Source organism: Juglans microcarpa x Juglans regia, chromosome 8S (genome assembly GCF_004785595.1).
Source record: "Juglans microcarpa x Juglans regia isolate MS1-56 chromosome 8S, Jm3101_v1.0, whole genome shotgun sequence".
Lineage (NCBI taxonomy): Eukaryota > Viridiplantae > Streptophyta > Magnoliopsida > Fagales > Juglandaceae > Juglans > Juglans microcarpa x Juglans regia.
Window position 1 is genome coordinate 11093478 of NC_054609.1, and position 72089 is coordinate 11165566.

Here is a 72089-nt window from a genome sequence, read left to right on the forward strand (position 1 = left end):
TTCTTAAACTTCTAAACAAACACACAAAACAATTCAATTTTTTCAAATCTTAAAATAAAAATAATATTAAAAAATTATATTATTACAATTTTTTTAACTTTATAATATTTTTATTTAATTTTTTTCCTTTCATTTTTTAAAATCTCATAAAATATCTTAACTCAAATTATTTCACTATTATTCATAAACTATTTTATTACTATTCACAAATTTTTTTATCTCATTTCATCTGATCTATATAATCAAACAAGACTTTAAAGTAATAACACACGCAACTTTTTTTATAATTATTTATATAATTATATTTTAAAATAAGAATATTTATAAAAAGTGATATATTTTTATAAAGTTTATAAAAATATTACTTGTCCAAATTATATCATGTCATGAACTATTCAAAGTACATAGCCAAATGTTTCGAACTGGTCGGAATTGCCTGTCGTATAGCTGTTGCGAGCTATGTAATGGCCTACGGAATGCAGAGTGCACGGCCTAGAAAATGTGTACGGGCTGATGTTGCAGTTGGCACTTCGCACGAGATTCTTATAAAATTATGAAATTCTTACTAAAATTAGTGTTTTGCATTAGGAAAATAATTTATGTATAATATTTTTGATAATATTTTTCTTAATTATATTTTAAATCAAATGTATTTTAATAAAATATCTTATAAAAGTAACATTATTTTATAAAAATATCTTCATCTTATAATATTATTGAGAAATATGTTATGAAAATATATTATATATATATCATTACTTATTTGTCTTATACTTCTAATTAATTGCTTTTCTTTTAATTAAAAATTTTATATACAGTTATTTTTATATATTTTTTATTTTTACATCTTTTAATGTATTTGATAATGTCACTTTTTTTTTTAAATAAAATAATTGAAATGACTGGACAAGAATGTCAGAATTTAATAGAAAGATCTTACTATTTCATCCTTCGAAGTTACCCGTGCTCCTTGAGTCATCGAGCATCATTAATTAGCCATTGGCTACAGCTCCTCAAATTTCAAGTTTCTCCTTAACTTACCTCCAAGCAATCAAATCATGGAATTTTATTCCTTCTTGCGACCTTCTTCGCGGATCCCTTGATTACCAAATCACACTCTACATTAATTCCTTGACATGATTAGTGTTTATATCGTATTTTGCAGCTCGAATAGTTTCGTAAAGTCCAAACTTTCAGGTACTTGCAACTAAGAAGAAAGTTAGGTTCCAGTGGCCTCCGAGATCACTCTGATGCCTAAGTCAGTAGATTGCTCTTTAGAGAAGGAAAACACAATACAAAATAAGAGTTACATAAATTGAATCAAGGTCCTCCAGTAAAAAAGTTATCCCCTATTTATACCTGAGTCCGGCCTTTCAGTCAAGGGAGATTGTGGCGTGTCAGATGTCAGGCCTGCCACCACCCATTCTCTGTCGCCTTAGTGGGGGTTAGTCTACTGCCTAACGAATGATTGCACTGTATCTGTTGTCCTACGTCTTTGCGGCCGCCACTTCTCTGTCATGCCAGGAGATGTCCGATTGCGGACGAGCCGTCCTTGACTCGTGGGACACTCTACTGTGCACCGGATTTCCTGATATCGATCTGGGTTGGCTCGTGCCTAAGATTCAGGACTCTGCGGTCGGGGGTATGATGAGGTGTTGCCCACCCGGCCCGATAACTTGATTTGCTAATTTGTAGACCCCGATCATCCCGGGCCTTGAATTGACAGGCCCAGATAGACCAGGCCTGTACTTACTTGACTTCTCGACCCTCTCGCCCCGAATCCTTGGCTTCCCTACTCAGGCCCGGGCTTCGTGGTTCAGTCTTCCTAAGCTTGAGTCCTTCGAAAATGGGCCTTGACTTTATTAGGTATGAGCCCTTCGAGAGTGGGCATTCCCTCACAATTAGATCATAGAAAGCCCCTCCCCTTACAACACTTCTTTGTCGTTTTACTAAAAACACAATCTTTTTTCCTTGCTAATCCTTGAGCTTTAATAGCCGGTGCCATGCAACCTTTTAATGGTAGTAGTTTTTGAGTCGATGCTACTTTGCCTATCAAGTTGTACTGTTTAATTTGACCGCTTGATATTTTTTTTTACTTAGTAATTAAAGAAGTAATTTTAATTATATTGAAATATTTTTTTATTTTTTTAAAGTATTTAAATATATTAAAAAATGAGAAAAAAAAACTAAAAAATAACAAACGGTCAACTTGATCGGTCTACTCTGAACTGCTCCGAGTGTAGCCCGACTCATTGTGTTACTAGTTGTTTAATTCCGTACTTCGAAGCTATTAATTGTCGATTGCAATTCCACATTTCTTGCATGAGAGACATTATTCCCACCAAATTTTTGTACCGAATTGTATTCTTTTTCAAAATTTTTTTACTTAGTACGTAGTTAAGGAATTGTTTTTAAATAATTTTATAACTTTTTTAAAATGATTAAAGTGATTTAAAAAATGTATGAAAAAAAATTTACACTGTTCGATCAGTACCATTCGGTATATATCGAACTTTTAGTAAGACTCAATTTGAAATGAGAAACACTCTCAACTTATCTCATTTTATCTTATCTCATTTCAGCTCATCATTACAACTTTTATAAATTTTTATATAAAATACAATAAACAATTTAATTTTTTTAAATTTTAAAATAATAATAATAATATTAAAAAATAATATTTTATTCAATTTTCAACTTCTATATTAACTTACTATCCAAACTTAGTACGTACGTAGTCCTTTAATAACAGTAGGAAGGTGCATGCATGTTGTTACGGAATGGCGGAGTGATATGAGGTGGTGGTTGAAAAACTCCAATTTATCATGATCTCCCGAGTCCCTATAGTCAGGGTAGCAAGCCAACACTCCTTGCAAAAGGGAAGACAGATAGGATTGTAGCTTTAAAAATTGGGACGACGAGACAATTGATCTAGTGTGAAATGTTACGAGATGTGAGATTCAAGTGCGCTTGAGGTGGTGGCATGCACGTGAGCCTAGCTCCAAGCTGACTGGTTGAAGATGCAGCGATCGTTTATTAGTTATGGAAGACCGATTTAAATGAATGTAGACGCGGCCGTTGATTGAAGTTCACACGAGTAATTACTTCATCCGAGTTTTGTTATAAGTAGACGTGTTGACACATTATTTATATAGGAACTTATTAGAACTTTTAAAAAATAAAAACATCAATAACTTTTTAGCATAGTCGATGCATAAAACTTTCACATTAGCGATGTGTTGAGTGTGTAAAAAAGTAAGACTTATAAATAAATTTTCTTCTATCTGTCCATCCATCCGAAAAGAGAAGAAAAAAATAAATAAATAATTTATCTTATGATAGAGAGGCAAACAAAAATGAGAACACGAGCAAGATGGGTAGGGCTGTAAAAATAAATGAAGAACTGGCCCGAATCGACTGGTTCGATCCAGGACCCGTTCCTCCATTTTAAAAACAGGTCAAAACTTTCAATTTCGATTTTAGGTTTTTTGGCACCCGACCGGACCGGTTATTATATATATTTTTTAATTAATTTTTAATATTATATATAATATTTTTTATATTATATATAATTTTATATAATATATATAATTATATATGAAATAATATTATATAATTTATAATATAAATCTTAAATATGAACATTTGTTTGATCATATGTTTTAAATATAAAGTATATATATTAATTACATTTTATGGCCTAATAAATTCTTAACATATTCTTTTTTATAAATACGTAATACTAATACTAAAATTGGACTGAACTGGTAAAATCAAAAGTATCGGTTTAAGAGAATAATCGGTATGATATTGGTTATTGAGAATGCAAAATCAATATATATCGATTCGGTCTCAAAATTTATCCAAAACGGGAAGGGAGAGTCTAAGCTCTTCTCAAAGGAAAAGTAATAGATATAATGCTAGAATGCGTAAGATTAGTGTACTCTTCTCGAAAAAAAAAAAAAAAGTTTATTATTAAAAGATATATATTTCTTTTAATGTAGACTTCAGATTTATTCATTTTTTTTTTTAAGTACAAGAGACTTAGATATCTTAAAATTATACAAATCATTTCCAAGTTGTAATCAGCAGCAAGTTTCTTGGCTTTTTAGGTTTGGTAGCTTGTTTTGGTCATCAAAATTCATGTCATTCCATCTTATATAATTATTGTAATTTTTTTAAACTCTCGTATAAAATATAATAAATAATTTATTTTTTAAAATATAAAAATAAAAATTATATTTTAAAAATATTTTATTTAATTTTAAATTTTATATCACCTCATCTCTTATAACCAAACGTTTGAAGCTTGTCGTAATCGTAATTCATCTCCATCTAGCTCCAGGGGTCCAGTAAATAATTAATAAATAAAAGTTCAACGAGAGACTATTTAAGTTAATAAAAAATTAAATTAAAGTAAGATTACATGACAGCTATTATTAAGGTAATTTTAAAGTATAAGACGTGTTCGCCTCTGCGTACCCAGCCTATCTATAAAATATTTAAGGAAAAGACATCGCGTGTTACTCCACGCGCTTCCCACTACGTCACCTAGGAAATGGCGGGGAACAACGTAAACTGCTTCTCCATTTTAAAACTCAACCTCTCTGTCTCTTATTTTATGATTCGTTGCATCATTGGAGAGAGAGAGAGAGAGAGAGAGAGAGAGAGAGAGAGGCCAAGTAAAGACAGTACTGAAGATGTAAGTTAGTTTCATAAATACTAAGATGATTTGTGTAGTAGTGTGATTGTGAGTTTGAGTCTTTTGCAGATGGAGCGCGCTAGCTCTGTAATATTATTTAAGACAGAAGGAAAATGGAAAAAAAGTATCAAAGATAGTGCAAGAATTCTCTAATATTTTGACCTCCAAATGCACATGGCTTCTTGGGTTTCTCTTTCTCTCCGGCCACATTTTTTGGTTTTATCTTTTGCGTCACATGCTCTCCTCTCTCTCTCTCTCTCTCTCTCTCTCTCTCTCTCTCGGAGTAGTTAAGCTATCCTTTTTCAACACCATTGAAGGCTGTTGACTGAACAGTTAAGGAGATTCCCCAGATCTACAGTGAAAGGCCTTTTAGCTATTCTCGGCCTCGATTCTTCTTCTTCTTCTTCTTCAGAGGGCGCTCCTTTGGCGGGTGGTGGCTTTGCTTGGATCACAAAGGCTTGACTTATTGATGGGCCGCTTTTTGTTAACGCTATGAGCTCAATTGTAAATTTTGATGCCTTAGTTTCAACAACTGCACGGTACAATCCATTCCCTGGAATGATCTCATTGTGTTCTTGACTTGGTTTAGTTAATGGATCTCAGCTTCATTTTCTCAAACTCAATTCCCATTCCAGTACTGTTTCTGTCGAATTTCATATAAACTGAGATAATTGTTAGTAAATGGCAGATTTGTTTAATTACACTGTTTCGTTTTAGAATTCTGTTTCACTGTTCCTTTTGTTCTATATTATGGATCCCATAATCCATTTCGGTTGAGCGTAATCAAATACTAGAATTCTTATTTTTGTTCTGAAAGTGACAGTACTGAATTAGTTTTTCGTAAAAGAACTTTCAGGGTTTTTTTAATGACACCTTTCCCAGTTCAATCCTCTGCTAAAGGTTAGACACCTTGTGGTGGTTGTTTCAAAACTACTACTTTTTTCAAAAAAAAAAAAAAAAAAGAATTTTGGATAGCTGTTTATTATATATATTTGTCATTTTCATCATCAACTCGGGTTACGCGGTAATAAATTCTGGCAAAATGAAGACCTTTCTCACCATTTCAGTTTGTTAGCTTTACATGTACTCAATATGTTATCTCTGATTGTCAACAATTTCAGGTCATCTTCAAAAGCTTGTTTTTCACTCAATAGTAAACAAGTACAGGCAGACGGGGTTAGCAATTCTATGCTATACCTTTGCGTTGTCAATGCTTTATCATTTTACCTTTTTTTTACTCCATTTAATTGTTGATGTTGGAATATACGATGAATTTTATATATCAGCTACTATTCATTTTCACATCCCATATTTATAATTTTTTTTTATATGGTATAGGAATGTTTTTGATAGGATATAGAATGTAGGGTAGTGAATAGTAATCGATGAAAATAATTTTTCGGAATATATTCATTGACAATGGCTTTTTTAAATGCTTAATTGAACTGTTCTTTCCATACAGGGGGCGATAGTGTGCTTTTGTTCAAGATGGCCAATAACGTGCTTTAGTTCTTACTCGATCCCCTCAGTTTCTTATTTCTATCTTCATAATTTAATAGACTCCAATTTCTTGTACTCAAACTTGCAGTCTTTTAATCTTAAAAACCATGTTTTCCTAACTTCTGTTTGTTCCAGAATTAAGTCATACATGCTGATTCAAAAGAAGTGACCAACTCATATATGTAATCATGTTTAGGTTTCCCCCCCAAGTGCCTAACAAGTAAATATATCGTTTCTTATGCAGTTGGTGACCTGATTTTGATCTTCTGGCCCAATAAAACTGGAGCATACTGGCCTTATTGGATACTCTACGTACCTTTGTTCTGTTAAAAGTATCATCTGGATGTAAAAATGCAGCAAAAGATATATTTTTGAGATAGCTGAGATGCATATGCTGAAGCGCCAAACCAAGATTTAGGAGCCTTATGATGTCCATATATCCTTAGACACGACTCTTATGTAAATTTTAGAAGTTTTTCATGGTTTCTGAGATGGAGGGTGATCATTTTGAAGAGATGGACATCGAAGTCCTCCCTTCGATGTGGCCGGAAGATATTGGAACTGATGCCGGAAAGCAGTTCAATGTAGAAAAGCCCAAAGGGGATCAAGATATGCTGGAGGAAGTAACAATCATAGAGGAGCCAACAATTGTTGATTTCAAGCGACTTTTAGAGCTAACAGATTACACTGAAAGGGGTTCTTCTCAGTTGGCTCACCTTGTTAAACACTGGGAGTATAAGCAGGCAAATGCTGTTCGCCTTCTCAGAGAAGAACTTGACAATCTAAACAAACAACGGGAAGACGTTGAGCTAAGAAAATTGGAGATATTGGAGGAGCATCGATTCGAGGAAGAAAGATATGGCGGAGATAAACGTCCAATATCTATATTGGATGAAGTTTATGATATATGGCTAGAAGTGCCTCGGAGGAGAAATGATGTTGTTGTCCAGAATAAGAGAGTTGAAATAGATGCTGAGTATGATACTGTTGTCTACTGGAAGCTGCGGGCCATGAATTTAGAGAAATTGCTAGAGGCAAGTGTTCAGAGAGAGCAGATACTCACGGACAAGTTACAAGAAAGCATAACAAATCTTGAAAGGCAGTCCTCACCTGTGGAAGAACTGTCCCAGATTCTGAATAGAGCAGATAATTTCTTGCATTTTGTTCTTCAAAATGCCCCCGTTGTCATTGGTCATCAGGTAATTTCGGTATGAGTTTTGCTATATACCATACTCTCAACTCACTGTGCCAAGATGTGCTCATATCATAACCCTTTGATTAAATATCCTTTTTTTAAAAAGATCATTGGTTGATAGACACTGCCACGTCAACATGGTTGATAGAAGTCCTCTCGTTTTTTCATTTTTCATTCCCATTACCATGGAAGATAAATGATTTGCAGTCGTAGAATGTGCGAGCGCCGCGTAATCCTTTTGAAAAAAGTGAGTAAATTCGGGATCCAATTTAAAAAAAAAAATTATTTTTTTACTGGTGGACCTCACTCTTTTTTAAAATAATTGTCCGGCGCTTGCGCACTACATGATTGTATATAGCATTACTTTACCATGGAATTCTTTCCATCTTTTGGCTATAGGGATGATTCTTTGATGACATTTTGTTTCAGGACAAAGAGTTGCGATATCGCTTTATCTATAATCACTTTCCAAGTTTGCATGAGGAGGTAATTAAGTACCACTTATGTACTTATTCAACGTTTGATGAAATTGATATAAAGTTATATTCCCTTTACAACTGACATCCTCTATTTATCCTTTCCATACTCAAATGCACCAAAGTATCTCAAATTCACTCTTCTTTTTCTTCCTTTTTTTAAGGACATTATAGGCAAAACAGATGTTGAAATCTTTACTGGATCTGGTGTTAAAGAATCTCAAGAATTCAAGAGAGAAGTTCTGGAAAAGGGATTACCAGCAAAGAGGGAAATCACGTTTGAGACAGAATTATTTGGATCAAAGACATTTCTGATATTCGTAGAACCTGTCTTTAGCAAGTCAGGGGAGACAATTGGTATAAACTATATGGGAATGGATGTAACTGATCAGGTAAATTTTGTTCTGATAATTGTGGTCACTCTTTTGATTCTCACATTAGGCATAAATAGCAACTTATTTATGCTCCTGATTGTATATACAATAAAGGTAAGAAAACGAGAGAGGATGGCACAGCTTAGAGAGGAAATAGCTGTACAGAAGGCTAAGGAAACAGAACTGAACAAAACAATTCATATAACAGGTGAAGTAGTCTATGAAGTTTTGAACTTTATTTTATGTTGCTTCTAGAGCTGGAAAACTAGACTCTGATTTTCCCTTTTTTTAAACTCTTCCAGAGGAGACAATGCGAGCAAAACAAATGCTTGCTACAATGTCTCACGAGATAAGATCTCCTCTAACTGGAGTTGTTAGCATGGCTGAGATTCTTGCCACCTCAAAGCTTGATAGGGAGCAACGACAATTGTTGGATGTCATGCTATCTTCTGGAGATTTGGTCCTTCAACTTATAAATGACATCCTTGACCTTTCCAAGGTTGAGTCAGGTTAGAAATTCGTCCTTCCTTATTTTATTTTTTTTCCTGAATTTCTGCTCTTGTTTGTGCTTCTAAGCATTACAATCTGTACCCTGGCTGGCTTCAGTCTCTTTAGCAATAACTTCATACAGATACACAGGTAATAAGATAATCATACTTTGCATGGTCAAGTGTCAATTTTCCTCCCTCTCCCTTGTTAAGAATATAATATAAATAATAAAATCTATCTCTTCCCATCAGCTTAAACTGTTGGGACAAGTAGTGATTTCACTTGGTATTAGAGCAGAGATCCTGAATTCGAACCCTAACTCTTAAAAGCTGTTGGGACAAGTGGTAGATTTTATTATTTATATTATATTCTTAACACTCTCCCTCCCTCACATAGGACAAGTGGTGATTTCACATCCCTCTCTCTTCTCACACAAAACACAGACACTAACAGTATCTAATCTCTGATCATGTTAATATAGAGCGAGCATCAAGCATTTAGGGAGAGCATGTAATCCAAATACGATCTTATTGAAATATTTTCCAATGAAAGTTCTCTTGGGGTATATAATGTTGACAAGAGTAGCACATAACTTGAGCCGAACACACACATACAGACACTTGTGTGGGTGTGTGTGTGTGTGTGAGAGAGAGAGAGAGAGAGAGAGCACATGCAAAGTACCAAACACAGATATATGGAAGCACTAATAAATGGAGTTTGCCCCTTTTGTTTTTAATGGTGGGGTTAAGGAAACACTTTTCTTCAATTTGCTTCTATTTGTCACATTACAATTTCTCTCTTCATGGCTCATGACCAATATGCAGATTTTATTCCTACTTGTTCTCTTTTATTTAGGAGTTATGAAGTTGGAAGCTACAAAGTTTCGGCCTAGAGAGGTTGTAAAACATGTACTACAAACTGCTGCTGCATCATTACAGAAAATCTTGACCTTGGAAGGACATATAGCGGATGATGTTCCTATAGAGGTCAGAACTTCAATGAGCTTTCCTGACACATCTTTCTAGAATTTTGTATTTTGTTTATTATTACCATCTCTAAAAAGCTTACTTTATAAGTTTTCTGCATGCAATATTGTACGTGGTGACATGCACAAATTTTATCCTTATATTTGAAATCACTGTTGCAAGTTACTTATTGTGAAGATTGTTCATCACATTTCAGGTCATTGGAGATGTTCTGAGAATTCGACAAATTCTCACCAACTTGGTCAGGTAATAAGCTTAGTAGGATTCAGGTTTCTTCTTCAAGGATTCCTTAGATGATCTAGCCATATTTTATGAAATAGAATTTTTTTTTTTCCCTTCTAGTCGAGACATTATCATCATAAAGATTTTATCCTCTAAATGCATTAATTTCTGTGCTGCAGCAATGCTATCAAGTTTACTCATGAAGGAAAGGTTGGGATAAATCTTTTTGTGGTATCAGATTCGTCTTCTGGAAAGGGAGAAGGATGTCCTCAAAAGTTTACTGCAACTGAGTCGAGAGTTTCAGCAAATGGACAAAAAGAAGAGAGACATCAATCAACATCTCAAACCAGCAGTGATGGGCAAGGTAATCATGGTCAAAGACACATTGAAAGTCCTTGCCAAAATCTCTCATTAAATGATGAATCTAGAACCTCAGTTAAGAGTCAAGTCTCAGTGGATGGAGATGAAGAGGAGAAAGATAATTCTCCTGAAACGACAGTGTGGATACGTTGTGATGTATATGACACAGGAATTGGAATACCAGGTAATAATCCTCTCTGATGTTGAGACAGATAATCCTGATTTTTTATATTGTTTCACATTGTTGCTCTTATGATTTGGTAAGCCTTACACCCTCGAGGTGACTCCTGTCAATACAAATACTTTTTCCTTATGAAACAGAAAATGCTTTACCTACACTTTTCAAGAAGTACATGCAAGTTAGTGCGGATCACGCTCGAAAATATGGTGGCACTGGACTAGGACTAGCAATATGCAAACAGCTGGTATACTTTCTTGCTACCAATCACTCTTGTTTTATTTGCACTACCCCTCTTTCTCTGAGGTCTCTGAGGCAGTATAGAGGGATGGACATCAAAAGCATTTATGCTCTCTTTTCATTCATAATGAGCTTTTTAAGTTTAAGTAGCAAATAATGTTATGATTGGTTGTCAATCATATAGTTCTTGCCAAGAATTTTTCTACTTAATATGAGTTTATGCTGTGAAGATTTGAAATCAGCTAAATGTATCAAAACTATAATAGAGAGACTACCCACGAGCTGAGATCAATTTAACAGATCACTTAAACATGAAACCATGTTATCATGGTAGTAAAAAAAGATATTAGAGGCCAAAGCTAAGTTCCATTTTTTTCATTTTGACTTCCTTTCAGTAACTAACAGATTTCTTACTCAAATTGTCCAACTCTTGATTCTATCTTAGGTGTTTGTTTCAGTGCATTGTATGTAAGTCAAAATACTGAGTGAATGAAAGAGTATCTAAAATGCATAAAATATGACCTTAATTTTAAATGTATTATATTAGTTATGAATATTGGACCGCATATAGTAATTCTAAGGTAATATTCATGAAACCCTGGTCAAAGACTCATTTCTCAAGATGTATATTGCTACCATTTATCAAGGCTCCAGACTCAGTAAAGCATCATTCATACAAATTTAGTACGATTTTAACATTCTCACTGGAAAAAAGGAAAATAATGTTGTTTGTGCTATTTTAAGAATTTCAATCTCTTCCAGGTGAATTTTTACTGCAAGACTACCAAATCATTTCAGTATTTCTATGCTTAAGAGCATAATTTTGTTGAAAACTTCTGAAATAAATTGTTGGATATGTTATTCATGTTTTAATGAATATAATTTGGTTTGTCACTCCTAACATTTGTAAGGATTTGAATTAGGTTGAGCTGATGGGAGGTAGTCTCACTGTGTCTAGCCAAGAACACTGTGGGTCTACATTTACTTTTGTACTACCTTACAAGGTTTCAACAACATTTGATCATTCTGATGACCCTGATGAGCTTTCAGATATGGCTAATCATGATGCAGTAAATCATGATACAATTGAGAACTTTTTCCAGTTTCAGCCACGCACTTTGGGATCACTATTCTCTTCTAATGGGGACACCAACAACCAAATGCTTTTACCACATACTATGGGGTATACTAGGTCACATAAACTCAATGGGTTCTCCCACAATTCTTACTCATTTCCCTCTAATAAACTCAGACCAAACGACACAGCTTCAGTTGAGGATACCGGTTCAGTGGTTGATGATGCAGAGACACTATGTGAACCAGAGAGTTCATCAAGCCAAAGGCCAAGCAAACAGTGTCGAGATGATACAAAATATAGGTCTCAAAATCCTATTGCAGATTCCACTGATCACACAGGAGCAAGCATAGAAGTGCCTGAGGTGAAAAGGACAAAAGAACCCCAAGGAACATCTCAGAGGCAAGAGAAATCTCAAAAAAGTTCTCAGTCCATTTCCAGCAGCTGTATGGAAGTACCCAAGTCAACATTAAAACCTAAGATCCTTCTTGTTGAAGATAACAAGACCATCGTAATGGTGACACGGTCGATGATGAAGCTGTTAGGTCATGCTATTGATGTTGTAAATAATGGTGTTGAAGCTGTGTGTGCAGTTCAACGTTGTAGCTATGATCTCATTCTGATGGTAATTTCTTGAATGCCATATTTTTTGTTGCCGTTACTTTCTGTAGAGTTGTTGTCATTCATGTTTTAGGACACAGGAACACACATAAAAGTTCACCATCCCACTCACCATCTAAACAGATAATCTTTGATGCTAAGGGTATGTTTGGTGTGGCATCTCCAAGGGTAAGAAGCTTTGGAAAAAATTCATTTACCTATAAATTATTTGGTAACACGATGATGCTTATTAGTCTGTCAATTTTGGGAAGTAGGAACCATCAAAACATGTCTGCCTAGGAGACAACAACCACGAGAACATTTCCTAGTGGATAACCTGTAATGCTTCCAATATATGACCAACTTCATTGCCCATGTGAAATTTCCTAGTGGCCACATAATATAGAACCTTTTCATGTGAAATGTCCTACTGACCACATATTTTAGAACCTACAGAAACATACACTTTCGTTGCAGCTAATCTTAAGCTTGGCTTGTTATTATAACACATGACATGGTACTTCCAAAATATTTTCCAAATCACACAGGTTCCTATTTTTGTTTCTAACTATGGTTAGCTTGATAGATTCTTTATGTAGCAGTCAACTTTGTTCCAGTCACAGTCATGTCAGAAGAGAAGGCTAGCTTAAGAAGAAATACATCTTTGCTGTGATAAGATAGGTAGAATGTATCCCAGCATGATCATTCTGAATGGCAACAATTCAATTGAAATGCAGGAAGAATGACATCAGTTGCAGTGATTAAGAACTTGCTGGAATGAATTCGATGCAATAATTTTGATAATTGTGTCTATATGAATTTTTGCAGGATGTCTGCATGCCAGTTATGGATGGCCTTCAAGCTACGAGACTAATTCGTTCTTTTGAGGAAACTGGCAATTGGGATGCTGCAGTGAAGGCAGGAATTGAACAAATAGTGCCTTGTTTGAACTCATCGCAAAATTGTCTTGGTTCTACAAAGAAGATCCCCATCATAGCGGTGAGCACATTCGATCTTATTTTCCCACATAAATGGCTTTATACATATAATTCAATCTTTTCTAGATCTTCTCATCTTATATAGAATGTATAGTTGTTTCCATAACAAACCCACTTAATGTGGATTTGTATATTAGCTAAGTTAATTCAATAGTTAAGTCAATACTATCACTGTTTTCATTGCTTTCATTTGCAAATTAATACATTTTAGTAACTACCTATATATATATATATATATATATATATATAAATGAGTGTTTGTGTGTGTTTTGTTAACTGAGGTATCTTGAAGCTAAACAAGTTGGTAGAAATGCAGATGACAGCAAATGCATTGGCAGAGAGTGCAGACGAGTGTTTGGCAAATGGAATGGACTCATTCGTGTCAAAGCCTGTAACCTTACAAAAATTGAAAGAGTGTCTGGCAAAATATCTTTGAGAAAATCTCTTGTAAATTAATGCTTGTACATAAAAATGATAGCGTGTTAGGAATTTTGTAGTGAATATGTATCATCATCATCATGTTCTTCTCAACATTAGCATCTCGTTAGAAGCTCTGTAGGTCTTTGTAATTGTCCCCTCTCCAAGAGTCTTTTATATTGTTCTGCTAAGGATTGGGGACATCTGTGAATTTTTAGCTAGGAATTAGAAAGTGAAAGCAAAGCATCAAGTGTTTCATGAAAATATGATGGCATGAAGATGATTTGGATATCTTTAAGATTTCGTTATTTTATTATCATTATTAATACCCTACTTAATCAAGATTTGTTATGGACCATATAATGAGGAAACTAATTTTTTATTTGTTTTCATAACACTGAGAAACTAATTTGATTTTGATATAACAGTAAAATGTTCAATAAGGAAGCATAAGCACATTGACACCCACGTGAAATTAACTAGCACATTAGCAAATGTGATTGGGAATGACAAAGTTTAGAATGAAGAGTAGCATTGCTCTTTCACTCTGACCTCTACCTGAACTCCCAAACTTCGAGTTTCACAACACAAGCACAAAAAATAAAATGGAACCCAAGAGGGTTCCTCAATCCAATCACAAGATCAAGTCATCACGTTGTTTACTTTGAAGAGAAGTGAGAACTCCTCTAGATCACCAAGCAAGTTAGCTCTCAATGAAACCTCTCAATGAAAGCACCAATTAATGTTAGGGACTTGACCAGGGACCTCGGTCAAGTCCCTAAACATTAAGGTCCACTAGCTTGCTTTGCCTTGTGATGACCGAATGTCTCTTGCCAACTTGCTTGGCCTTGAATGAATTATGGCAATAGAGGGTCCCTAGGTTGATGGAGGTATGGTGTTTAGTGATGGAATTGATGATGATGACGATGATTTGGGGTGATCTAAGTGATGAATTTGTGTGTTTGATGCAATGTGGCACTACTTGATGATGATCCTTGGTGTTAGCGCCACTTGGGTGATGATTAGGGTTGGTAGTGAGGCTAGGGTTTGGATGGTGGCTAAGGGGAATTTCGAAAATGGAAGGGATGGATTAGGGCTAGAGTGTTTCGGCTAGGGCAAAAAAGGGATGGAAATTAGGGTTTGAATTATTCTAGGTTAATTCCTAAAATTTAGGGATTTGGAGATAGAAGATGGGGTTTGGATAATGGATAAGGTGGCTAGGGTTTGATCCTAAATAATAAGATGGATGGACATTGTTAGGATTTAAGGTTTGAATAAGGTAAGGGGTGTATTTCGAATTTGAGGGATTAGAAGATGGATCAGGGTTTTGACTAAGTCAAGAGATGATCCTAAAATATAGGAATTGCAAATGGAGGCTACGGTTCAGATTCCTAAAATTTAGGAAATCTTTATGGAAGTCTAGGGTTTCGGCAAAGGCACTTTGGATGGATGGAGGCTATGTTTTAGGAATGGGTTTAATGTAGGGAATCAAAGGATATGAAATATGAAACTTGGAGTATGTTTGGTATATGTGTAATGAACTTACTATCAAGAACACTAATGCACCTTCAACACCAGTATACAAAGAATTCACACGAGAAGAGATTCCACCACAGGACAAAATTATCCTTCAATGCAAGATTCACTTGGTGAATCTTGACAGGGAATTTTCAAGGAATTCCCAACCTGCCAATTGTATTAAAACTTCAATGATCAAAGGCTGAGAGTTTACACAGGCCATGCACTGCTTTTATACACACAAAGCATGAAGATTATCTAAAAAATAAAGACTCAAATGTAAAATGCATCTTATGATTCCTAAGGACAAAACTCACCGTTTAACTAAAAGCCAAACTCACAACTCTACAAACAAAACGACACTACATCCTTTTATTACAATACGCACCGTATCACTAAAAACCCAAACTCCCCGTTTTATTTAGAAGGCAGTCAAAGCAGTTACCCTCATCCCCTTCCTTCCCGCTACCCTTCTTTACATCCATAGCCTTTCTTCCTCTTCAAGAGCCTGCCCCCAAGCACTCCTGACAATCTCCTCCTCTTCAAGGCCTTGCCCCCAAGGCACTCGTGACAATTACAAGACAGTGCCCACCAAATGAAGATACAAAGACCTCAATTTGTACAACAACTCCCAAGAGTTATCCTCCATGTCAGCTCCTACCCATTTGATCAAGGCCTCAATAGCAGCATGGTCCCTTATCTTCTTCATCCTTCTCTCAAGAATCTTTCAGGCTCGGGCTGAACAACACCTTCATCATAAACTGGAGGCACTGTAGGCAAAGGGGAAATATGGTCCCCTAATTTTTTTCTTAAGACAAGATACATGGAAAACTGGATGGATTTTTGATGTAGAAGGCAACTTCAACTTATAAGCAACTGACTCAATTCTCTGAATGACTTGAAAGGGTCCATAACATCGAGGAGAAAGCTTCATGTTATGTCTCATGGCCACTGATTTATGTCTATAAGGTTGAAGTTTAAGAAAAACTCAATCACCCTTCACAAAAGATCTTTCTGATCTCCTATTGTTACCATACATCTTCATTTTACTCTGAGCTTTTCTTCAGTTTTGTTACCATACATCTTCATTTTACTCTAAGCTTTTCTTAAGTTTTCTTTCAACAAAGACAACACTTGTTCACGAGTCCTCAAGTGCTGATCTATTGCCTCATTAGTAGTGGTACCGCTACATAAGATAGCAATCTTGGTGGTGGCATCCCATACAAAGCCTGAAATGGAGAAACACCTGTAAAAGCATGCACAGACGTAAAAGCATGCATCTTATGATTCCTAAGGACAAAACTCACTTTTAACTAAAAGCCAAAACTCACAACTCTACAAACAAAACGACAATACATCATTTTATTACAATACGCATCGTATCACTAAAAACCCAAACTCCCCGTTTTATTCAAAAGGCAATTAAAGCCGTTACCCTCATCCCCTTCCTTCCTACTACCCTTCTTTACATCCATAGCCTTTCTTCCTCTTCAAGAACCTGCCCCAAGCACCGGTGACAATATGGTAAAAGGCAAGAAAACATAAGAACAAAAAGAAAATATATGAACAACAATGGATAACTGGATAGTTGGATAGTGAATGGAAAATACTCATAAGATAGATATACAGGAAATCAACACCTATTCATGGATTGCAAGGTGATGAAAATACTAAGATAGATAAATGGAACAACACCTATTTACAAATTGCAAGGTGATGTTCCTCTCATTGGGATTCACGAAATGCACCCAAGTAGCTCAAGTGCAAAGGCATCAAAAAGTGATCTCAAGAACAAACAAACCGTCCACAAAGGAATTTGCTAAAATATGTAAATGAAATGTTTTAAGGTCCTATATAAAGCAATAACATAAATAGGAAACCCTAAAAGGCCCCCTTATAAAATAGGTATTGGATGGCCCCCTTGGTGGCCTAGGCTGGCCTATGGACATGGCTGGCATGGCCCAGGCATGGGTCTGGGTGCTGAGATATGTTGCAATTGTTGTGGCATGGGCATTGATGCTGCACTGGTGTAGCTGCTACTACTGGGCGCACGCTCGCTGGGCTGCTGCGTGCTAGCTTGGGCAACCACTAACCTCGTTGGCTGCCCCAACTGGGCTACAACACGCTGGCTTGCCTTGCGAGTGCCATGGCATACCTACGGGTCTGTCATGTGGCCTGGGTTTGGTCCAGGCAAGGGGCTTGGGCGTTGATGCTGCGCTAGTGTAGCTACTGCTGCTGGGCTGCCTGTGGGGTTGTCTTGGGGTGCCATGGCATGCTTGTGGCACAACTGCAGGGCTGTTAAGGCATGTTAGTAACAGTGTCGAGGCCTGGCCCATGGGGCTGTTGAGGCATGTCAATGACAGTGTTGAGGCCTGGCCCGTGGAGCTATCGAGGTTTGTCAGCGGCTGTGTCGAGGCATGGGCTTTGGGACTGTCAAGCCTTGTCATTGACAATATCAAGACATGAGCCATGGGCGTGTCAAGACATTGTTGGCAGCTTTGGTGAGTCACTAAGCTGGGGGTTTTGACATCTTCTTACTTCCACCTTAGCCGTACATTGCCTCGGCTACCTCCTTGTCGCCAGCATGCAAGCGTGAAGGGATTCCTTCTCTCAGTTCAGCATAGTCCTCACAATAAGGGATTTTTATTTCACAGTATGTGGAGGTTTAAGTATCATCCGAGTATACAGAAAATTGTAGAAACTAATACCACGATGTATTGCTTTGCTTCAGATCACAATCAAGCCACGATACAATTAGGAGAAGAGATACCAAGTCTCGATAAATTAAAGCAAGGTATATTATTCATTCTATCATAATTATTCTTACAAATAAAAATTAGATCGACAGTGTACACAGAGAAGGTACTTCCCCTCACAATCCAAAGCAACATCGTTAATTCTGTCAATTTTTTATGAAGTTAGAGAGTCCATCGGAAAAAGGTACAATAGAATCCAGAGATTTCTGCAATACTGAAACCCCAGATAAAAAAAAAAAAAAAATGGTCCCCATCTCGATCTTATCCTTTTGATGGTGGATCGTGGAAAAAAATATATGAACAACTAAAGAAAACAGCACCTACAAACTGCTACCCATTATTTCTACTCTCTTAGCTCCACTTTCATGCTCAGAATCAGAATTCCAGAGGGGCGACTCATGCTTCAATTTATGAACTTCAGCTGAAACTAGATCGTGAGTGTGTTCTGGTGGACATAGAATTCCATTTTGATCAGCATGTCCGTTGGCATAAACTTCAATATCTTTTCCAACAGATGAAGGTATTGACTCACCACCCACATCCTGTGAATCTTCCCTTTTGCAATCGATTGAAACAGAATATTCCATTTCACTGCAGGAAACTTCCTTGAGATCAGCCGGACACAACTTGGAATGAGTAACCAAATTCATATCTTTTGAATCTCTTCCAGCCTGAGAATCAAATGCAACGGAAGAATCTCTCTCGGACCTTAAAAGTTTATTTTCTGGTGGATTTGACGCAGAATTGACCATTCCCATACCATCTGTATCTTCTCTTAAATCTTCAATACTAATTCCCATAGATGACTCAGTTTCACAGATGAGAACCTCCCTACAAACAGATGATTCGCAATTAACCATATCCATATCCTCGAGATGTTCTTTTAGAGCTAGAGAGTTTATTCCAGTAGATGACTCTTCTTCACAGCGAGAAACCATCGAGCATGGACCACAATCAGATGGAACAGCAAAACCATTAATGGGTTTTGACTCAGCAGTTGTTAAGCATCCAACTACTTTCTCTTGCATCATTTGCTGCTGCTCCTTCTCTGAAGGTTCGACACTTATAAGACACGATGGTCGAGCATAAACCCTGTCCATCCAAAGGAAAACAGGATCATCTGGTATATCCATCACAAGACTAACTCGAGGTATTCAATTGCAGCCAGGCATGAGAAAAACAATGCCTCAACAAAAAGTTTCGAACAATGCCAACACACTCCACTTGATTTTTCAACAATGGTAAACACAAATAGAAACAGCAACATACACATCCCGACATGCATTTTCCCAATAAATAAGAAGATAAATGCTTGATCTAGAAATGAATCTTACAAAAAAAAAAAATGTTTACAAACTGATGTGGCTTAATATGGTTTATTAAATTATAAAGCACTTTTTGTTGTAAAATAAATCTGACTATTATATCAAGCGACGTCAATTTGTAAACTTACTTCTGAAAGATCTTTTTGTAGAACTTATCAAAAAAAAAAAAAAAGATCATTTTGTAGATCTAGCACCTCATATAAGAAAGCTCACATACAGGTATTCTAGATTGAAAAAGGGCCCAATCTGAGGAGGAAAGAACTTAACAAACAATGCACAACTTAACACAAGAACTCAACTTGCAAGGCCACCCATGTCATAGACTCCAAAATTTGAATCACACTAAAGGCAACTAAATTACCCAAATACAAAATGGTGTAAAATGTAAGGTCAATGGAACAAGAAAGAAAATAAAGTAAAATAAAAGATTTGACATTGGGACACAGACAGACAGATACCTGCTGTATAAAAGCATATATGCTCCTTGAGAGAGTACCTCTTCTAATTCAACACCGGTAACCTGAAAGAGTTGCAAAAGTCAGAACTGATAAATGGGATCACACTATCAAATTGTAAGGATTCATTCATCAAAAGTGAGTACGGTGGCCTTGCAACATATGGGATCACTAACTGCTTTAATAGGTGCAAGAAGACCCACTTGCCAACAAAAAGTGGTACAACAAACTGCTTCGAAGGTGAAATTCCTTTTTTCAGTATAAAAATAATAATTCCTACGGCCGATGTCAGTGGCACTGCTATAACCAATTCCTAGACAAGCTGTATTTCTGGATAAATAATTCCTACACGAGCAGTATTGAACAAGCAATAGCATAGAATGAAACGTATAATCTCACTTTAGGGATTTACAAATAAAGGATATCAATTCTTACTTTGGCCCTAATCTGTCAAATGTGTGCAGGAACCATGCATGACACAAAAACAAATTAGAGAGAGAGAGAGAGAGAGGGAGAGACTAAGAGAGAGGTATACCTTGCAATCATCAATTCTATACCATTTTCCACGGAAATCCTTGGTATAACAGATGTAGTGACCAAAAAAGGATGCATTCAACATATCCACATGAACAACAACTGCATAAAGCTTGTAGGTATCTGTACCATCTCCAGCCTCACTCATGTAGGGGCTAAGATCCAAGGTCTCTGGGAAAGCTACTCTCTTATTAAGTTTCCCAAACCTCCCACTCTGTAAAGATTGCCAACAAATAACAAGAAATCAAATGAAAACCAGAGGATAAATATAAGTTTGAGAGACATTTGAAAGTTGAAAAAAAAATTCTACTCATCAGCCTTACACCACGCACCTGCTTTTATTTTTTATCTTTTTATTTTTTTTCCCTTAGTATGTGTGTGGTGTTTTATCCACAAAAAAAAAAAAAAAAAAATACACCAACTTGAGTGGACGCCCTAATACTTTTTTTCTTTTTTTTGACGCACAAACTTTTGAAGGTGAAAATAAAATTTAAGGGCAAAAGAAACCATAGAATATTCAGATATCAAGCACATTACAAATACCAAATAGACCATGTAAAATGAGTAATAGCTCAGACCTGAAATCTTTTTAAGGCAATGGTAAGAATATTTGGAGCTTTTTTTACAGTAAGACGCTTCCATGCCTTAACATAGTCATTGCAGCTGCGAAAAACAAAAATATTTAGTTCAAGGATGTGATGGGATGCAGGCTCTGAAACCACATAATTAAGAGCAAAATATCAGTAAGGGCTTGTTTGTTTTCAGAGATGAGATGAGATGAGATGAGATTAAAGTTAAAAAGTTGAATAAAATATTGTTAGAATATATTTTTTTAATATTATTTTTGTTTTGGAATTTGAAAAAGTTGAATTGTTTATTTTATTTTGTATGGGGATTTGAGAAAGTTGTAATGATAAGGTGAGATGAGATGAGATGTTTTCTGAAAACAAACAAGGCCTGAATTTTAGATGCATCACAAACTAAACCGTATACTACTTGCTACTTGTAACAAGTCTTTCAAACGTAAAGCTAGGAGCAATATGAAAGAATCAACCCACCATCAAAGATACATCATTTTATAGATGGTTCATCAAAATTTTCCAGCAAGGGCCAAGTTAGGCATATCTCAACAATCACAACAGGAAGTAAAGGTTTACCTCTTAATTAAGCAATAAAATTAGGTTATAAAGATAGGAAGTACAGGTTTACCACTTTAAACGATGACTGAAATGATGATTACAAATGTTAAAAAAAAATTAAATTCTTGTCAAGAAACAGAAAATTACTAAAATACACATACATCTGACAAGAGCCAACAACACAGAATGTACAATTAGATATTTCTTTTTTGTATTAAATACGATAAAAAACGAGAAGTAACCATACCCATCACATTTATACATATTTTCTCCATGAAGCCATTCTTTGACTGTGAACTGGTCCAGGCATTCCTCCAATGATGCAGCATCCCCATGAATCTCAACTGTCAAATCCATCATATTTTCATACTGATTTGAGACATTATTGCATTTTGTACATATCACCTGGAAAAAAAAATATGTTATGCTTCAAATAAGGATAGAGAATGATGGAGAGAGAGTGTATTCCCCTCTTGATTCTTCCCTTCATAATTTAGCATAGAGATTTTTTATTAAAAAAAAAGAAAAAAAAAAAAGAACAACACTCTCTCAAGATAACCCTATCTGAACAAGAAGATAAAAGATAAGCCCATCCAACTAATAAATAAATATGAACTTATATTGAAAAATGAGAATTCTATAAAATAAAATAAAAATAAGAAAAGCAAGCAAGTACCTTAAAAGGATGCTAAACTGGATATAGGCATCAGATGAAAAGCATGGGAAATTATCAAATTAGTTTCATTGTCCAATAAAGGATGGAATTTCATAATCTATACTTCCAGTCTAAGGAAAACCTGATCATATTAATACCATTTCTTGCGTGTATTGAGATTCTTTTTTCTTGAAAGATTAAATAAGAGGGTGTACTAAGTTATGGTTTCCATTTGAAAGTATAGAAATTATGAAAAAGTATTACCATGATCAGGTTTTCCTAAGACTGGATGTATAGAAATTATAAGCAAACAACAGATTACTTTCTATGGGAGAGAGGATCCACCAAGATGGTGAGTTCAGCTTTGAAAATAAGATAAAAATGCGAAAAATAAGACTGCCAATGTGATCTCTAGCACCAAAATTATATGCATGAAGTAACCAGACTTCTGTAAACAAGAAGCAAATTTCTGAGTACAGTCTAGTCATTTGCATAACCTGGGATTGGAGTTGACCACCAAATATATGTTGGATAAGGGTGGTCTCTTGAGAGCTAGGTTCAACAGCTTTTTCTCCACCAAATTCATCCAGGCAGATGGACTGCATTGTATCAATAGCAAACCTACAAGCAAGGCAGTTGGCTTCACAAAATTAAACTAAATTATCATCACTTATTCTCTTGAAGCTAGAACAGTTTGAATGATGTTATTTTTTGAGGGGCTTCTGGTGGTTTTAGTCATATAGGTTAGAAGGGTGGATAAATAGCTTGTGGGGGAGTATTCTTTTTCTAGTTTTTGTCATTCTTGTCCTTCCTCTTATTCTGTTTAGATGGCTCTTGTATACTTCCTATGTACTTCGTGCACCCTTTGGTAATAATGATTTTCGATTACTTATAAAAAAGCATACCACTAGATTCCAGTATGTCCTTATTGAAGTTACAAAGGAAAACTTCCTAGAAAAAGTGAATAAACTGAATTCGATGCAAATAGGACAAACCTCATGAACTCGTGAGCATCCTCCTGACTTCCATAGCCAAGATTACCACCGATATTAGGTAAGCGAGAGAGAATATTTATGGGTGAAAATGCTTGCAAACTTTGGGTTGCCCTTTTAACATGGGTTTGAAACTCACATAGGAAGCACCAACCATTATGATGGCCTGGACCAAAAAAAAAACAAGTCTTTAGACCGAAAAATAGGTTAAACACTTGTAATCCCACCAAAACTTACATTCTCTTTGATGGCCTTTCTCCAACAAGTAAGCAGCAAGTGGCCGTGTGAATGTAAGACATTGCAAAACCACATTGGCAAAGCAACTACACAAGAAAAACAGAATTGAGAATCGTCATTCATTAGTGCCACATTCACATGTTTGTGTTGGTGTATGATTTGCATTGAAGTGGAAGGGGAATGGCATGCACGAGTGCAATATGTCCATGTGTAAAGCATGCAATGATGGTATTATATTAAAGCCTAAATATGGTATAAACACACCTATTTCCACAATTTAGAAGTCCACAAGGAGGAAATCCAGGCTTCTCCCAATTGAAAAATCTCAGAAACTCATCATATGGAAAAAGAATCTGAAAAAGTACAAGTGCGACTTATAAGTTTCTCCATGGTTGAAAAATAACCAATAATTCATAAGTCGCTTATGGTATATAACAAGGAAAACAATGAAAAGAAAAGACCAACAATTACCTTTTCTGGCTGCTTGATAAACTTAGAGGTTCCATGAGCAGGAACTAATGCAATTGCAGATGACTTTCTTCCTGCAAGACTAGAAGTTGAATTTACTCCAGATGGTTGAAACTTGCAATTTGTCTTATGCCCAAATTTCCAGTGTACTTCTTGGCATTTTTGCGAACTGGAAAAAAGACAAAAAATAATGTTATATATGATCATTTTCTCTGAACTTTGTACTTCTTGGCATTTTTCCAAACTGCAAAGAAGTCAAAATAATGTTATGCACGATAATTTTCTCCGAACCTAACCACCACTCATAAACATTCAAGCAAACCCACTAAAAAAGTTAAATAAAAAAGTTAATAAATATATAGAAAACAAAAACAAACTAGAATTAATGCATAAAAAAAAACATAAGCATGCCATTACCCACCAAATATGAAACTCATTAAAAAAACCTTAATGCGGTGAGAAACATATAAATACTACAAATGAAGAGCAAGAGCTCAACCCAAGAGTTTTCTCATCCCTCGCTTGAGTCGTGGTCAAGCAGGAATCGCAACTCAATTTAGCTGGATGCAAAGTAGACACCTTGCTCAAGAACTCACCAGAATTCATTTCATTTTCTCAGAACTACAATTTTCAGTACAGTTTTAGTCATAATTGGTTTGTAATAACATATAGTCTACATGATATATCCAGTGGCTCCCTTATGTGCAACGCTGGCTTTTTCAGAGTGGCCCATGATGGAGAAGTTGGTGCCTTCATAGCATTTTTTGACTTTTTGTACTCTACTAGACTACAGCCTGGAAGTAAAGATAAGATGCTTTGGACCCCTACCAAGAAAGAGAAGTTCATGTCTGAATCCTCATACTTTGGGATAGTAACCTATTCCCTTGGTGATTTGGTGGACTAAGGTGTCTCTGAATATAGCTTTTTTTTTTTTTTTTTTTTTGCATGAACAGTCACCAGGAAAGATCCTCACCATGAACAACTGAACAAAACATCATATAATTTTAGAGGATTAGTGTTGCATGTGCAGAAAGAGCGGGAAATCTATAGGCCACCTTTTACCCATTGTAAGATTGCCAGTATCTTTTTTTTTTGGGGTAACTTTTTTACGCAAACATCAAAACTGTAACAGAAGAGCCAAACTCGCCAACCAAACAAATAGGAGTACAAGTATTAGATTTCTGCTCTAATGCAAGGAGAAGATATTCTAAGGGTTTACAGCAATCTGTGAGTTGGGTTGGCTTGAGTTATGCCCACAACGATAGTAGATCTCTTTCCCAATTGGAGGGGATAATAAGCAGCCCACAAATTGCAATAGTGTGGAAGATGGTCCCTATTTTTCTATTGTGGAGTATTGGAAGGGAAAGGAATGATAGAAATTTTGTGGATCACGAACGGACGCAGGTGGAGCTTAAAGTTTCTTCTTAATCGTGCCACCGTGATTCTCGGCTAGCCACCAGCCTGTCACACGTTTCTTTTCTCTTGGTAAGTTTCAGACCTCTGTCACACAGTTTTCCCTTCTCCAGTGAAGGTAACGAACTATGAAGTGAGATTTTGGAAGCAACGCTTCAAGGTAAGTAGCATGAACATGACTTTTATGTGTGCTGTAATTATTATATTCTGCAAGAAAAAGTGTTGTTCACCTATGCTATGCTATGTACGGCCAATTCAAGGTTAGCCCCCCCCCCCTTTTCTCTCTCTCTCTCTCTCTCTCTCTCTCTCTCTTTACGAACCCTTGGTGAATGATGATCATATGTTTATGATGCAGTTATGTATGCTATGTTGAATGGTATGCCTATTACTTATGTTATGGAATGCTTAGGTTATGATATGCCATGTAACGCTCATGTCATGTTATGTTATGTAGTTTATGTTATGATTATGTAATGCTCATGTTAATATGTCATGATCAATGCTATGCCATGCATCTAAGTAAGATGCCATGAACGTCATGAAGTCAACATGTTCATATGCATCATGATAAGATAAGTAAGAATTCATGTGAAAGATAAGTTAAGATTGACCTTATATTATGGGTGGATGTGTAAGCCACGGACCCAAGTGTGGTCTACCATAAGTATGCTATGATGTATTTGGTGACAAGGACCTAAGTGTGCTTCACCATATGCTATGCTACGATGTATGCGGTGACACGGACCTAAGCATGCTTCACCATATGCTATGTTATGATTTTATGTGGTGCCACGAACCTAAGCGTGGTTCACTATATTTTATGCTATGATTCATGCAATCAACGACAATTGGACAGATGCACGTATGTTATGATGGCCACTAAGTAAGTGATAGACAAGATGAATGAGTCATGTATGAATGATACAAAATGCATTGAGTCAGCCATTCATGCATCCATGTTATATGTATTTCCATGATTATGTTTGATTCCGCCTATGTTTATGAATGATCTATATGGTATGTGTATGTATGATGATGTCTGAAATTTTTCAAAGTTAAACATAATGTTAAGCTAAGTTAAGTTTACAGTATGATATGCTATTACTGAATCTTTGACTCGTTTGTTTGTTTCTCTGTTTTCATGTTTTAATGTCTCAGATGATGATTGCGTGGATACAGAGCATGAGTGCTATGAGTAGATTATTCTTCCACAGACTTAGACCTTGAATAAGTGTTAGTACCACATGGTTTAGTTATGATTAGACAGTTGAATAAGTGATTTTGGCTCATTGGACTAGTTAGTTTATGTTATTTTATTATATTTTAGTTTTTAATTTATGAAATTCCGTCATGCTAAGTTAGTTTTATGATTCAATAAGTGAGGTCTTTTTACGATGTCGAATCTCTTTACTAAGCATTACACTACGAATGTACGTAACATTCCATACCTACAGGAAGGGGTGATACAACTTCCCATGTACCTAGGTTATGCCTTTTGCATTTAAAAAAAAAAATCTTTGATTATTCATTTGAAAAATTTTTAAAAACAAAAATCTTTCCTCGTCAAGTATGACTAGGTTTCATGAAGTGAAGCCTTGAGTGGATACGTCATCTGTAATGGAATCCCAAAAACATGAAGTTTGTCTATAGAGACACAGATGATAACCATTCACAATTTTATGTTCGTTTATTAAAATGGGGTGAAATTCAAGACAATATTTTTTATTAAAAAAAATGCATACTTGTGGACATTAAAAATTGAAAAGATACAACAAAGACTTGCCCAAGTTCTTGCCATAAGTGTGGGGTTCAGGCCAATAAGTTTATTTGTAAACTTTTTTTCTATTTACACCAGTCCTCAATTAACCTTGGCACATACATAATTCCCATTTCCACCCGTATAAATAAATTTCAACAATAAATGGCATTTAAATATGTGATACTCCATTTTGATAAGTGAGGGTAGGTAGTGTATGAGATCTCATATTGCTTGAAAGGAGAAGTTCTTGCTCTTTATAATGTTCCAATGGGGCTCCAATTGTATCATTGACTAGTCTTTTTGGAGAATAGATCATGTGATTTGGGCCTTCCATTGGAGCATTACAAATGGCATCAGAACCTGTCACAACCAAAAATGTGAGATTTGACTCGTGCCACCTACGACGGACTAGCCCAACGAGGATGTTGGGAATATATAAAGGAGGAACTTTTTTTTATAAGTAAACAAGTATTATTGATCAAAGAATGGGCAAAAGCTGCCAATTACAAAATTCATATGCCCTATCTAAGTAGGCGCATTAGAAACTAAGAAATCATGAAGGTCCATGCCATTAAAGTCCACAACAATGGCCCAAGTACAGAGTTCTAAAAAAGAAAACTTTTAGCTCTGCCATCAATCTCTCTTTGTCCTCAAACGTCCACTCGTTGCGCTCCTGCCACAAGCACCACATAATACAGATAGGGATCATCTTTCAAACCGCTTTGATCTGTTGCATGCCTCGAATAGAAAGGAGGAAATTGTGATACCCTATTGTGATAAGTGAGGGTAGGCAGTGTATGAGATCTCACATTACTTGGGAATGAGAAGTTATTGCTCTTTATAATGTTACAATGAGACTCCAATTGTATCATTGACTAATCATTTTGGATTATAGTGTGGTTTGGGCCATCCATTGGGGCATTACAAAATAACTCCAATTTTATCAACTTTTCTTGTTCAGCATAGTCTAATCACTGTAGATAATGCAGCACTAAGTTGTTTAGTAAAATTAAGAATAATTAGGCAGGCATATCAATTTAGAAACAACACGATAGTCACATAACCATTACCAATACTTTCACCAACCAGTATTTTCATTGTCACACGGTACGAGAAAAGAAAAAAAAAAAAAAGGAAAAGAGACATACACGCTCATGCACGCACAGAGTAACCAATCAACTCACAAACGCAATTACACAATTACCAATGATCACAAACAGGAAAAAAAAAAAAAAGTATTACCATCATCAAAATTGCTTGCGACGTCAATATGTCTGCACTAATTTAACCATGGGTAGTAATAATTATTGTATAAAGCAATAATAGAATCGAGAGCAAACAAGAAGTATAAAGATATTTTTATTTATATCTTAAAAAAACGCAGAAATATGTATACAGTAGGTAGAAAATCACCAGTAGCGAACGGCCTTGCAGCGGGAACACTTCTTCGTGGCGGGATTGCCGCAGTTGGCGCAAACGAAGCTGTCGTCCATGAGAACGCCGGGCATTGGGGCTGGATCAGAGCGGTCTCCCGCTGCTTCGAAATTTGCGCCGACCTCAAAATACTTCGAGGCCGTATTCTTCACCAGGTGGAGCAATCCCACAGCAATTACGAAGACGGTGAATATAAACTGAACGAACCAATTTAGGTCCAGAGGCACCGCAGAGACAAGCATCTACGCCGATGCCTCTTCAATCCTAGGGTTTTTCATGGACACGATCGCTACTTTCTTTTCCTCTAATCGAAACGAGCAACGAATCAATAACTTAGACCACTAGAAAATCAGAGAGAGAGAGAGAGAGAGATCTAAAAAGAACCAATGAATTTGATTCTTTTTCTCTCTCGCTCCCAAATCTACTTTAGTACCGGATCAATTCGCAAGAATTCGCAAGAAATCTCCCACAAATTTTGCCTCGCTCGCCCTGTTCTTTCCGCTATGTCCTTCCCTTTTGTTTTTCGAAGATACTTTAATACTAGAGAACGTGCGTGAGAGTTTCGGCTTTCTGTCTTTGTTCCGGGAGATAGAGAGGCAGTGAGAATTGAGAATGGGTTTTCTGAACAGGGTTACACTCCAATTCCGAATTCACTTTTCCCAATTTTATATCCACGCTCGAATTTATCTTCAAATTTTCTGATAGTACGCAATTTTACACGCATGAATTGTATAAGTTTTAAATAGAAAAACATTCTTGTAAAAAAATAAACTTTAATTTAAAAAGATGTAAAAAAAAATTATTTTTTATTAATAAAATTTATTTTTTATTAGTAAAATTTATTTAAAATTTATCTATTTAAAACTTATATATAGGATTATTCTTTACATCCATGTATAATTTTAATATAATATCATTTTTTTAATATTAAAATTTTCATTATTTTCAATAACTGATATATCTATACGGATGGTTATGAAAATAAAATGATAAAGTATAAATAGTAATTTTTTTATTTTTTTAATTATTATCTGAAAATTCTACCGCAACAATACGAATTACGTATCTTATACGAATTATACAGTATAATATTTTTTTCTAGCCCGTCAAGTTTCCATCAAATGGTGGGAAAAATACAATTATGATCATGTACTGAAGATGTTTTCAAAAGTTACCAAAGCTCCGGAAGTCCTAGTCCAGCGAAGCAGATTTCAAGCACAATTGGCATCCATTACGAACAAAAAAGATTTGAAAAAATTAGCTGAAGTAATGTCACAAATATCAGACAGTGACGATGAAGAAGAAGCACAACCCAGATTAACTCCACCACAGCAACTCGCATTATCACCAGCTCATCAGGCCTCTCCTTCCCAACAGGCCTCTCAATCTCAAGGCAACCAAGCTGCATCTCCTTCTCAAAATTATTCACCTTACCATCCGGTACAACTGATGGATTCTCAAGACCCGTTTGAATTAGAATTAGCAAATTTTGATCCTCAGAATTTGTAACTCCAAAAATTATTATCTGATTAATCAGCATGACAAGCAGATAGTATCTCTCTAAAGAGTTATTCACGACAGATTATTGCCCAGCAAAGCGACAAATAATTCTGTACTAGATTACGTGTTCTGTACTATGTTTGTTTTTAGCGTCGGCTGACACTGTTCTTGTCTTTAATGTCGGCTGATACTGTGTTTGTCTTTAGCGTCGGCTAATACTGTTCATGTATTATTAAAGTTACTGTTTTAGTGTCTATATAAAGGGGTTCACGAGGCAAGAAGGGCATTCAGAATTCTAATCTGATCCCTTCCTCTCTCGCCCAAATCTCTCCAGTCCAAGTCCTGTCCTCCTCTCTCTCTCTAAATCTTCAATCGTCCTTCCCTCATGTCTTCAGCTCCCAACTCCTTTGAGAATTAGTCTCCTTGTAAGTATTATATTTTTAATGAAGAAGTTTATTTCATATCTCTTTTCTTTAAGTTTTATATTAAAGAAAATAATGAAAATTTTAATATTAAAAAAATGATATATCAAAATGAAGGAACCATGAATGACGCAAATTTTTGTTTTGTTTTAAAAACATTTTTGTCCATGCTTGCTGGTAATCATAATAATCATAATAAGGAGGATCATAGGGATGAGAAAATTTTCTTGTCAAATAGGGATTTTTTCCCCATTGTTCCAGTGTGAGAACTTGCTTAATAGTGACTTTATGAAAGGCAATGATTGGAGATGCTGGTGGAGAAGGTTGAGTTTGAAGGGAACAAGGAATTTCTGAGAGAATAATTGAATCAGTATCTACTAATATAAATTCATAAAAATGCTGGGTTTTCTTAATGTTTTGTGGAACATAATGCCAGTCCGGTAGGAGAAAGGCATCAAGTAATTTCTGAGGGTCAGACAGATGTTGTATTTCAGATTCAATAGGAAAGACCGGGTGCCAATGAGATTTGATAATAATAGGAGACGAAGAAGGTTGAGATAATAATGGAGGATTAATAATTTGGGAAGGAGAAGGAGGAGAAACAGCTTTGGAATAGGTTGGTAATTTTGGAGAGGCTAATGGTGAAAATGGATTGTAAGAGGGTCTAATGGTGAAAATGATATTAATATAATATCATTTTTTTAATATTAAAATTTTCATTATTTTCAATAACTGATATATCTATACGGATGGTTATGAAAATAAAATGATAAAGTATAAATAGTAATTTTTTTATTTTTTTAATTATTATCTGAAAATTCTACCGCAACAATACGAATTACGTATCTTATACGAATTATACAGTATAATATTTTTTTTTAGCCATGGAATTGGGGCCGTCGGATCATGTCACGTGCCGCGAGCTAAAAGAGAAAATCAACGTCTATGATCAAATGAATTCTAATTAAGAAAGGACATCGCAACCGTCCCAAAGACTCCCAACATTTTGGCATCCTAGTGTCCACGTGAAAACAACGTTTCCCTTTCCTTTTTCTTGCATTGCTTTAGACAGCTCTTTCTAAATTCTAATTTATGCCGGTTTGGATTGGGGTTGATCTCAATTTATTTTGTCTCATCTTATTTAATATAATAATTATAATTTTTTTAAATTTTTATATAAAATATAATAAATAATTTAATTTTTTTAAATTTTAAAATAATAATAATATTAAAAAATAATATTCTAATAATATTTTATTTAATTTTCAATTCATTTCATTTCAACTCACTATTTAAACTTCAACTTAAGGTCTCGTTTGTTTTCGTAAATAATATGAGATAAAAGTTAAAAGTTAAATAAAATATTATTAGAATATATTTTTTAATATTATTTTTATTTTGTAATTTGAAAAAGTTGAATTATTTATTTTATTTTATGTGAAAATTTAAAAAAATTGTAATAATTAAATTAGATGAGATGAGTTGAAATATTTTATAAAAGTAAAAGAAGCAATAAGAAAAGGAAAGGCAAAAAAAAGCAGAAAATGAAAATTGAAATAGGGAATGTTTCGTTTTAAAATCTAAATCAAGTAATAATTATTAAAAATTATTTTAAAATAGATAATTATAAAATATTCTTAAAGAATGAATACATAATATTCTTAATGTATTTAGTACACATCATAAAAGTTCTTTACTTTTATAAATAATTTATTTTGTAATATTTTAAGATACGATGGGAGTATATATGTTCCAGACATTTCTAATAAATTTGTTCCAGACATTTCTAATAAAATTCTCTATAATTTACCTTATTTAAATTTTTATATAAAATATAATAAACAATTCAATATTTTCAAATTTTAAAATAATAATAATAATAATAATAATTAAATAATATTTTTTTAAAATTTTAATTTTTATTTAAAATCATCCCATCCCAACCTATCTCACTATACAAATTATTATAAAATGAAAAGACCTATTACTGCAGCAACCCCAAAATACACTCAAGTTACATTTTCTTAAATTAGGAGCGACAGAGCGTAGTAGCCAAAAAAAATTCACATATTCGTTCTCTTGCGTCCAAAGGATTCACATTAAATGGTGATATTACCAAGAACGAGCGGTGCTTCTTAGGCTCCAAGTGACCGCTAGACTAAATTAATTTTTTTTTAAAATTTTTTTATTTATATTTTTTATTATTTTTAAATATTTTTAAAAAATATAAAAAAAAAATCAATATATTAACATTGACTTTCTTAACTATTAAATAAATAAAAATATTAAAATACATGAGATGTCAAAATAAAGAGATAAGTTTAGTGGGCAAAATAGTATTTTTTTTCTATAAAAAATATACCATCATTGCATTCATGGATATAAATGTCTTTTTTCCTCTTAAGCCATGCTACACATTGCCCAAACGTGTAGAGATAGAAAATCTCGGGAAGAAGACAACGAAAAAGAAGAGAGGGGAAGGTACGTGTTAGGTCAGATATAGATGTTGTGATTCTTGAAGTTCCATTGCTTCTTTCACGTTCCCTATTTCTTCAAAACAAGGGAAAATAGAGTTGAGGGGAACACTTTGGCGTTTGTGTCTGTGTTTGGGCTTTAATTTCAGATCCAAGGGCATAGTAAAATCATCCAATGTATGCAAGTTCTATGAATTCTGTTTTAAATAAAGTGGGGGCATACGTCATGCCCATATGCAAATATCTTACTTTTTATGATAGAACTTATTTTTTGCTTTTTATTTTTAGTAAAGCTTTATACAAATTTTAAATGATCAAACTTTTTGTAAAAATATAAGTCTTATCAAGAAAAGTGAGTTTTCCATATTTTTACATAGTAAAATTTATTTTTTTATAAAAAGTTTGCACGAGACTTCTGCATTTAGAAGTTGTATATATATCATTTCTCTTTTTTTTTTTTTTAAGGGACTTATATATCCAAAGAATGTATTGAACATTACTCGGATTGTGAAGTCTTTTGTGATGTGTTGGCATGCACGATGCATGTCTTAAAAAATGGAGCAAAATGGTGTGATAATTCATTGCATGTCATATACTACAGGAAAAATGAGTAATTATAACTAGTTGTTTGTAATAAAAATAACTATTTGTGATGAAAATAGACTTATTTTGACTGAAAATAATCATATTGACAGAAATATCTAGCACCAAATAAATAGTTTTCTTGAAATTCACGAAGTTGGGTTTAAAAATGCACATGCATGTGATTAAAGTTGGTATTACTAAAAGCATCCTCATTGGATTATGTAAATGCAAAGTTATAATTTGCATAATAGCACATAATTCTCCATTTAGCTATTACATTCAAAACTTGTTCCTGCATTATTTTATTCTTAGTAAAAATAATAATAATAATAATAATAATAATAAAATGTTATTAACTTAATAATAAGTTGTTTTTTCAAATTTATTTTTTTTATATTTTAAATTCTACCAATCATATGTTAATTAATAATCAAATTATAATTAACATATGATTGATAGAGACAAATTGTAAAAATCCTAACATTTCTTTGACTCACTCAAAACTCCATGATTCTCTCTCCTCTATAGTTTCATCTGCTCTTTGTTTTGCATATAGTGGTAGGGAGCGTCTAGCAGCTGGATGGGTGAAGATCTTCATTTTACACCCTCCAATAATAATAAACATGTAGGAACTCTGCCAAAATTAAGAATGGAGTTGCATGCAGTTTTAAACACAAAAACACAAAAATCCCTATACAAACAGAGAGAGAGAGAGAGAGAGAGAGAGAGAGAGAGAGAGAGAGAGAGAGAGAGAGAGAGAGAGAGAGAGAGAGAGAGAGAGAGAGGAGCATACTGAGAGTAGTGAGAAAAAGCTAGGGCTGCTCTGACGTTAGTGGATAGCAACCAATTCTAGTCACTGGCGGCGATTGATATTAACGTTCGAGATTGTAGGGTTTCGGGGAGAGAGAGAGAGAGAGAGAGGAAAGTGATTGTTGATCAACAAAGAGGGGAAACATAACTCGTATACGAGCTAGGGAATTAATCCTAAATTCAAAACGATGTCGTTTTTCATGTACAAAAATGACATTATTTTGAAATAGTAACATGGTTTTTTAAAGGCCGTAGAAGACGTGCGACAAGATGGTGTCTCCATGGATGAACATTTGAGTTGATCTCCCTTTATGTGTTTCAAAATTTCCATCTCATCCCAATTCCCAAAATGATGAGAATTATGATGGTCTCTCTCTCTATCCAAACATACACTTTTATACAAACTATTTCATTTTATCTTAACTCAAAAATTTCATTACTATTCAAAACATCTCGTCTTATTTCATCTTAACTGTGTGACCAAACAAGGCCTCAAAGTCTCATGCTCTTGCCACTTGGTATGATTTTAATCTTAATTTTTCTAGTTTTTCTAACGATTTTTCTATTGTTTGGGGTTTGGGAAAGTAAATGATGTTGTTGTGAAACTTGTTGATGGGGTTCTGAAGGGAAAATCAACGGGAACGTCGATGAACCAATCGTAATTGGCCGAAACTACGCTGGCTGGTTTTGTGCCCCCCTTTGGGACTCTCTCAAACCCCCGCTTGGGAAGTAACAGAGACTTAGAGCGTTGGCACATGCAACACAATGTTACATATCTTGTTTATGACAGTAATGCATCCTAGTATGCAACTAACAGTATACAATAATCGCGGCGCAATAAGGGTGATTAGTTATAACTCATGTCAGAATGAACTAAAATATCCCAATAGCATTAATATCCATCATAAGTTCAAACTTAAGGATAGAACTTCCTTAATACAATATTTAATCCAAATTCCATGGTTAGATCAACTATTTCATACGCTCTGAAGTATGAAGAGACAATGCTTATGAGCATCAAAATTATATCTAGTCTTCACTCATGGTCCAGCTCCTCTTCAACCATATGTATCCAACAGTCCTTCTTGTTCTTCCTTGTAATGCCCGTCCTTGTGGTAGGTCTCTTTATAAAATATTTTGATAAAGGATGACGAGAATTACTGTCCGATTTAAAACATTTTGCTTTCTTCCTAGGGTGCAAGACTCTACGTTTATAAAATAAAATGTGCTTTTACAATAAAAGAGGTTTACAGCGGAAAACATCAATTTTAATAATAAAAGGCCTCTCTTACATTTAAACCTCTTGCCTAGACTTTCGTGCTCTTCCCCATAGGCCGTGTCTGTCCCGACGCGTGCTTCATTTCCTTCCCTGTGGGGGGAGGGACATACATAAAAACTAAAATGAGTTGAAGACTCGTAAGCATTACTTCATGCAGTTAAAATATAATAACGTAGGTTTTCATTCATGCATTCATCATTCGTACATACTATACTTACATGCATGCGTGCATACGTATGTTCATTTGAAAACGTCATTGGACGGGATTTTCCTTTTTGAAAATGGACTTTCTTTTCATAAAACGTGTCCCCGTCAGTGCCTTCATTTCTGCAAGAGTGCAGTGCCTTCATTTCTTAAAGTGCGTTCATGCATGTGTACATACATACACACATACATACATACATTCTTTATTTTCACTTTCATAGGCCGGTACACACTGTTATGCCCCGTGTGTTAGGGTTAGCGGCCCTATGGCCAATGGATTCGCCCGTGGCCACAGGTTGGAATCTCACTCCGTTAGGGTGCAGCACTGGGTGCACTACCAGTACTACTACCCGGCATTGCAATCTGCCCATTCATTCATTGGGTACCCCTTTTTCATTCATTCATGTAGTTGTTACGTATCTTCATACATTTCATGCTTTCCTTTCATTCTTTCTTTCATTCATTCATGTCAGCTCTAAAGAGCTGGAGCTTTCATTCAGTTCTTTCTTTCATTTAACATGAGAAAACATTCATTTTCGTGAGAAAACATTATTTCGTGCGGATGGGCTTGAACGTCCTCTTTCATGAAGTCCACGAGCATCACCTCGTGACATTCATAAAAGTGTCAGTTCGTACCGTCCATAAAACATAAAGCACGGGCTCAAACTTCACGTTTCACGACATCCGCAAGCATCACCTTGAACGTCAGCCTTCGCGGCGTCCACGAGCATCACCTCGCAACGCTGGCGACAGCGTCGGTCCGTAGGATCCATGAAGGCGTCGGCTCAAGCTCGTTTTTCGTGCGTTTACGTCAGTTCAATTTCTTAGAAAATATGTACAATAGATACGCCTTATAGTCATCCATTCGCATGCATACAATTAATAACTTTGGGTGCGTAAAAAGGGGTATTCATGGAAGGGCTGTACGTACATATACGTTTGAAAGCATGGCATCTTCTTTTGTAAGCATTTTCTTAAAGAGAAAAGCGTTTCATTTTCGTTTCGTAATTTCTAGAAAACTCTAGAAGGGCATGAACGTAATACTTACCTGGACTCCATGCTACTTTCATACCATGCAGTCCATTCATGCGCGTGTCAACTGGCAACCTACATGCATACATAACATTAACGTCATTCTCTATCTAATGCATAAGCAACTGAACTAGAAATAGAACTACACTATACTTGAAACACTCTCCTTCTATCCCGTGCACTTACGTGCCATTTACTATGTTAAAGCCTTAAGGGTCCACTTACGGTCACCACATCTTCCAACTCAACGTCTTGCCTCGAGTGCTAATTCACTAAAGTGAACCCATGATTCACCTTAGGATTAAGACACTAAGACATTGGTCTTATTCTCCTTTTTGAACTCATCTTGATGCATGACTCAGACCGACCAAGTCACGCATCCCAATCTTAGACAGGACACTCGTCACTACCTCCATACATCCTAGCCCATACTAAATCCTCATTCCCATCCATACAAGCCACACGGCTCCAAGCCAACTCTGAAACTTAAGCACTGTGTAACTATGCTCAGGACAGACTACCCATTACATATGGTGAATCCGTCCAGCACATGTGTCTAACCAGAATACACATGTACCTTACCCCTTCATCACCTAAGATCAACATATAACATGTTGATCACCTGCTCGTAGGGATGAGGGCCATATTCCGATACCAACATTCTCTTAACTCGGCTAGCATGACTCTTCATGCTATCCGTCCCTTCTTATAGTTCATCCCAACACTTAACGCGACAAGACTCCGTTCACAACTACGTCTTATTCACGTCATATAGCTCGAGACTACTCCCAAGCTACACCGTGACCTTGTTACGTCACCCGACATCCTGTTACATCACTTCTGTGCCAACTTCTAACTCATCACGAGTACGGTTCCTCACGTACTCCCGTAACATCGTGACATCTCGTCACCTTCCCGTTACGCCATTTCCACACTAACTCTTCACCCATCGTAAGCTTGACTGTCAGGAACCACGTCACTTCGTGACGTTGCCCAGTCATGCTTCCACTGCGTACTCTTACACTTATTCTGCTACTACACCCATATTCCCAGCCATAAGTCCATCACGATGACACTTGTCACCTCAGACTACAGGCTGCACTATAACTACTTCGGGACATTGTTCCACAATTCCCGATACTATTCACCACATTCTGTGCCCATAAATCACACAACCATCCTTATCTCTGTGACAAGTCACACGGAGTGTCGCTGCCTCGTGGAGTACACTCCACGTATACTCCCTTTCCACACGCTACAACCTATCATCAATATGACATACCCACCATACAATGCATCACTCCACCACATAGAGTACACTCCATGTGTACTCCATTTTCACACGCTACGATCCATCACCGTTACGGCATACCCGCCGTATGGTGCGTCGCTCCACTATATGGAGTACACTTCATTCACACACCACGCCATACAGAGTACACTTTACGTATATTTTATACACGTTACGCCACATCACCATTACGGCATACCCGCCGTATGGTGCGTCACTCCACTACATAGAGTACACTTCACGTGTACTCCATTCACACACCACGCCATACAGAGTACACTTTACGTGTACTCTTCCCAATCCACAATACGCCAGGAAAGTATATTTCACATATACTCTCCTTATCTCACTTTATGTCATACATAGAGTACACTCAGTTTGTACTCTTCCCATTCCACCTGCCATGTCATCCATACAGCACATGCCCCACAACTACACTGCACAGCACAACCACGCCCTAATTATGGCACAAATTCCACAACTGCATTACACAGCACAGTCCACAACACTTCACGAATACGCCCAACACTTCACAGCGCACTACACAATATGCCCAACACTTCACATACACAGCACTTCACATCACCACACTACATCGATATGCCCAACACTTCATAGCGCACTACACAACGCATCTCAATACTACACAGTCATTCCCCTAATACTAACAGCACAGTCCACAATCTAGTCCACTAATCAATATCTAACATAATTAAAAGGGATAGAGAGTTATACCATCGATGGGATAACCTGTACGTTGCTCGTTGGCCGTCACAATCGATGATGTTGGAAGGGTCGTACGTGGTGGTAAACCCACGTACGTTGACTGTTTGGGTGTTTGGATAGCTAAGTGTGGTCTTGGAATGGCTCGTGAAGGTCTCGTGATGGTGGTGAGGGGCATAACATGGCAGCTCTAGCCGTGTACAGTGGCGGTTAGTCACGCACAGTGACTGTCCATTACGTGCAGTGATTACCCACCACATAAAGTGGTGGTTTGAACCTAGGGCTTGGCTAAGGGAGGTGCGGTGGATCTCGTGGTGGCATCGAGGTGGCGCCACAGTGGCTCACGGTGGTGGATCTGGCCGCACGATGGAGGAGAAGTCGTGGGAGAGTGAGAGAGAGTGTGCATGCATGGGTTACAGATCGGGGCCGTGGATGGTTGGGTTGGCTTGGTGGTGGCCTAAGGAGGCTGATGACGGTGGTTACCCACCGTGGGTGGCGGTGCACGGCGGTGGAGGAGTGCAACCCGTGAGTTAGAGAGAGAGGGAGGCCGTGCAATGGAGGAGGGCTACTGGCCATGGGTCACGTGGAGGAGGAAGAGGAAGAGAGAGGGAGGCTCAAGGTGGTGCCTGGTGGCCGTGGGAGGCGCGCACGGCGGCGCTAGCAGCATCGGTAGCCTTGAAGCCTTGCGAAACCCATAAATGGGCTTCGTGCGTGCGTGCGACGGAGGGGGAAGGGGGTCCCGAGGCTTGGGTTCCATGGGATGGGTTCATCGGTGAGAGGGGAGGCTGTTGGTGGCGGTGGTGGCGCCGGTAGGTGGCGCACGGCGGTGGAATGTGCATCATGCCCATTCGGGCATTACACTTCCGAAAGGGGAGAAAGGGAGAGCATGAGGGAGAGAGGTTGCCACGGGGAGGCTTGCCGGAGTGGGAGCATGCCGTTGGTGGTGGAGGTGATGGTCAACGGCGCACGGCGGCGCCGGGCTGCGAGGGAGAAGCTTTGGCGTGGAGATGGACTACGTACAGCGTACGCTTGAGGGAGAGGGAGGAGAGAGAGAGAGAGGGTTGAGGAAAAAGTGAGGGAAAGAGAGAGGGGGTCTGGATATTTAACCCAGTCCTTTCGTCTTGGGGTCCCCAAAACGATCTAACGTTGTGATATTAAAACACTGATTTGAAAATGCGTAAACGTTAACTTAATTAAAAGCACTTAGAGGAATTAAGGTAAATATTATTTTAAACTAACTTTAGTTTATAAAATAATATTTCTTGATCATTAAATAAATGATGAAGTCTTATTTAATATCTTTAAGAGAATAAAACCATTAAATTAATTAAAGCCTTCAATATAATTTAAATCCCATAATATTTCAAATAACTGGAATCATTTTAATAATTAATATTAAAATGATTTCTGACAATTATAATATTTTGGAGCTCTTCAAAATATTATAATTGTCTCATTTAAAAACAAGTTTAACTCAACGATACTGGAAATACCTCATATATATTTCCAGTACATTCAAAACATTGGGCGTGCCTTAGAAGTCACCTAATATCTCGAGAGACACGTCGTCATGGTTCGGCACGCATGACGATGCTCGCAATCGCCAAAAAGAATGACAGACTGTTGTATAATTCCGTCATCGAAATTTGCTTACGTCAGAAATGATGAGTCTTACGTAAGAAAGAGAGAAGTTTACGTAAGAAGAAAGGAGCGGGAGTTACATTCCGCTACTAGTCCTGACACAACTTGTATCATTCCTAGATGAATGATAGTGGGTCCACAAGGGTGAGATTTACTTGAAATCTCAGTATGTTAAACAACCAACTTGCATAGAGATAAAATATGCATGATTAATGATAAACATGAGATGCATGAAATGATATGCAGAAAAAAAAAAATCCGTATTTGTCTCCCATCCAGGCTCCTCAACATTTTTAGAAAACTTTGATGCACTTTCTCTTTCATAGAACATTTTCACTTTCTTTTTTAAAAAACATGACATTTTGAAAGAGAACATTTCATACTTCATTATTTTAAAAAATAATAACATTTTATCGTTATTAAAACCATTATTAACATACGTATGGTAGCAACACGGTTCCCCATATGCACCGTGAGCACCTACTGGTAACCGTAGCATAACTCATGTTGATACTACGTCTTTGCCTGCAAACATAGTTCTCAATGCATTGGTAATATAACATAACATCATCATAACATATACACCCACTAGCATTAGGTGTCATAACATTTGATTTCGCTCCGGTGTTCTTTAAAAAGAACTCATTCGAAACCTGTTGACTGTTCTTCGTCAATCCAGGGGTTACCACTCCATTCTTAAACACTTCAAAGTGGACATGGGAGTTCCACTAGGATAATTCCCCATCCTAACCTTTGGGGTCTTGACAAAAATTATTTTCATGCAATATTTTGAAAAATGTATTTCATGACATGTGCATAAGTAGCAAGCCTTCATATGAAAATGACATTTATATGCAATATGCTTAAAGTGGTAAAAATCTCATATCTAATGTAAACAAGTAATCATATCATATCTAGTGATGTATCATATGATATTTCATGCTCAAAATGACATTTAGTATGAATGTGACGTTTACACAAGAATCATAAATAAATTATGTAAGAGTAAATTAGAAACTAACTTACAAACTTCCCAAGTTTGGAAATATTGTAGCGGCTGAAATCAAATTCGTACTAAGTTAGGATTTGTACTACTATGGAAGACATTCATAATCAACAGGGTTCAAAAATAGGTATTTACAAAAATATTCCTAAACTCTCAAAAATTGCCACTAAACACTTAATTTTTCACTATTTGTAAACAAACATCAAATTCAACCAAATTTAATGAACCTCATATTTTTCATATTTTAAAATCATCTATACTCTTAGAATTATAAAATTCAAAGTGAAACTAGCTCAAACAATCCCAACCCATGGCATGCACTCTAGTTGATGCCCAAGTGTGATTTCAACTATTTATCCCTATGAATGCATGCATATGAAATACTCTTTAGTCACAAACAATCACTATAATCCTTAATGATATGATAAAGTCCAACTCTTGGGTAATCAAGTTTATCCCAACACTTAATCATGGTTAAAAACCTTAATCTTCATTAATTCTTTCATTAATCAAGTTTGATGTTCCTAATGTAAATCACAAAGGCATGCTTTCCAAATTCACCCAAAACATGCATTTTCGTTCTTATCCCAATCGCAAGATCTTCTAAATGCTTAATCATCAAGCCTAGGTGGAACAAATCAAGTTTCATGCCTTAATCCACAAACTTACTTAAAATCCATGCATATTTTGATGATCAAAACAAGATAGAATTAAAACCTATCATGACATGCTTCTAATAAAAAGTCAAACATTCCATAATCATTCTAAGACATTACTAAATCATATTAAAATATGCTAAGACATGCCATAACTAAAATTTCCACTTAGAAAAATTTAAACACTTAAACCATCCTTAATGAATCCTGGTTTGAATCAAACATGATAACTTTATCTAAACTTTACCAAAATTTATTGTGACGCCCTCAGATTCCGCTTGGGATCGGACGGACATCCGAAGCGTCGGGACATGCAACACAAGCTTAACTACTCCCGTTCATAACATATAAGATGCAATGTTCCTAACATGCATCTAGCATTATGCAATATTCGCAGCGGATAATTTTTTTTTTTTTAGCAATACTATGCACCAAATTTATAATATCCCAAATACTTAAAACATAAACCATGCATACTTAAAATATTCACAATTATCACACGGGTCTCAGAAGACTGTAATATCAAAACAACGAAGACCTGGCTCCATAATTACATTGTCAAAATATACTATTGGGCTAGTTCATTGAGTAACTCGCGTAACTCGACTAACGATGCCGAAATACTATCCAAAGACCTAACTATGGAGGCTGCAAGCTCCGTGTTGCGTCTACGGCGTCTAGTCAACCTCCTCCAGTATGCTAGTGTTTGCTCCCTGCTCTGATCCTGACACATCGCCTACCATTCGGGGGAATGGTAGTTGAGACTACCATGGTGAGATTCGATTACAAATCTCAGCAAGTTGACAGGAACTTCCACACAGGTTAATGATGCATGCATGGCAGTAAAAGCATGAATGCATAATCAAAGTCATAAGTAAGCATAGCATAACTTGATATACAACATGGCATAAATGACATACTTGAACTGAAACTGAAACTTAGCTTGACGTGACATGGCATGTACAAGAACTTAAAACATAACATGGACTAGCAACATAGCATGAACGTGAACTTGAACATAGCATGAACGTGAACATACATAATTTGAACATGAACTTGAACATAACATGAACCTGAGCATGACATAACATAAATGTGAACTTGGAACATAACGTGAACGTGAACATGACATAACATGAATGTGAACTTGAACATAACATAAACCTGAGCATAACATAACATCAATATGAACTTGGAACATAACGTGAATATGACATAAAGTGAACGTGAACTTGAACATGACATGAACTTGAACATAACATGACATAAACATAAACTTGAAATATATTCTTGTCTCATGAAGTTACCATGATTGACATGAACTTGAAACTTGACATGAACATAACATGACGTGAAACATGACTTCAATGTGAAATACATGAACTTGAAATCTTATTCAATGAACTTAATTAATAAAGTGACCATACGGGTGCTACACGGGTCCCCTTAAGCCGTGTATCCTTGCTGATTACCGCATCACAACACAGGTGTCTATACCAGCTATGAGTGCGTTAATACGTATTCCACAGTTGTTGTGGCCCCACGTATTCTACGTGTCACAATTGCTGTGTCTCACATAGTGTATGCTCCACAGTTGTTGTGGCCCCATACTTCATGTTCTACAATTATTGTGGCCCCATGAATTGTTTGTGACACACTTGCTGTGGACACACGTAACATAATGTGTGGCTCCATCGGCGTTAGTGCCTGGTGTGCTCCGGTGACAAGCTAGTCAGGCCCCATTCGCAACCTGTTAACTGTACTCCATCAACCCAGGGAATTTTACACTTATTTAGACACTCCAGCGTGAAAAAAACAGTTTCACTAGGATATTACCTCATCCTAGCGCTTAGGGTCGTGATTGACATGAATAACTTAACTGCATATATGACGTTTCGTAGCGTGACGTGACATGAACGTGACATAAAGGACAGAAGTCTTGACGTAACGTAACGTGACATGAACGTAAGACGATAGACATGACATAAAATGTAACAGACAACATTTCATAACATGGCATACATGTAGCAGACAATATTTTGTAACGTGGCATAACATGTAACAGACAACATTTTGTAATATTGCATAACATGTAACAGTGAATATTACGTGACATGACATACATGTAACAGATAGCATACATAATGTGGCATACTTGCAACAGATAGTAACATGAGACAGAATATATTGTGTAACAGATAAATATTTCATGACAGAATAATTCGTGTAATAGATAAATATGTGATGACATGGTATATATAACAACATATGAACATAAATTGTAGTTCTCTTACCCATCACACATACACAATAAATTGATAGTAAGTTAAGAGCTAACTTACCTCGATAGTCGCGAAACACGAAGAACTGTAAGAGGGTATTCTAAAAGTTAAAAATTAATTACTAACAATTAAAAATGTGGAAAGAGGCAACTTAGAGTAAAATTACTATTTTACCCTCTACATGTGGACAAATGACCATTTTACTTCTAACTTAAGGATTTCACATCCTAACTCCAAAAATTATCAAAATTTACATTCCTCATGTAAATTTTGTCATAGATTCAAATATCAACTCAGAAAAATTTAAAACTATTCACAACTATAGAAAAAACCCACAATGGCCGAAACATTCATAGGCCATTTCTCTTGATTTTTGTTGCAATTTCTTCCATCTTCAAAACTCATGTTTAAACCAAAATTTTTGTAACAAGGATCTTCCTATTCTAAGTTTTTAAAAAAATATACTTAAAATATCCATTAAGAAAAGCTAATCATCAACACAAAACTTTTTGTAAAAGGACCTAAACTTTTTAATAAAAAGTAAACCCTTAAATCACAAGTTTTGACCTTAATAAAAACATCTCCAAGAATTCCAAAAAAATAAATTTTACTTCTAACACATTTATAACATCATCTTAAGATCAACCATGCTTTAAATCATCAAACAAAAGCCACCAAAAATCACAAAACAGCACTTGGAGTTTTTGGTTTTAAATTTAGTCCAAAACAGAAACTTTTCTCTCCACTAACTTTGATCAATCTCTTGATCCATGGCTTAAACACATGTGATTTTCAAACTAGAACATATCATGGTTTAAAAATGTGTCCTAAAGAAGATCCGACCATCAAACTTAAAATCACATGGCTAAAACTCCATAAAACATGGATCTAACCCAAAAAATCAAATCTTAGGCCTAACCGAAATCCTCTTGCATAGAAAAATCATACCTTTAAAACTAATACTAAATATCTTCAAAATAATATCCTAACGTGTATATAAGAGGCTTAGGATCATCATATAAAAATATCAAAGCCTTTGGAGTAAGATCAAACCACGAAACATTCCAACTTTCACAAAACAAAAACTGTTTTTCCACTTCCAGTTTTCAAGTTTCTAAATCTAAGGAAATATATCATCAAAAGCTTTATCCATGCAACAAAACCTCAATGAACATTCATAAACACATGCTAAAAACACTCCATAAAATTTTTGGACCAAGATATGTCCATTAACTTGGTCAAAAATTCCCATACATATTATACTCTACAGTTTCACGCCCATAATGACCTTTCCATGGTTAAAAATAATTTTGACCAACCAAATGAGTATGGATTGAGACTAATAAGATATCCAAAGAAATTAGACTCAAAGATGAACAACTTTAATGAAGGAGTCATCGTGAGGAAATACTTACAAGGGGTTGAGAATGGTCACGCGAAAATACCTATAAATCTGCCCGAGAGAGCTCTTTTGGGTTTCTCTCTAAGAACGGGGAAAAGAAGTTATAAAATGGAGAGAAGTGTGTCTTGCACGACTTTAGACTTCTGGAGGGTGAAGTTGTGGCTTGAAAGACCCTTAATTGGAGTTGGCTATGTGACATAAAGTGGAGAGTAATGAAGTCAAAGGACTGCCTGCAGCAGCTGTGAGAGATGGAGGTTGATGGAGTGGACTTCTCCTTCACATCAAGGCACTAATGGGTGCAGCCAATGGCAGTAGATGGTTTGCCATGTGGGGGAGGAAACTTCCTCAATAAGCTTTGCCAAGGTGGCCAATTTCGTGGGCCTTGGTGGGCCCCAACCAAGTGGGCTTCAATTTGGGGTTTAAAGGGGGTTTGGTTAGGGGTTTATCAGATGAAACAAAGTTTTGCTTAGGTGGCATGATCTCACACCTTGACTTCCTTCACAAATCCATCTAATGGCTCCTCATGGTGCCAAGTGTCTAATAATATTCACTATGTGTGGCTAAGATCTTGCCAAGTGTCCAAATAAAACTTCTCTAACCTAATTTGGACATTCCACACTGTGATTTTGAAAATACTGAACTGGGTGCGCTTATCGAGATTACTATTCACTTCAAAAAATACATAATAAACTTAGTACTGAAAAATCCTAAATATTCATATTAACCTCTAGTGAAAATCGTTTACCGAAATTCTACCCCAAAGTGCCCCTAAAAATAATTTCACAATTTCAAACAGTCGTTTCGTCTGAAATTATGAAAATGAGTTATTGCGCCATAAAATCCTAAATAATCCACTGAGTTTAATGGCGTAGACCATAACGCATTCTAATACTTCTAACTATCTCAAATAATTAAACTCATATATCTAGCATCATAGTGAGTGGTAACACTGACTATGTTGACAGACTAAAATCTGCGCGATTGGTCGATTCGTAAAAACTTATGGGGTTTTCACGAGGTTCCTAAAGTCAATAGAAATTCCACCGGTGAATTTCTAGTGGGCTGTTACATTTATTCTAACACTAGAAAATAAGATTGACATGCAAACTAAGATGTAGGGAAAGCAAACTCATAAATTTAGTGGCCCACTCAAGCTTCCAACACAAGAACATCAAGAACTTCAAGAACACTCAAGCTCACACACACTTTTCGATTTTTCTCAAGAACTAAGGGGAGATGGCTTTCAAATGCTCAAGAGGAACTGGAGTTGAGGTGTGGCAGAAATGAGGGGGTGAAGGGGATTTTTATAGGGAGCCAAAGGGGAGGGAACGTTGGTTTTGGTTCCAAGGAAGTAAATGTGAGTGATGGACGTGGGAGGTGGAGTGTTGATTGCATTTTTCAGATTTATCATGGCTTGGACAACTGAATAGTGACCTAAAGTGTCATCATTTCATCATGGACAAGAGCTAGAAGACGTCCATAGGTGCAGGGGTTGCTTGATTCAGATTTTTGAAACAAAAATTCACAAGAAAAACAAACCATAGCCAAAGTTTTTAGGTTTCCTTCAAAGCTGTCCAGATTTTGATCCCTCCTTTGTCCCATCCTCTTGGTCTAGTTTGTGGGCATAATTACCATCATTGAGTGCCTTCCTCAGGTGGGTAAAGAGTCAAAGACGCATGAATTGTGGCGTGGGGAGGGTGGCTTAGCCATGGGTAGAAGGGTGATTGAAACTCAACTAATTCGGTTTCCATCCAACTAGTCTTTTGGGTACAATCGGTTTTGATTTTTGGTTTGGTTGTTGAAACCCAATTCCGTCCAAGGCTTGGTCTGAGTCTAAAGGGATCATATTAGGTGTTTAAGGACCATAGTGCCCTTGAGAAAAAGGAACAAAAAGAATGGGCTTAGGGGCAAAAAAGTCCATGCACACAAAGGGCACACATGTGTGCCGATTGGTTTAGTTTGGGGTTTGATATATCATTTCCTCTAATGATATGTGTGGAGGTTTATCTAGGGCCTTAATATGATCTAAGAGTGATGTAATTGAGTAATACAACAAGAAAATTTCATATCAAAAGGTTAAAAAAGATTAAGAAAGAAAATTAAGCTTCAAAACATGGTTTAAAGATCACTAATCTTGGGTAAGTTGATTAATGTCTTAACCAATTTTAAAACTTAATTTGGGTACTTAGGGTATGACATGGGCTTGAGGGAAACCAATGTTATGGTGTATTGGGTTTCAATTTGAAGAGTGAAGATAATCAAAACAAGGATTTGGGCCTTGTTGGGCTTAAGAGGGCCATGAGTGTGAGTTAATGGTTAATGGGCTTTTGGGTTTGAGTGAATGGAGTCCTTGTTTACAGATTTTGAGGGATTAAAAGAGACCTCAAGATCCACTAAGATGGGCTTGAAAGGCCTAGCTTGACCTAATTGGGCCATGGGTTAAATCTATGCCAAGCTTGGCCCAAAGGCCTTAAGGCCTCATACGCCAAGGCTATCCTACCAAGTCTTGCACTCCTATAAGGCTTGTTTTAGGGCTTCTAAGGATTGGCCCATAAATGTCCTAGGGTTATAAAAGGCTTTAATAGGATTACTAATAGGTTTGCTTCTCTAATCCTTCATGCTTAATAAGTTGGGCCTAATACCTTAACTCTTACTAATGGCCTTGTATCCGTTTTATTGGGCCTATTTTCTAGTGTTCTCCAAGATAGGCCTAAAACTTTACATCTCTCAAGTTTGGCCTAAGGCTTTTTAACATCTTATCCTTAGCTCATCATATCTTTAGTGCATTAGGGCCCTAAAGTCTTTATGTCCATCAAGTAAGGCCTAAAGTCTTATTACCTCTCCTAAGCGTTTACACCCAAAAAGCTTGGGCCCTTAGTAAACCACTCTTTGGGCCTTCTCCAATTCTATCAAATATTTAACCCAAATTACTTAGTACATTAATGTGGCAACCATCCAATATGCCATATGTCATTCCCTTATGGGCCTATTGGCTTCTTATCCTCAAAATTAATAAAGCACTAAAAATTCTCCAAAATAATATTGTTAAATCAATCAAGCTCCAAACTTTCATTTTCCTCAAAATCAATATTGTACTAGATTCTTCTAATAATTTGATGAGAATGCAAAGTGTCATATTTTTTTCCCATAATGTTTAGTCTTTTATACTTATTTGGTGCCTAAATGTACTCATTATTCTTATATTTTTATTTAGGAAGCAAACAAAATCATTTAATGCAAAACGAAGTTAATTAGGCGGTTCTGGACAGTTTCGATACTGTTTCGTAATCTGGGAATAACTCTCTCATCCGAGCTCTGATTGAGATGATTCAACATTCTATAGAAACCCAAGACAAATATCTAAAACTTTCATGTTTTGAGTTTTAAAAGATACTGGCTACATAAAGGTCGAAATCAGAATCGAAGTTGACGCACCTGCATTGCTGAAGTTTCAGAACGTTCGGCCTTATCGTGCAATTCAAATATGCGATTTAATTGTAGATGTTTTGGAGATCTGGTGCACGAAAGTTACAGTTGGAAAACACCACTTTCCTAGTTATATTAGGACTTTATTTTATTTTTAATATTTCTCTTAATTAAATCAGATTTGGATATGGTTATTTGAAGATAATGTTTAGGATATTTTAGGAGATTTGAGAGGATTTTAAAAAGGGGGGCATGGATGTGTAAAAGGGAAAAAGATCATCATACTAGGGCATCTCTCTCCCCTCTTCTCTAACTCCTCATTCCAGCTTTCATGATGGCTTTATGTGGCTAAACTTTCATAATTGGTCGAAGGAAACGGAAACCTCAGAATCAATAAAACTGTGAGATCTGATTTGTTTTTAGTGTTTAATTTATGCTTTGAGTATCGAATATTTTTCTATGCCTATTTTCATAATTGTCTTGTTTAATTACTAGGAGGCCTACTAGTTTATTATTCGTTGCAATCTACTGCTAGATTAGATATCAAATCCGTAATTGTTTGATCCCTCTAATTTGTGAAGCAACTAAGATTTGATGATTTACTACGTCAGAAATTATTAGATCTTATGAAGAACGCTTGACGAAATTAAATGCAACCGCTTGTGCTTGTATTGTTTAGCTTCATTGATCTCTCTAATTCTTAAGGCGGCTACTAGATTAAACCTTTAGCGCTTGTCTTGGGTTGTTTAGTAGCTAGGGTTAATTAAATCGCTTTTCTAATTAACTGCGACTAAGGAGAGATAGGAAAATAATTCAAACGGTGAATATTCAAAGTATGAATTAATATATATTTGCATCGATGATCAGTTGTAAAATTCCGATGGTGGATGTTGACTTAGACCAATGTTTGTTCTTTTGATTGATTTCGATACTTTAATTTGAATTGTTTCTTAGTTGTTCTTTTTAAATTTTTTTTTGTTATATTCAAACCCCACCCCCCCCCCCATCCTTGTTCACATAGCATAAAACTAGGCTAAATACTCTCCGTGGGAACGATCCTTACTTGCACTACTACAAGTATTTTTAGGAGTATAGGTTTTATATTTGGTTGTCTGCGACAGCACACCATAATTCTACTAAACCCAAAGTATACAGTCCTCTTGTCAATTAAAATATCCAAAATTATTCTTATTCTCAAATAGATTAACTCTTAATTAACTAGGATTAAGACTATTAAGGTCAATGGTTAAGGAGTTTTTTAGGCGGGGTGTTACATCCTACCCCCCTTAAAAGAAGATTTTGTCTATACATACATACCAAACAATGATTCTATGGTCCTTAACTAGATAAGAAGTCTTCATTGACATCATTCGACGGTTCCTCCTTAGTGTGGTAGAAGAATCGATCCTCTTCCTAGTCATAGTATGCGTTAACTCATTCTTCCATTTTCCTCCACTGTTCAGTTGATGCGTCTTCAATCTCTGGAGATCCCTCTTCACAGTATCGTATGCGACAAAAAGAAAGGTTAGTGACTCTGAGGTATCCGTGGAAGAGATAACTGGATACAATGGTTCTTGGTTTTTGTTTCATCCGCTTGCTCCATGTGGCTTCTTCAACATTGTGATTTCGCCAATGAACCTTCACTAAAGGAATTTTTTGATTCCCAAGTTCCTTTGCTTTCCAATCCATAAACTAAATAGAAACTTCCTCGTTTGTCAGATTGAGTTGTAACCAAATGTACTCCGAACATTCAAGGCAAAGATTATGATGGCTAACTCTAAGTTATGGGTGAGGTAATTCTGCTTGTGGCTCCTTAGTTGTCAAGAAGCGTAAGCGACGACACGTTCATCTTGCATAAGTACGCATCTAAGGCTTGATAATCTAGAGAAACTCTCTACGAACCTTTGGTAATAACCGCCTAATCCTAAGAAACTTCGGACCTCACGTGCATTGGTAGGACCTTGCCAATACTATCCCTTTGATCTTACTAGGATCAACCACTACTCCATTACTCGAAATCACATGCCATAGAGACTTCACTTCCAAAATCTACACTTGCTGAACTTGGCATACAACCTATACTCCTTCAATCTCTCCATCACTAAGATGAGATATATTGCCTATGTTCCTCTATTTGAACCTTCAACTCCTTTAATTCTAACGGGGTCATATGGTATGGTGTTCTATTTGTGGTAGGTTCTAGATCTATAACAGACTCTATTTTTCTATTGGGGGTAATCTTGGTAAGTCGTTTGTGAAAACTCCAAGGAAATTCTCAACTACAAGTATCCCATTCATCTCCTTATCCCTATTGGAGTCTTCAATTATCTAATTTAGATAGGTTACATCACTGTTAGCGATGCAGTTTCTAACTAAAGAGGGAATAGCCTTTATAGTTCCTCACATAAAATGGATCCTACCAACTTCAGGTGAGTCATCCACAATCTCTTTCCTCCAGCAATCTATCTTGGCATAGTGTTTGGATAACCAATTCATTCCAAATATCAAATCAAACCTCAATATACTGGAAATAATAAGATATGCTTTCTAATCCTTCCATCTAGACTTAGAGGAAAATTCCTAAGGATTCGGGTACACTTGACTGTACTTCCATCGAGAATCGTAACTACTATGGTATAAGGTAATGATTCTATCGACAGGTTACATGTTCGTTGTTGACATGAAAGACCTTGTTGTGCTAGAGCCAAATAAGGCACATGTCGTATCTCCGCATATCGTGATATTACTTGAAGCAAAATCATCAACTACCATCTATCTAATGGCTAAATTAGAAGGACTAACTTCTATAAAAAGAGAGGGGTACTTAAGTAAAAATACCAGTAATGACTTCTATTTCATCAACTCCTGGTGCTTCCTCGTCCATATCACCAGGGGTAATAGCGTAAACACGAGCTTGAACAGGTGGCCTCTAATTGGGCCGATTGTTAGGAGTGTTCCTTCCACCTTGTGCATTCTAAGGGCACTCCCGGACCATGTGTCTTGACTGACCACATCGGAAAAATACTCCTAAACCAACTCAACATTCACCACCATGATTCTCTCCACATCTCTTATAGGTAGCAGGTGGAGCAGTCATAATGCCTTTATCCTTACTAGCTCCCTGCATAATCTTTCTTTTTGGCATTATTCCCTTCTGCATAGAAGGAAGAAGTCATCTTTTGCTCGTTAATCTAGGCTGCCACACTTCGTTGTTCTGCTTCTGTTATTGCAGTCACGTTAACCAACTCTTAGAAATTGTTGATGCGGAACCTAGCTACATATCTACAAATCTGGGGTTGCAGTCATCCTTGGAACTTCTGAGCCTGCATCTTTTCAGTAGCAATCAAATGTGGAGCAAATCTTCTCACTCCATGAATTTTCCAGCATATTGTTCAACTGAGGGATTGCCTTGCACCAGAGTCGCAAACTCTTGAGCCTTCTGGGTCTTTTCATCGATTCAGGGAAAACTCGATTATTGAACTCCTGTTTGAACATATCCCAAGTCAAAGCAGTGATATTGCCCAATTCTCTTACTAAAAGTTACCTCTTGGTATCCCACCAGATACCAACTTCTCCTTGTCGCAGATTCCCTGCATACTGTACTTTCTGCTCCTCCGTACAACCGTTAATCTTGAAGGTCTTGTCGAGATCTAGTAACCACTTGTTGGCCTTCATGGGTCCTTCAATTCCCATGAAATTAAGGTATATGTATGTCAGAAACTTCTCATACGAACACCCTCGATTCTCTTGCCTTTCAACCTGCGGGCGATGTTAGTTTTGCCTCAGGATTATCTCTTGTTGTTGTTTCATCATTTCTATCATCTGACGAATTGCGTTCGTCAAGTCACGTCCTCCATCCAAACAACGGTCCTAATCATGTCGGGTATTGGATCCCTCAGGGTTTCTTTCCCTTCTTTCATGTGCCATCTGTCCTTAATTTTCCAACTCTTGAGATGTATGCACATCAGGCCGAGCTCTAATTGTAGGATTCAAGCCTATGCAAAACTAAGATTCAAACTTACATTCTGGTATAAAATTCCTAAGGACAGGTGGGTTTAACCAGAGACGTAATTGCTTTGATACGATCCTGTGACTCCTCTAAACCCCCGCTTGGGATGTAACAGAGACTTGGAGTGTCGGAACATGCAACACAAGGTTAAATACCCCTATTCATAATAGTTAATATGCAATGTATCCTAGTATGTAACTAGCAGTATGCAATAATCACAACGGAATAAAGGTGATTGGTTATATCTTATATCAGAATGAACTAAAACATCTTAGTAGCATTAATATCCATCATAAGTTCAAACTTAAGGATAGAATTTCTTTAACACAAAATACTTAATCCAAGTTTCATGATTAGATCAACCATTTCATACGCTCTGAAGTATGGAGAGACAATACATATGAGCATCAAAATAATATTTAGTCTTCCCTCACGGTCAAGCTTCTCTTCAACCATCTGTATCTAGCGATCCTTCCTGTTCTTCCTCTACTGTTCCTGACATAATTTGAAATCTCAGTAAGTTAAACAACTAACTTGCACTGAGATAAGATATGCACAATTAATAATAAACATGAGATGCATGTAATGATATGCAGAAAAAAATCCGTATTTATCTCCCATCCAGGTTCCTTAACTTGTTTAGAAAACTTTGATGCACTTTCTCTTTCAAAGAATATTTTTACTTTGTCATTTCAAAAACATGACATTTCAAAAGAGAACATTTCATACCACATTGCTTTAAAAAATCATAACATTTCATCATTATTAAAGCCATCATTAACATACGTATGGTAGCAACACGGTTTCCCATATGCACTGTGAGCAGCTGCCTGTGACTATAGCACAACTCTTGTTGAAACTACGTCTTTGGCTGCATATATCATTTTCAATGCATTGGTAATATAACATAATATCATCATAACATCATAACATATACACTCACCTATATTAGGTGTCATAACATTTGACTTCGCTTTGGCATTCTTTAAAAAGAACCCATTCGAAACCCGTTGACTGTTCTTCTTCAACTCATGGGTTACCACTCCATTCTTAAATACTTTAGAGTGGACAGAGGAGTTCCACTAGGATAATTCCTCATTCTAGACTTTGAAAAATTATTTTCAAAGTGGACAAAAATTAATTCCTCATACTCCAAAGTGGACAGAGGAGTGACAAAAGTTATTTTCATACAATGCTTTGAAAAATGTATTTCATGATATGTGCATAACCTTCATATGAAAATAACATTTATATGTAATATGCTAAAAATGGCAAAATTCTCACGTGTCATGTAAGCAAGTAATCAAATGCCCAACGATGTATCATGCTCAAAATGACATTTAATATGAATGTGGCGTTTACACAAGAATCATAAATAAATTGTCTAAGAGCAAGTTAGAAGCTAACTTACAAACTTCCCGAATTTGGAAATATCATAGCGGCTGAAATCAAATTCGTACTAAGTTAGGATTTGTACTACTATGGAAGACGTTCATAATCAACAGGTTTAAAAAATGAGTATTTATAAAAATACTCCTAAACTCTAAAAAATTGCCACTAAGGCCATACTTTTTTACTATTTGTAAACAAATCTCAAATTCAACCAAACTTCATGGACCTCACATTTTTCATATTCTAAAACCATCTATACACTTAGAATTGTAAAATTTAAAGTGGAACTAGCTCAAACAATCCCAACCCATGGCATGCACTTTAATTGATGCTTAAGTGTGATTTCAACTATTGATCCCTATGAATGCATGCATATGAAATTTTCTTTAGTCACGAACAATCACTATAGTCCTTAATGATATGATAAATTCCAACTCTTTGGTAATCAAGTTCATCCCAATACTTAATTATGGCTAAAAACTTTAACATTCATTAATCCTTTCTTCATTAATCAAGTTTAATGTTCCTAATGTAAATCACAAAGGCATGCTTTCCAAATTCACCCAAAACATGCATTTTCATTCTTATCCCAATCACAAGATCTTCAAAATGCTTAATCATCAAGCCTAGGTGGAAAAAATCAAGCTTCATGCCTTAATCCACAAACTTACTTAAAATCCATGCATATTTTGATGATTAAAATAAGATATAGTTAAAACCTATCATGACATGCTTTTAATAAAAAACCAAACCTTCCATGATCATTCTAAGACATTAATAAATCATATCAAAATATGTTAAGACATGCCGTAACTAAAGTTTCCACTTAGAAAAATTTAAACACTTAAACCATCCTTAATGAACCCAGTTTTGAATCAAGCATGGTAACTTTATCTAAACTTAACCAAAATTTATTCTAATACTCGAAAACAAGACTTAACATGCAAACTAAGATCTAGGGAAAGAGAACTCAAAACTTCCATGGCCCACTCAAGCTTCCAACACAAGAACACCAAGAACACTCAAGCTCACACACATGTTTTGATTTTTCTCAAGTGTGGAGGAGCTGGAGTTGAGGTGTGGAGGAAATGAGGTGGTGAATGGGCTTTTTGCAGGCAGCCAAAGGGGAGGGGACGTTGGTTTTGGCTCCAAGGAAGTGAATGTGAGTGGTGGACGTGGGAGGTGGAGTGTTGATTGCATTTTCCAGATTTGTCATGGCTTGGTCAGCGGAATAGTGACCTAAAGTGTCATTATTTCATCATGTCCAAGAGCTAGAAGATGTCCATAGGTGCAAGGGTTGCTTGATTCAAATTTTTGAAACAAAAACTTAGAAGACAAGCAAGCCATAGCCAAAGGTTTTGGGTTTCCTTCAAAGCTGTCCAGATTTTGATCCCTCCTTTGTCCCATCCTCTTGATCTAGTTTGTGGGCATAATTACCATCATTGAGTGCCTTCCTCAGGTGGGTAAAGAGGCATGATTTGTGGCATGGGGAGGGTGGCTCAGCCATGGGTAGAAGGGTGATTGAAACTCAACTAATTTGGTTTCCATCCAACTAGTCTTTTGGGTGCAATCGGTTTTGGTTTTTGGTTTTGTTTTTTAAACTAAATTTCATTCAAGGATTGGTCTGGGTTTAAAGGAATTATATGAGGTGTTTAAGGACCATAGTTCCCTTGAGAAAATGGCACAAAAAAATAGTGCTTAAGGGCAAAACAATCCATGCATACAAAGGGCACACATGTGTGCCGATTGGTGTAGCTTGGGGTTTGATATGTTATTTCATCTAATAACATGTGTGGAGGTTTATCTAAGGTCTTAATATGATCAAAGAGTGATGCAATTGAGTAATAAAACAAAAAAATTTCAGATCAAAAGGTTAAAAAAGATTAAGAAAGAAAATTAAGTTTCAAAACATGGTTTAAATATTACTGATCTTAGGTAAGTTGATTAATAGTCTTAACTAATTTTAAAACTTAATTTTGGTACTTAGGGTATGACATGGGCTTGAAGGAAACGAATGGTATGGTGTATTGGGCTTCAATTTGAAGAGTGAAGAGAATCAAAACAAGGTTTTGGGCCTTGTTGGGCTTAAAAGGGCCATGAGTGTGAGTTAATGGCTCATGGGCTTTTGGGTTTGAGTGAATGTGATCTTTGTTTCCAGATTTTGAAGGATTAAAAGAGACCTCAAGATCCACTAAGATGGGGCTTAAAAGCTTACCTTGACCTAATTGGGCCATAAGTTAAGTCTAGGCCAAGCTTGGCTCAAAGGCCTTATGCCTTCCTCAAACTTGGGCCAAGGCTATCCTACCAAGTCTTACACTCCTATGAAGCTTGTTTTAGGGCTTCCAAGGATTGACCTATAAATGTCCTAAGGCTCTAAAGGCATTAATATGATTACTAGTGGGCTTACTTCTCTAATCCTTCATGCTTAATAAGTTGGGCCTAATACCTTCACTTTTACTAAGTTTGGCCCAATGGCCTTATGTCCATTTTCATTGTGCCTATTTTCTAGTGTCCTCAAAGATAGGCTTAAAACTTTATATCTTCCAAGTTGGGCCTAAGGCTTTTTAACATATTATCCTTAGCCCATCACCTCCTTCGTGCATTGCAACATTATGGTCCCAAAGTCTTTATGTCTATCAAGTAGGGCCTAAAGTCTTATTGCCTCTCCTAAGTGTTTATACCCTAAAAGTTTGGATCCTTAGTAAACCACTATTTGGACCTTCTCCAATTCCATCAAATATTTAACCCAAATGGCTTAGACTATTAATGTGGCAACCATCCAATATACCATATGTCATTCCCTTATGGGCCTCTTGGTTTCTTATCCTCAAAATTAATAAAGCTCTAAAAATTTTCCAATATAATATTGCTAACCCAATCAAGCTCCAGAAATTTCATTTTTCTCAAAATCAATATTGCATTAAAATCTTCTAATAATTCTACTAAATCCAAAGTATACGGTCCTCTCTCAAATATCCAAAATTATTCTTATTCTCAAATAGCTCAACTCCTAATTTATCAGGATTAAGGCTACTAAGGTCAAGGCTTAAGGTGTTTTGTAGGCGGAGTGTTACACCCTCTATCGACCGATATCGGTCAATACCACCATTTGAAAAACATATCAGTTCGGTTTTGGTTTCGGATAAAAACCGCACCGATAAGATTAGTTTTCAGCCCAATCTAGCTTTAGAGCATTTCTAATGGTTTATCTAAATTTTCATCTAAAATAAATAACCAATACCCACTTTTTTAACTTTGAGCTAATAAATTTTACAATACACAGTATATCAGTTTATCTATTATATTTTTCTATCATTTAAATATTCTTTCTTTTTTATTTTTTTATTTTATTCATTTTAAATATTCTCTCTAGCAACTTTTACATTTGTGATATTCTTACATCGTTCAATATTTCTTATATATCAATACGATTTATAATATGTTTATCAATACTAGCCCAATAAGAATCAAAATGAAAATAAAAATAGAAAAAACTCATTATCCTATTTTTTTGTGAACTTTTAATCCTTTTTCATGTTTTTATTATGAGTATATTTTTATTAAAATAAATTATTCCAATAATATTATAAGCTTTTCACGATATATAAATACAAATATAAATATGAGAAATATAAAAAATATAAGGAAAGAGAAAGAAATAATAATAAAATAATAAAATGTAGAGAATCACTTTAGCTCGAAAATATTTATTGTTTTCCATTAATTTTAAATAATTAAATTAAAATAGAAACCTTATTTTAACCGGTTATTAGTTATTTTACGTAGCCAAATAGATAAAGCCTGCCATCGTGAGCTCCAAGTAAAGAACAAGAGGAAGTGAATGGAAGTCAGCCCCACACCGGCGTAAAACGTCTTAAATCTGACACTAGGGTTCTGGACTTGGTTTGTACATGCCATCGAGATCTCTGCATTCGGGCCTCATTGAGATCGTAATTAACGGTTTTTCCTGTTGTCTTATTGATTGGTTTTTCCTGCATTCGGGCCTCCTCATTAGGAGTCAGGCAGCCGGAAAGTTGACTTGCATACAAATACAAAGGACCACGAGAGAGAAAGATTCCTAAACGAGGAAAAAGCAGCAGAAGAAGGGTAGCTTTTTGCTTTGACATGTTGGTGTTTACATGTCAAAGACAAGAGACCATTGCACCTTGGAATAACAAAAGAAAAGAAAAGAGAAAGACAGACCCCCCCACCCCATTGCTCTTTCTCTTTCTTTCACGTTGAGATTTGTTAAAGTAACCAACATGCAGCAACTTTTTGGAACTCCGAATCCAAAGCCAAAGCCAGAGTTGAGGCGCGCAGAGTCAACGACCACTCTATTATTTATATAAAATATAACCCTTTTGCGGTCCCTCTCCTCTCGTGTGCTCTGTGTGTGTAGTCTTTGTGTGGTGCTCAGAGTCTCAAACCCCAACAACAAAAAAAGCGCTTACCAGGAAACTTCCTACCTCGCTCTCTCGCTCGCTCGCCCTCTCCTTGGGTTGGCTTTTCCTTTTCGGTGTTTTTTTTTTCTTTTCTTTTTTTCTCTTTTTCTTTTTGGTTGGACAGTGATGTCCCTCCTCACTCGACTCCCACCTTAAAAAGGCCAAAGACCCACCAAACTCTATCCATTCTCACCCTCACTTGGTTTTTTTTCCGTTCACTTGGCAGCTAGAGTAGCAGGTAAATTTTTTTTTTCTCTCCATTGATCTCTCATCTTTTTGTTATCTTCATTCAGTTTATGTTTCGTGATTTCCATGTTTTTCTTTTTTGGTTTTATTCCTTGAACGGGAATGAATAAGACTATAGAATGGATCCATGGATCTTTTTTTTTAGCTGTAGTTTGTGCTTGGTTTCCTGCAAAAATAGCTATGCATTTTGATGACTTTTTAGTGCTTTTCTGTGCGAAAAATGCATATCTATTTTCCCAGGAAACCAAGCTCAAACTACCTCTTTATGTTAAATTTTTTTTCTTTTTCCCTCTTTTTAGTGCTTTCTTAGTCCTTTCCTATAAACCTTACAACCCCTAGCGCCCTAAAATTTTCCCCTTTTATCCGATTCTTTTAATTTATATTTGAAAAAATTGACCTTTCTTCTGATGTTTGTCCCAAGCGCTGTCAAACTTCTTGATGTTTCGTATTTGGGATTTCTCATGAGGATGTTGTTATGCCCTATTTCCTGTTTTGCTCCTTCCATCTGTGCATTGTTATCTTAAAACTGAAAAATCGTATGTATTGACAACTTCCAAAACTAATTTCCTGGGTCATTTGTCACTTGATTACATTCTTTCTTCTTCTTATTTTCCCTATTCTCCCCGCGTGGTAATATGCCAATTATCTTATTTACTCAATGGTATCAGAGAAAAGTTTTTTTTTTTTTTTTTAATTAATTTATTTATTTTTTATAAATGAAAGGAGAGGAATAGGAGAAAATTGTAGCCAAGAGAAAGTCTTATTGATCTTCTTCAAGTGACTTTTAGATGCATGCGTTTTTAAGCATGGATTGTCACATTCTTCTGATATGTAGTTGATTTCATTCAACGGCTTTCTTTTACTTTCTCTTGGCAATATGACTCCGTCAAGAACAACTATGACACCATCGTTTTTTTTTTTTTAATAAATGTAGTTATCCTCCCACAAATTTACATTCAATGGAGCATGATGATTGCAAGCCTTTAAGAACTACTGGGAAGAGGAAGCCACAAGAAGAAGATGCTATCTTAAGCTTCTCTATGGACGATCTCAATCAAGACATTCTAGAAAGGGTCCTTTCACGGCTTCCAACATCTACGTTTTTTGGTCTTAATTCAGTGTGCAAAAGATGGAAATCCGTTGCGGCTTCTGCAAGTTTTAAGCTTGCCTGCTCACACATTCCTTCGAGGGATCCATGGTTTTACGTGGTCAATCCCCATGTCAACCAATCAATTGTATTTGACTCTTCTGATAGAACTTGGAAGAAGCTTAATCATCCAGCTCTCCTCCAAAAAGACTCAAACCAAAACTCCATGCCTGTTGCAGCCTCTGGTGGCTTGATTTGTTTCCGTAATTTAACTGGCAACTTCATTATATGCAATCTTGTTACAGGATCCTGCAGAGAACTCCCTCCACTGGGTCCAACCCAACGAAATCAAAATCTTCACGCCATTGTGATGAATACAGCTTCAAAATACCAAGGCTCTTACAAGCTTGTGTTAGTTTGTGGCGAACTTCCAAAACTCTCATGCATAGTCTACGACTCGAGCACTGGTTGCTGGGAGGGGGATATTGCATTACATGGAAAGATCGATGATTCTCTGGGATTTGAATCAAATGATGACAGTGCTGTGTATTATCTAAACAAGGCTGGAAATGTAGTGGCGACTAACATGCAGCGAAGCCCATCTAAGCAATACTCATCAGTTATTACTCGTAAAGATGGAGAGGAGATTGTCTATTTCCTTAACTCCTCTGGGAAGGTTGTCTCTTGCAATCTGACCCTCAAGTGCTTCTCTGAGTTTCCCAGGTTATTGCCCGTTTATTCCGAGTATTCCATTGATATGGTTGAATGTGAAGGTGAGATGCTAGTTGTTATGCTGTCAGAATTCCTTGAAAGTGCAAGCCTAAGGGTGTGGAGGTATGACGAGGATTTGTGTGCTTGGAACCAGATTGCAGCAATGCCTCCTGCAATGTCGCATGAATGGTTTGGCAAGAAGGTGGATATAAACTGTGTTGGGGCTGGTCACCAGATCTTGATATGCTTAAACTCTGTTGAGCTGTTTAGTTATGTTCTTTGTGATCTGGTGACCAATGAATGGATGGAGTTGCCCAAATGTTATATGAATGGTGAAGCCATAGAGTTCATGTCTGCCTTCTCATTCGAGCCCAGGATCGAGGCTTCTGTATGAGAACAAAATCATTTGGGATGAATAGATGATCAATTGAGGATTTGAAAAATGTTATCTCTAGTTTGAGAATTTCGTTTTTTATTTTTATTTTTTTCTGTTGTATATTTTTTAGCATAATTTTTTCAACTTTTTGATTTAGTGTAGCAAATTAGGCCATCAGAAAGTTTGTCATGGAAACTAGCCAGATTTGTTGATGATATATTGTGATATGATTTCTTTTATGGGCGTCTTATACCTTATTGACTACTTTGTAGTTTGGCTATCAATAATAGGCATAATGATAGTTCAGTGAACTTGGTATATTCACAGGTGCTTAATGCCAACCAATTAAAGTTGAGAGAAATATGGCAGTACTCGGAAAATTTGCTTATTTAATTGAAAAAAAAAAACTTGCAGAATTCTCTGGAATTGCTTAGACTACTGCTTCTCAAAGAAGTGAAAGGTTAGTTGTCAGAAAAGTATGTTAGAACAAAAGATACAAACTTGATTATTGGGTTGATTTTGATTCTTGTTGAAACTGATAGATATTGGAGCTTTATGGATGGACTTCTGCTCCAATATAAGGTAGAGGATTCTCTAATTATTCAAATGTCATTTTTTCTGATTACAGAACTGATTAATGATTTTAGATTTTTTCTTCTCTTCATTCGCCTGGTTTGTACTAGGACTGAGAACCGATGAGTCTGAGTTGGTATCTAGGAAATCCGACTCTAACTTCAACTTTATTGGAGTTCGAACTCCGACTTCGACTCTCATAGGTTCCGATCCAACTCCGATTCAATAAACGGATAACTACTTTTGTAGGTAACTTCAATTTTAGGTTATAAGGAATTTCTGAGATAACAAGACATGTTTATATGTCGATGAAATGCGTGTTGTGGCCATTCTTTTTGGCAAGTAAATGCCGAATGTGAACATGATAGCTGCCTTTAAACAGGGAGACAATTGCAGCTCCGGGTTCACTTGCTTTTGCGCATATTGCTCAACTGCAAGGTTTGGCCTAAACAAAGAACTTTTTGAAACTGTCATCAAATTACTAGATGAATCAGGTCCATGCGAGATCAGATTACTAACAATAACAGCAATAACACAACAGGCCCTTTTTGCAAGCGTTGTGCATTTCTTTTAAAAAATTGTATAATCCACCATTAAAAAAATTAATTTTTTCATGTGATTTTTATATTTCTATACTTTTTTCAAACAAAATAAATGGACGACGTTTGTGTACTTTATAATTGTAAATATAATTTCTCTTCAAATTTTAGATACCATAAAAAGTCATTTAATGGACCTTTATAATATTACAACTCTAACGTTTCCATAAAATAGCATATATATAAAAACTTAACACTCAAAAACTTCAAGGAAAGAGAAAAATGACTCCGTCCTTTTGCTCTGTTATTTTGGTTGCTTATTTATTTATTAATTTTTTAATAGTTAAAAAAGTGAGTACTAATAAATTTATATATTTTTAAAATATTTAAAAATATTTAAAAAATATTTTTTAAAAAATATATAATTACATTAATGATAATTTTGAGAGCGTAAAATGATGGGTTGCCCTCGTGGAATGGGAACGAGGGTTTTTATTTTGTATTTTTTTTAAAAAAAGACGCTGTTGGAAAGCCAGGATATTCGGCAATGTGTTCATTTTCTATGGCTTCCTCGGGAAGCTTGTCTACGTGGATGCTTGGCTTGTCGCATAAGCCAAATACTTTTCTCAATTTTGTTTTTGTTTTTTCTTTTTCTAATTAAATATACTTTTTTAATTATTCATAACACCACGCTCGAGTGGGTTGCGTAGGAAGCTGTTTCAGCAGGGTAACCACTTTGTTTCCTTCAAATCTATAGCAGTTCAATTCATATTGAATCATTGATTCAACTGATTTTGTTTCATTTCATATTTATAATGAAAATATTTTATTTTATCTCATCTCATTTTATTTAATTATTAAAATTTTTTTAAATTCTCACGTAAAATAAAATAAATAACTTAACTTTTTCAAATCTCAAAATAATAATATATTAAAAAATAATATTTTAATAATATTTTTTTCAACTTTTAACTTTTATATAAAAAATCTCATCTATTCTCACTATCCAAATCGCACCTCAATTCAAGTTGGTAAAAGATTGAGGCTAGTTTAGATAGCAAGAGCCTCCCACCTATCTCATGTTATTTCATTCTATCTCATCTCAATATCTAAACAATATAAATACAAATATTTTTTAGTTTTTAATTTGAGAATTCTATTTGCAATATCTACTTGGAGACTGTATATACAGGTCTTTTATTGAATGAGAAAAAATATCATTTTAGAAGGGATATTTTTATAATTTTAAAAAATTTTAAAGATAAAATTACCTAGACTTACATTGCAATCTCCAAATAGAGATTGTACGTAACATTACTCTTTTAATTTTTAATTTTTTCATCTAATTCTTACTTAATCATTATAACTTTTCTAAACTTTTAAATAAAATATAAAAAATAATTTAATTTTTTTAAATTTTTAAATAAAAATAATATTAAAAAATTATTTTATCTCGTATCACAATCCAAACGAATTTTATTACGTTTTCTTCATCACTCGTAAAACCGATCTGGTGAGCCGATTCAAATCGATTATAGCCGAATTCAGGCTTATTTAAAGCCATTCATAATTGTGTTTCATTTTATACAGCATTTGAAAAATAGTCTTTTTAATTTATTGTACGAGTCTATTATAAAAAAAGATCTAATAAATCTTCGATTCTTGTATTCATAAGCAATACATTTTCATGACCTTTTCATTACCTTTTAATTTGTACATTGTGTACAAAATATTCTCATTTTCATGACCTTTTAACTATAAGAAGTATTAATTATTAGTGAATGTTTGAGATTGTAGTATGAAATAGTGCTTTTAGTTTAAAGCTTATAGCTTAGAGCTTCATGTAAAAAGATCTACTATTAAAAAATTATTTACTGTTTGAAATCCGTATGTCTAAAGTACTTTTAAACATATAATATTTGTGTTAACGTTGTGTTTTGCATACCTTTGGGCCAAGCTCCAATAACTTAGGTTTTCGAAAATGAGCCCTGCACAAGGTAGAAGATACTGTAGCTTTGAGAGGGCGGCCTTGGGGCTGGGAAACCTCCGATGCTAAAGTTAGTCAATATTCTTAGATTGTAGTAAATAAGTAAGAGATCTAGGGATCTAAGAGTTATTTCGTACCTGTGATTAACTATTTATACTATGCCTGGGGAGAGTGCAAACAATCGTTTTTCCCACAAAGTCCATGTTTCTCTTTTTGTGTCTGCTGTCAGACTTTCTTTAATGTGGTGCGACTTTGTGTCGGCCTCATAATTGTGGCATGTGACTTAATTAGCAGCGCCATTAATGTGGAGTGGTTTCCTGACTCCCAATCCCATTTATATGAGTCGTTGATGATCTGATGCCAATGAATCGAGGGTCCTCCGTGTGTCCCGTGTATCCTGTGCAAACTCCGTTCTCGAGGGCGGCAGTAGTTGTGTCAGGTCGATCTGTCTTATCGACTAGATGGCACATTTCCTAGTTGACACTTCTTTCCTTGTTTGGATAAAAACCCCATTGGGCTGGGTTCCTAGGCCTAGGCCCCGTGGGCTTTCCTAGGGGAAAATTCTCCTTATAGTTACCCCGCCAATTCTTCTAGGACAGGTCCGGGAGGAATTTCTTTTATTCCCTTTCTTCTTATACCTGATCAAGTTCCTAGCCTGCCTGGCCTCATGCTGAGTGATCGTCTGTATTCTGCTCGCATGGCAGCACAACATCAACCACTTTTTTGCATTGAATGGTTCTCCTCCGACTTCCTCACCACTTCTCTGTATTTTGTAGTCATTAATTCGCACGTCATTCCAGGGGATATGCTTTACAACAGTTGCATTAGTCGAGGGATCCTGGTACTTGAGTGGGACATGTGTAAAATATGTAGAGTTATGACACCTTGATAAGGTGATCGTCGCCCCGTCTATATATAAGGACTTCCCTTCCAGTAGAGTAGCCAATCGTATTCTCTGCTTTTGTTCAGTTATTCTACAATTTCACTTTGTTATCTTTCTTCTGAAGTGTTTCATAAATCTCTTCTGCACCTTATGGCACCGAAGAAATCTTTGCGCCTTGGAGTTTGTGCAGCACCCTCTGACGCTGTCCAAGCTGCTGTCGTCCGTGACGATTCCCTTCCGGATGATTTTGTAGGATTTTCATGGCGGTCGACAGTTACTACCGAGGATTGGAGGAACTGAAAGCGACCTACGGGATCCCTTCAAAGTTGGAGCTTGGAGTGCCCCCTCCCACCGGCGGAGTGGTGGATGAGGAGGGCTATGGTACTAGAGTTGAGGTGTATCCTGCCATGTTCTCCTGTGAAGTACTGGCTTTCTTTGAGCTCCTCCCCATTGCATGGAGGATCTTGATCTCGTGTTGTGTCATCTGGCATTGTGCCTCGGAGGAGACCGGGTCGCATTATCCCGACCTGACTGCCTGTGAATTCTTTATCACTCACAATTTAGTGCGGAAGGGTCGGTGTATCTACGAAGCCCGTTCAGGAATTGGCTCGGATAGAGGGGCGGCATAAGGTGGTGAAGGGTAGACTGTTAGGTGGCTGTTTTATGTTCGTGCCAACTAGGGCACTGTATCTGACGCCTCAATCCGCCGCCCTGAACAGAATTCCTGTGAGAAGGCGAGACTTGGGATCGTTTGGTCCTGGGTGGCGGCGCATCCTAACAACGTGTATTCAGAGGCCCTGCTGTCGGAGGAGATAGTCTTCGTCGATACCTGGTTATACTGGTTACCCCTGCCAATCAACGTTCTGTCGTGGAAATTCCCATGAATCGGGCTGCTGCGCTTGTTCCCAGTCATTCTCTGAGCCCGCAGGTTGTGGGGAAGGGAAAAAGACCTAGTAGCATCTCTCCCACTCCCATTGACTCTGATAGTGTTGCCACTCCTTCTGGGGGGCTGTCCGTGTTGGTGCTTCACCTCCTTATGCCCCCAGGGACGTCCGAGGAGTTGGTGCCTCCTGTTGCTCTACATTGCGCTGTGTCATTGGCCCAGAGAGTTTTAGTTGATGCTACTTCTGTGGTCAAGGCCGCCTTCTCTAGTGACGCTACGGGGAGATCATCGGGGAAGTTCCTGCGGACCTTCAGATGACCGTGTCTTGCGGCCACGTCGAACGTGTTTGTAGAGCAAAGGGGAAGGTTAGGAGGCTACTTACCGGGGTAAACTTTACTCAGCAGCTGCTTTGCTTTCTTTCTCCCTCATCTTTTACTTTCCTCTTTTTTTTTTTTTTTTTTTTTTTTTTTTTTATTAATTTTATTATATACTTGCCTTTTGTTGTAGGGGTTGGAGTGCCTGGCTGCCTTCCTCGTGGATAGCCTAGCAGTGCTAGGGAGAGAGAACTGAGACCTTCACTCTCTGGTCCAAGCGACCATGGATAGTGTGGCCTTTGAACGGGAGCAGAGGGAGGTGGTTGAGGGAACCCTGGTCGACCTGGCCAGGTCCCAGGGGGAGGTCGGCCAGCTCCGCATTGAGGCCTCACTTGCCTGTGAGGAGAGGGACAAGTTGCAACAATCTCTAGACTAGTGTCAATTGGGACTGGAACAACTGCAAGCCGACATCCTGGAGCTTCGCAAGCAACGAGACATAGATGGTCGGACGATCAAATGGCTCAACTCTAAGGTCAAAGGGTTTACCGATTCGTTGGTGTCAAAGAGGAAGACCATGAGGGAGGAAAGGCAACGAAGATAAGATGCGGAGACCGCCTTGACCATGAACCAGCTAGTGCTTGAGGGCCAGGAAGCAACAGTTCGCAGCTTGATCAACAAGTTGTCTTGTGTCTGGGGGGTTCGTGACAATGCGTGGAGGTTCGATTACAATGAATGCCTAGAGCAAATGAAAACTTTCCTTCTTCAGAACCCCCAGTGTGACCTTTGGGCTATGAGTGTGGGCAACTTTCCTCTGCATGATGTGTCTTTGCAGTGATGCGACATGCTCGGGGAGGGTCTGAACCTGAGTGACCTTGGCGGCAGTTCTGTGGGAAACGAACCCGCTTTATGAGGGCAGACTCTCCGAGTGGATCTCCTCACCAACCCCCTACTGTTGGGGTCCCGTAGCTCCTGTTCTCGTTCTCGCTCTTTTGCTTATTATTGTTCAACTTTGTCGCTATCTTCCATGGTTGGCGGGTTATCCTGGGGGCTTGGTGGTTGCTCTGCTAGGATCAAGCTTGATTTATGAGGGTAGAATTTTCGCACAGATCTCCTTGCCAGTCCTCTACCATTGGAGTTTTGGATGGTGTGTTTGCCATACGACTCAATTAATTGCCTCATTACATCCCTATTGATGTTTCAAGGGAATTTTTGGCATTATTCACACGTCGTAATGGTGGAGGCCTTTGCCACACACTGCGTACGAAAGATTGATTCGATCGAACTTGGTTGTCGTGGCGCGGTTCTATGGTTATGTGGTTGTTGTTTATGGCCAATGAGTTGGACTCGATGGGATTTGCAATCTAGGATCCCTTCAAGGACTTTCCTCCTATATGTGCATGCGTGGTGTAGATGGTACTACAGGCGGTTTTGTTGGATACATGAGCTTCACGGTGTAAATTGTTCTTTGTAGTTCAGTGGCTTCATGCGGCCTTAGATGTAACTTGTTCCTTGTACTTCTGCTGATTAATAAAATTATTTTTTATGTGACCGTACCCGACTGCTTTGTTTCTTTAAGCTGTGCCTTTTTCTCCTTTTCTCTTTTGGGGGCCAGCTTGGGTGGCGTGCATGTAACGCCCGTCCTTGTGGTGGGTCTTTTTATAAAATATTTTGATAAAGGACGACGGGAATTACCTTCCGATTTAAAACTTTTTGCTTCTTCCCAGGGTGCAAGATTCTACGTTTATAAAATAAAATGTGCTTTTACTATAAAAGAGGTTTATAGTGGAAAACATCATTTTTAATAATAAAAGGCCTCTCTTAAATTTAAGCCTCGTGCCTAGACTTCCGTGCTCTTCCCCATGGGCCGTGTCAGTCCCGACGCGTACTTCATTTCCTTCCCTATGGGAGGGAGGGACATACATAAAAACTAAAATGAGTCGAAGACTCGTAAGCATTACTTCATGCAGTTAAAATATAATAACGTAGGTTTTCATTCATGCATTCATCATTTGTACATACTATACTTACATGCATGCGTGCATACGTGCGTTTATTTGAAAACGTTACTGGACGGGATTTTCCTTTGAAAATGGACTTTCTTTTCGTAAAACGTTTCACCCGTCAGTGCCTTCATTTCTGCAAGAGTACAGTGCCTTCATTTCTTAAAGTGCATTCGTGCATGTGTGCATCCATACATACATATGTTCTTTCTTTCACTTTCATAGGCTAGTACACACTGTTATGCCCCGTGTGTTAGGGTTAGCGGCCCTATGGCCGATGGATTTGCCCTTGGCCACGGGTTGGAATCCCATTCCGTTAGGGTGCAGCACTAAGTGGACTACCAATACTACTGCCCGGTATTGCAATCTGCCCATCCATTCATTGGGTACCCCTTTTCATTCATTCATGTGGCCGTTACGTATCTTCATACATTTCATGCTTTCCTTTCATTCTTTCATTCATTCATGTCAGCTCTAAAGAGCTGGAGCTTTCATTCAGTTATTTCTTTCATTTAACAGTCCTTTTATGATAAAACATTTCTTTTCGTGAGAAAACATCGTTTCGTGAGCATGGGCTTGAACATCCTCTTTCATGACGTCCACGAGCATCACCTCGCGGCATTCACAAAAGTGTCAGTTCGTACCGTCCATAAAACATAAAGCACGGGCTCAAACTTCACCTTTCGCGGCATCCGTAAGCATCACCTTGAACGTCGGCCTTCGCGGTGTCCACAAGCATCACCTCGTGGCGCTTGCGACAGCATCGGTCCGTGGGATCCGTGAAGGCGTCAACTCAAGCTCGTCTTTCGTGCATTTACATCCATTCCTTTTCTTAGAAAATACCTGCAATAGATACATCTTATAGTCATCCATTCGCATGCGTATAATTAATAACTTTGGGTGCGTAAAAAATGGCTTTCATGGAAGAGTCGTATGTACATATACGTTTGAAAGCATGACATCTTCTTTCGTAAGCATTTTCTTAAAGGGAAAAGCGTTTCATTTTTGTTTCATAATTTCTAAAAAATTCCAGAAGGGCATGAATGTAATACTTACATGGACTCCATGTTACTTTCATACTATGCAGTCCATTCATGCGCGTGTCAGCTGGCAACCTACATACATACATAACCTTAACGTCATTCTCTATCTAATGCATAAGCAACTGAACTAGAAATAGAACTACGCTATACTTGGAACACTCTCCTTCTATCCCGTGCACTTACGTGCCCTTTACTATGTTAAAACCTTCGGGGACCACTTACGATCACCACATCTTCCAACTCAACGTCTTGCCTTGAGTGCTCATCCACTAAAGTGAACCCATGATTCACCTTAGGATTAAGACACTAAGACATTGGTCTTATTCTCCTTATTGAACTCATCTTGATGCATGACTCAGACCAACTAAGTCACGCATCCCAATCCTAGACAATACACTCGTCACCCATACTAAATCCTCATTCCCATCCATACAAGTCACACGGCTCTAAGCCAACTCTGAGACTTAAGCATTGTGTAACTGTACTCAGGACAAACTACCCATTACATATGGTGAATCCGTCAGGCACATGTGTCTAACCAGATTACACATGTACCTTACCCCTTTTATCACCTAAGATCAACATATAACATGTTGATCACCTGCTCGAAGGGACAAGGGTCATATTCTGATACCAACATTCTCTTAACCCGGCTAGCATGACTCTTCATGCTATCCGTCCCTTTTGACAGTTCATCCCAACACTTAACATGACAAGGCTCCCTTCACCATTACGTCTTGCGTCATGTCACATAGCTCGAGACTGCTCTCAAGCTACACCGTGACCTTGTCACGTCACCTGACATCCTATTACGTCACTTCTATGCCAACTTCTAACTCATCACGAGTACGGTTCCTCACATACTCCCGTAACATCGTGACATATCGTCACGTTCCCGTTACGCCATTTCCACACTAACTTCACCCATCATAAGCATGACTGTCAGGAACCACGTCACTTCGTGACGTTGTCCAGTCATGCTTCCGCTGCACCCTCTTACACTTATTCTACTACTACACCCATACTTCCAGCCGTAAGTCAAATACAGTGACATTTGTCACCTCAGACTACAGGCCACGTCACAACTACTTCGGGACACTGTTCCACAGTTCCCGACACAACTCACCACGTTCTACTCCAACGTCTCATCCATCACAAGCACGACTGTCAGTAACCACGTCACTTCGTGACGTTGTCCAGTCATGCTTCTGCTGCACCCTCTTACACTTATTCTACTACTACACCCATACTTCCAGCCGTAAGTCAAATACAGTGACATTTGTCACCTCAGACTACAGGCCACGTCACAACTACTTCGGGATACTGTTCCACAGTTCCCAACACAACTCACCACGTTCTACGCCAACGTCTCATCCATCACAAGCACGACTGTCAGTAACCACGTCACTTCGTGACGTTGCCCAGTCATGTTTCCGCTGCGTACTCTTATACTTGTTCTGCTACTTCACGCCTACTCCAAACCATAAATCCATTAAGGTGATGTCAGTCACCTCAGACTGCAGGCCACATCACAACTACTTCAGGACACTGTTCCACAGTTCCCGACACAACTCGCTACGCCCTTCAATCATTTAACCGTCCTTATCTCTGCGACACACCATACGGTATATCACTGCACCTCGTGGAGTACACTCCACGTATACTTCCTTTCCACATGCTACAACCTATCATCAATATGGCATACCCGCCATACGATGCATCACTCTACCACATGGAGTACACTCCGCGTGTACTCCATTCATACACACCACATCACCATTATGGCGTACACGCCATATGGTGCATCCCTCTACCACATAGAGTACACTCCACGGGTACTCCCTTCACACACGTTACGCCACATCACCATTACGGCATAAGCGCCGTATGGTGTGTCGCTCCACTACATGGAGTACACTCTGCGTATACTCCATACACGCTACGCCACATCACCATCACGGCATACCCACCGTATGGTGCATTGCTCCATCCTCCCGTTACACACATCACGCCATATAGAGTACACTTTACATGTATTCTATATACGTTACGCCACATCACCATTACGACATACTCGCTGTATGGTGCGTCGCTTCACTACATGGAGTACACTTCACGTGTACTCCATTCACACACCACGCCATACAGAGTACACTTTACGTGTACTCTTCCCAATCCACAATACGCCAGGAGAGTATATTTCACATATACTCTCCTTATCTCACTTTATGCCACACACAGAGTACACTCAGTGTGTACTCTTCCCATTCCACCTGTCACGTCATCCATACAGCACATGCCCCACAACTACACTGCACAGCACAACCACGCCCTAATTACGGCACAAACTCCACAATTGCATTACACAGCACAG

The 72089-nt window shown here is 37.0% G+C and overlaps 3 protein-coding genes across 4 annotated transcripts; 2 read left to right on the forward strand and 1 right to left on the reverse strand.

Annotated features, from left to right (window-relative positions):
• Nucleotides 1-4977: 4977 nt before the first annotated feature.
• Nucleotides 4978-13891, forward strand: LOC121243942 (histidine kinase 5). 2 transcript variants are annotated; one of them, XM_041142004.1, is made up of 13 exons: nt 4978-5241; nt 6447-7401; nt 7827-7883; nt 8038-8265; nt 8362-8455; nt 8550-8756; nt 9592-9722; nt 9919-9968; nt 10124-10488; nt 10626-10729; nt 11646-12422; nt 13226-13396; nt 13712-13891. In XM_041142004.1, the coding sequence occupies exons 2-13, from the start codon at nt 6682-6684 to the stop codon at nt 13829-13831; spliced, it is 3024 nt and encodes a 1007-aa protein (XP_040997938.1). In that variant the 5' UTR covers nt 4978-5241; nt 6447-6681; the 3' UTR covers nt 13832-13891. The 2 variants fall into 2 exon arrangements, with proteins under 2 accessions (XP_040997938.1, XP_040997937.1); XM_041142003.1 differs by having other exon boundaries at nt 8038-8455.
• Nucleotides 13892-18104: 4213 nt separating this feature from the next.
• Nucleotides 18105-29147, reverse strand: LOC121244459 (ubiquitin carboxyl-terminal hydrolase 18-like). The gene is made up of 11 exons (XM_041142534.1): nt 28477-29147; nt 23895-24060; nt 23688-23776; nt 23424-23509; nt 23190-23352; nt 22692-22815; nt 21787-21944; nt 20979-21063; nt 20402-20614; nt 19870-19931; nt 18105-19178 (listed from the first exon to the last, which is right to left on the reverse strand). Exons 1-11 carry the CDS (start codon nt 28737-28739, stop codon nt 18407-18409), a joined length of 2181 nt encoding a protein of 726 aa, XP_040998468.1. The 5' UTR covers nt 28740-29147; the 3' UTR covers nt 18105-18406.
• Nucleotides 29148-59108: 29961 nt separating this feature from the next.
• Nucleotides 59109-61730, forward strand: LOC121244732 (F-box only protein 13). The gene is made up of 2 exons (XM_041142929.1): nt 59109-59311; nt 60254-61730. The coding sequence occupies exon 2, from the start codon at nt 60279-60281 to the stop codon at nt 61509-61511; it is 1233 nt and encodes a 410-aa protein (XP_040998863.1). The 5' UTR covers nt 59109-59311; nt 60254-60278; the 3' UTR covers nt 61512-61730.
• Nucleotides 61731-72089: the final 10359 nt, after the last annotated feature.

What these genes read in the sequence shown, in the direction of transcription:
- LOC121244732 (XM_041142929.1), top strand. Translation starts at nt 60,279, where the DNA reads ATGGAGCATGATGATTGCAAGCCTTTAAGAACTACTGGGAAGAGGAAG.
- LOC121244459 (XM_041142534.1), bottom strand. Translation starts at nt 28,739, where the DNA reads ATGCTTGTCTCTGCGGTGCCTCTGGACCTAAATTGGTTCGTTCAGTTT. An exon ending in TTATCAAGCAGCCAGAAAAG is followed by an intron (nt 23,777 to 23,894) that starts GTAATTGTTGGT and finishes GTACTTTTTCAG; the next exon opens with ATTCTTTTTCCATATGATGA. An exon ending in AATATGTATAAATGTGATGG is followed by an intron (nt 21,064 to 21,786) that starts GTATGGTTACTT and finishes TGTTTTTCGCAG; the next exon opens with CTGCAATGACTATGTTAAGG.
- LOC121243942 (XM_041142003.1), top strand. Translation starts at nt 6,682, where the DNA reads ATGGTTTCTGAGATGGAGGGTGATCATTTTGAAGAGATGGACATCGAA. An exon ending in CCGTTGTCATTGGTCATCAG is followed by an intron (nt 7,402 to 7,826) that starts GTAATTTCGGTA and finishes ATTTTGTTTCAG; the next exon opens with GACAAAGAGTTGCGATATCG. An exon ending in CACAGGAATTGGAATACCAG is followed by an intron (nt 10,489 to 10,625) that starts GTAATAATCCTC and finishes CTTATGAAACAG; the next exon opens with AAAATGCTTTACCTACACTT.